Genomic DNA, 72089 nt, shown 5'->3' on the forward strand with positions numbered 1-72089 from the left:
TCACACCTCACCAAATCAAACGCCTTTTCCAATTCTATAGACAGGATAATGGCCTTCGGATATTTATTCCATTCAGGGTGGTGCATGATATGAAAGAGTTTCTGCAGGTTCTCGGGTGTGGACCTGGTCAGTACAAAAGAGTTTTGATCTTTATGGATGAAGCCGGTCATAAAGGGTAGTAGCGGAGCTGCCAGGATTTTACTCAAGATTTTAAAATCATCATTTAGCATTGATAGAGGCCGATAGTCTGACGTACGTGGGCTTGCTGTCTTGGCCTTCGGGAGTGGTATAACCAGCGCATCTCTGATCGAATAGGGTAGTTCCCCACTCTCCTAGGCTTCTGCATAGGTTGCCTGCAACTTTGGCGCCAGTGTCTGTGCATAAGCCGAGTAAAATTCCACCGGTATACCATCTGGGCCCAGTGTCTTCACTTTAGCCATCTCTTTAAGTGCAGCACTAATTTCCATCCCAGTCACAGGCCTCCCCCAAGTTCTCCCGCTAGTTGGGCTCCACGGGTTCCAGTGGGAGGGATGCTAAATATTCACCTAGTGTCTCCCATCTTTGCGGCCTCTTTTCACTGTATAGTGTTTCATTATAAGCTCATTTATTTCTTTAGGGTTGTATATTATCTGTTTGTCGCCAAATTTAATTTGAGAAATGGGGGATCCCCTGTTTTTAGGGTGCACCAGCCATGCGAGCATTCGAACTGCCCTTCCTCCTTCTGCATGTACCCACCCCTGATATTCACGTATGTCCAAACATCGCAATCTCTCAAGTGTATTATCATATAGCTTTTCCTTTTCCCGTAATCTATTCAGCGCGTCAACTTCTGACGTCAGATGGGTTTCTCTACAATGTAGTTGAGCTTCTAGGCCTGTGAGTTCTTCTAGAATTTGTCTCTGCATTCCCACTTTTTGGCTCATGCAGTGTCCTCTTACTTCTTACTTAAAGGCTTCCCATTCTATAGCCCTGGAATAAGCAGAGCCCTGGTTAAACTGAAAATACTCCATCACAGCCATGTGTAACTACGTATGGAAGGGAACATCCTCCAAGAGGGTGGGTTCTAGCCACCAGGCGGGAGTCAGAGTGGGTTCTGGGATGGGACGAATGTGGAGTAGTAATGGATTATGGTTGGATAAAGTGCATCCAAGGTATTCCATATGTGTATTGGTAGATGTCAGCTGGGCTGTACATATGAACATGTCTAATCTGGTATGCAATCTATGCATGTGTGAATAGTATCAGTAAACCTTTTTGTACCTGTGTTGTGTCCTCCAGATGTCCACCATGTCCCAGCCCTCTAACCAGGTCTGAAATCCCTTGGTCACTTTAGATACAGGGGTGCCATTGAGAGGTAGAGTCGACCTGTCCAGTTCTACGTCTGCCACACAGTTAAAGTCTTCCCTTGCAGGGTGTGAGACATGTCAAGCGCGGTTAGTATTGTGGACAATTTTTGTAAGAATTGGATTTGGTCCTGATTTGGGGCATAAATGCTCCTGAACATGGTCACTCTACCCAACATTCTACCCTGGAGCAAAACATACTTGCCCTCTGGGTCTATTACAGATCTATCTATTTCAAATGGGGTACCCACTCTGATCCACACCAGAGTTCCCGTTGACAATGCCGAGTATGTGGTGGCATATATTTGGCCACGCCATTTACGTCTCAATTGTGTGCTTTACTCCAGTGTGAGGTGAGTCTCTAGTAACATGGCAATATGAATTCCTCTACGTACATGATAACTGTGGATATTGTGTCTTTTGGCTATCGAACCCGACCCTCTCACATTCCAAGTCAACATTTTTATTTTGTGATACCGGGGTGCCATAATAATCATTACCCCAACCTACAGAGCTCCCCTTATCTCCCCTTCCCAATTCCCCTCCACTATTTAAGCCCATGATTGAGACAACCGTTTGGAGACCACCAAACATCCCAAACAAGTAACTCCCTCACCCCAGGGCAGCTTCACAACTGATGGTCGCCCAAACCTGTGAAAACTTAAAAACATTAATGTAAGATTGTCCTGTCTATCCACTCGGGTTCCTGCATACCTGTAACTGTCGTTTTTTTAGTCCAACCAGGCAGACTATCCTCTACGTTCATACATTCTAAGATTCCCAATCCCTCACCCTCCAGACTATTGTTAGATTATGGTATTCGCTGTCTGCAGGGTTACTTCCGGGAGTTCCGGCTCGCATCTGGCTGAGTCCCACAAGTGTGATTCTGCTGCAGTGTGTTCTGGCGTTTTCTCAGGGCTTTCCTTCTCAGTCTGTTGTGTTATCACTTCTGCCACTGCTTGGAGTGCCGCTCATCTGTCCAGTGCTGTCTGTGAAGCTGTGGTTTTCCGCAGCTGGAATCTTCTAGACGAGCGTCTAAGTCTCTTCCCGTGTGGTTTGGCAGTAGATGGGGTATCCTTACCCAGTCTGTGTGTTGGAGTCCCTGCCCGGTATGTCTCCAGCCAGGACCACAATACCTCTGGAGAGTCAAGAAGATCATCACCCTATCTAGAATTACACGTAGTTTCACCAGGAATAGTAGAGAATACGTGATGCTTTCCCATCGTAATGCTTTCTTAGCTACCAGGAAGGAAGCTTATTGGGCCTGCACTTTCGCCGTATAATCTGGCAAAATGGAAACTTTAATGTAAGTGATCACATTGGGTCCATTGTTATGGGCATTCTGTGTGAGGATATCTCGGTTGTTATAATGCAAGAGGCGCGCCACAACAGGACGGGGGGCGACCTGACGCCAACTGGCAAGAGGGCAACCCATGTGTTCATTCTAGAGCGAAAATGTTTGTAAGCATTCCAGGAGCCATCTGTAGCCATCCCTCTAGGTATGTTACCATGTCTGTACATTCTGTGCCCTCAGAGATTCCCACCATCCTTATAATGTTGTGTCTGTTGCGCCCTTCTGAATCTTCAGATCGGTTTTCCAGGTTGAGCACGCTGGTGATCCGGTCCTCTAGTTTACGTGATGCAGACGTTTGTTCTCGTTGCAGTACTTCCATTTTATGTTCAACTTCTTTCATTCTGTCAACCAGTTTGTGGTGTTCCTCTTACAGTTGTCCCAGACCCACCAATACCGCTCCAATGTCCTGATGTAGTGTTGCTTTCGTGTCAGCTCTAGCAGCAAGTATCTCATCAAGGTGCACATGCATAGCCTGGTCTGTCGCCCCCTGTTTTTCTATACCCTGATCATTAGGTATCTGTTGTGTTTCTGACTGCTGCTGGTGTGTGCTTCCTGGTTAGGTCCAAGGTTTACCCATGTTTTGTGGCTTTTGGGCTCCCTAGTTTCAAGTGAGTGTCTGTTCCATGCAACCGTAGGATCTCTCCTTTCGATTCTACAAACCAGCCAGTGGCTTACTCGCTTGTCTGTGGGGTGATTGCGTCTTCGCTGTTGCCTGCATCTCTCCTTTCTTGCTTCTCCCTTCAATCACAACAGTGGTGCTACAGGTTCGAGGGACACCCTTTTGCTCCGGTGCCCTGGCTCTCTGCCGCTCCACCTTCCCTTTTTGCACCCCTCAATAGCGCAAATAACGAGTCCCAGATAGCATGGACTCTTTTGGGCATCGATCTGGTCACCCTCTTTCCCCACCTCCACAGCCACCTATATGAGCTCATTCACAGTGTCCACCTTATTACTCAGAAGTAACCCCACCCTGGATCATGGAACTCGGTGACCCACCTTTCGCGTGGTGGTACCACTTCTCATGGCCCCTGTAGTCTTGGGCCTTATTCCAGTGTTTGGGGCCTGTGTCATCATCAGGAGTTCAGTTGCCTTTTGTGATCCCTTTACAGGCTGTATCTTTTATATGGGTAACTGCCTGGGTACTTGATGACTGACAATACTCTAAATATGCAGAGGAGAGGGGAGAATCTGGACCATCTCGGCTTGCGAGCAGCTTACCTCTTTATTTTCATCCTCTGCGCAGACCTTCGTCTTGTTTCTTCCGTTGTGCCTAGGTTGGTTTAGCCCTACTGCCCCGTAGGCCCTTTCTCTACAGGCCGTGCTGGGACAAATGTCTTCCCTGCCGCGGCACTGGGTGCTGATATTTTCACTGAGTCACTCTGTAGGTCGCGGCACTCACACTGTATGGGGGTTCCTATTATTAATGCCTCTATAGTGATAGGCCTAACCCCAATGTCTGTATTCTGTGATAGACTGCCCCCAATAGCCCAATTTGTGGGCTATTTCTTCCAGGCTGTATGGTGTATGCGGGTGGCTGCCAGGTCACTGAGCGATAGGCAGCACCCCAACCAGGCCGGTGGCGGTGGAAGGATCCAGATCTTCTCCATGTGTATGGAGCTCACCTCCCCCTGTTTGTGCTCTGCTCAGGTTTCGGTCCGATTTCTTTACTGGGTTTCAGTCGGGCTGGCCTATGCGCCCGCTGGCTCTCAGTTTGTGGGCTCTGCCCTTCCGGAGCTCCGCCACGCCGCACCCCAGGCAGCCAATCTCGCTGCATAGGCACTTTGCATGTTGCTGGGTTTACTCCACGTCTCCCGGTTGCTGTCTCACTGCTCCAATCATACTCTCAACCTTTCATGGGGCGGCCGAATCTCGCCTCGCAGCCCGTGCCTCTGTTGCAGTGGGCCTGGGCACATCGCCGCCACCAGCACGCTGCCTTCTGTTTATGCCGCTTTTTTGGGCGGTGGCGCTTTCACAGTTACCATGCTACTGCATCGCAGCTGCCCCACCAGTTCTCCTGCACAGGGAGACGGCATGAAGCAGTCAGGCTCCCACCAACAGGCCGTTATTACAGAATTATGAATTGCCCGATGTGGAGCTTCTTGCTCACACGGCCGCTATCTTCGGCATCTAAGCCACGCCCCCCTCACTTTATAGTTGGGGGCCTCTGGCTCAACATCTGGCTCACTCGAGCCAAGCAAACACTTCACAAGAACCTCTACTGCCAACTCATAGGTGCTGGCAGTAAGACATGGGCCGTGACCGGACACAAAATTAACAGGACACAATACTACTATAGCCACGATCCATGTAAACGTTCCTGCAACACCAGGTTTCAGTACATCCAACAAAATGCATTTTACAGGGTCTGTAGTCTGTGTAATCTCACTCTGGTGAGATTACACAGAATATTTAGGTCTGCCTCAAATTATTCCCAGTGTTAGGGTTAGATGCTGATTTGGCACATATGTTTTGAAGTTTCACAATAGCAGTAAACTTATGACGTGAGGTAATGAATGAACTGACTAACATCATGGGCTTGATGATCTATACACCATGGTGAGTGGAGTCTTGGTACTCTTTAGGTGCAAGAAGGATGGCCATGAACCGTTTCATAGACCTAGCGTTGCTTATAGTCCGCAGGTCCATCACCATGCATTGGAAAGCCAACACGTTACCTGGTTTGAAACACTGGTGCACAGCGATGCTTAAATGCGGCAGAGCAGAATCAGTAGTGCTTCGGCAACAGCAGACCTGAGGACTGCGCAGGGTGCCTATAGCTGCAGGCAGGGACACCTTGCTACAAGAGCTACAAGTGTTTCAGGAACATCTCCCTGCATGAGATGGGATATTGACTCAGCTGCTATATGACACCCTGCCTTACCCTCCCCCGCCCAGTGCTTGAATGTAAAATGGATATGTGATGCACTGTGGAAGGATACTGCAATTTTGCATGTGCATGAATTGTCTCCTAAAATTAAGGTGTACATGCGTGGAGGGAGGACACACATGAGAGCAACAGCTTTTTTTTGTTGTCTTTTTTTTCATTGAAAACCATATAAAATACATAGAATTACATCCAAATATACATCTTTTAAAATCCATCAATAGCATCCGAAGGGGTAATAAATAACTCCAATTGATCATAAAACAACAAATCTAATAGTTAATAAGCAGGGGGATCTTAAAAAAAACATTATCAAGCCCAATCTCAAGACTTATGTCCACTGGTACCAAGAAGACTGATCAAATTACATGAAGTATACTATCCATGTTAAAATGCCAGGTTCTAAGATTCATTAAAAGAAGGACAAATTAAAGAGATACAACAGATTATGTACTAACTTTAAAAATCACAGTCAAAACACAATGCCCAGATCTTCACAAATTTCTTAAGTCCCCCAATTCGTGAAGCATAGGTTCATTCGCTTCTTTTAACCTGACCCGTTTTCCGAACCCATTCAGTTTTAGACGGAATAAGATCCGTTCGCCATCTTTGAAGTAGGAGTGATCTGGCGACGCCATGCAGATATATAAAAGTTTAATCAGCTTCTCGGGTAACCGTAGATCTTGGTCATTGCCCCACACTCTCAGTCAATCATTAAACCCAGTTGATATCAAACATTCTGTTGCCAGATATTCAAAAATATTGTTCCAGAACTTCTGTAGTAATATATAAGTCCAATTGGCTGCAGGGTGAATATGACACAGAAAGTGCTGCCCCGATGCATTGGGGTAAACCTTTGCCATTTGGTGCACACTGCATGGTAAAGTGGGAGTTCTAATACTTTTAGTTTATCAGGGAATAGAGAACTGTGTCTTTTATATCGTAATGGTGAATTGGAAACATGATAAATGGGAAATAAGGAGTTACTGAAGGTGATTTCTTTGAATGTAAATGGCCTTAATAATAAGAGGAAAATGAGAGCCCTTGAAGCCAGAGAATCCTTCGGCTATCTTCATACAAGAGACCCATATACTAGCGGGGAAAATAGCAGATTTCTCAATGTTTAAATCATGGGGTGCATATAGGGGCTTCTCTTCATCTTCCACAGCCCACAGGGGGACAGCGGTTTTTCTCAGTAAAAAATTTCAGGTTGAGGGAGTTAATTCGGCGAGTGATTAAAGTGGAAGATGCTGCTGGGTCACTTGTAATTTAGGACACAGATCTTTGACGCTTGCTAGTTTATATGCCCCAGTAGAGGATAATCCCACCCCATATGAGGAATTCTTTCAATCATTAATCCAAGTTTCAGGTGAGCTAATAGTGGGGGTATATCAATTTGTTAATGAATCCAAAAATTGATTCCTCATCCAACGCCCAAAAAACAGTTAAAGCAAAAATCTTTTAAATTGGTTCAAAGTTATCGTTCAATGCTTGATGTAGCTGACCCTTGGGGGGCCGCATTCCCCACTTAAATCGCTTATACCTGCTTTACAGGGGGATTCCCTACTTTCTTGTGTATCGATTTTTTTCTTATCACTAGGCGTTTGGTTTTTAATTCACAAAAATATCTTCAGAGTGGGCTCTCGGATCATGCACTGATTATTTAAGAGTTGGAATTGTCAAATACAAGAAATCCTCCAAAAGATGACAGCTGAATCTCCTTTATTAAATCAGAAATCAGAGAGTTTTTGAGCGAAATCATGGCTCAGCTCCACTACATGTGGTCTGGGATTCGTTTAAAGCCTTTTTCCGAGGGCTTGCTATTTCTAAAGACGCGGAGAACTCAAGGTTTAGGATTGAGGAGAAACAAATACTTGAGCAAAAAGTGCAAAGGTCCCTTGATAGATTTCTTTCCAGCCCCTCGATGGCGAACCGTCGACCGTTGCATCAGGCTAAACGGAACCTGGGTGATAAATGCTATGATAAGCAACAGTTGTCTTGTCTTTGATTTCTTATATTAGAATCTACAACTGTCATGGCTTAATGTTCATTATGATTTAATTGTTAATCCATTGCACCAGTTTAGCCCAATGAATCTGATGTATTGCAAAGTGTGTACAGGGACCATGATGAGGTCACTACACATTGATAAGTAACACTGATCCACGTTTGGCATATACCTATGTGATATTAATATCAAATGTAATAACAATTGGTTAAAAAAAAGAGAGAATAAGAAAATCACTGTTAATCATGGAAGCACTGTAATGTATTGATAGTTACACATATTTTGTGCATTGTTGACTGAAACAGTTGTTTTATATATTTTGTCTAAATAAACTGCAATATATTGTACTGTCTTTTATAGTTTATATATAAGACTTCCTGTCTTCCGTTTTTACTGATTTTTTTACAAATAAATAAACTCATTTATTTTCCTATCTGTATTTACTTTTACATATGGAAGAAAACAGGAATGTATGGTGTTTTTATTGATTTGAAACACAAAGGCGTCGATTCCGATCCGGTAAAATCACAGTCCGTACGATTCGTATCCGGAGCCGTTTCCGTACGACTCGTACACACACCGTACGACTCGGCGAGTACGATCCGGACCGGGTGATCAGGACGCGATTCGTACGGCCACGTCAGGTAAGGGCGAGTCGTACGGAAAAGCACACAAACACATACACACCGTACAGTCCGTACACCCCATGATCGCAGGGTTACGGTGCGTACCACTGCGATCATGGGGTGTACGAGCCGTACCGCCATTGTACGATCGGTGTACGAGCCGTACCCCCATTGTACGATCGGTGTACGAGCCGTACCCCATGTACGATCGGTGTACGAGCCGTAGCACATGTACGATCGGTGTACGAGCCGTACACCCATCGTACAATGGAGGTACGGCTCGTACACCGACCGTACATGGGGTACGGCTCGTACACCCATCGTACCATGGGGGAACGGCTCGTTAACCAATCGTACAATGGGGGTACGGCTCGTACACCGATCGTACATGGGGTACGGCTCGTACACCCATCGTACATGGGGTACGGCTCGTACACCCATCTTACAATGGGGGAACGGCTCGTACACCGATCGTACAATGGAGGTATGGCTCGTACACCGATCGTACATGGGGTACGGCTCGTACACCGATCGTACATGGGGTACAGCTCGTACACCGATCGTACAATGGGGGTACGGCTCGTACACCGATCGTACATGGGGTACGGCTCGTACACCCATCGTACAATGGGGGTACGGCTCATACACCGATCGTACAATGGGGGTACGGCTCGTACACCCCATGATCGCAGGGGTACGGTGCATACCCCTGCGATCATGGGGGGTACGCACCGTACCGGGGAGGCTGTTTCGTACCTGTTTCGGCACGAACTCTGCTTTTATGGCTGTTTTCAGCTCCCGTAGAAAAAGGGTCGTACGGTGCGTACCCGACACGTTTCGTACTTGCTAGGTCATAGAAACCAGCCGCGAACCGTACAGATGTCGCGTACAGCGGGTACCGAGGGGGAATCGTATGGAGATTAGAGTCGTACGATGTCTTGTACGACTCGTACGGAGTACGGTTCCTGCTACGAATCGTACCTCGTCGTACGTACGGGACGTTTACAGGTACGATTCGTACAGGGAAAAAACGCTCCGTACGACGATTCGGAGCGCTTTTTACCGGATCGGAATCGACCCCAAAGAGTCCTGGCTGCTATGTAGATTGACCGTCAATGGGGTTAAAAAAAAGAAAGGAATTTTACTAAATAGGCTAAAACAGCAGTAAATGATAGTAAAATGTGTATGTTTTCATGTAAGTGGATTGATTTATCATCCAGGGGTTTTCATAGCATTCAACCCCCTCATGCATTCAAGCATGAGTGCACATTTATCGGCTAAATAAATTTGCCAATATACTAGTTTCAGCTTCTTTATTTTTACAAAACCCAAAATAAATATGGATAAATACGGATAAAATTAGCAAAAGATAGATATGGATAAATACAGATGGAAAAGTAAAAAAAGAAATACCATAAAACTAGGAGCCCTGTTTATATATAAACCGAACAAAGATTGATTGAATGTAATAGAATTGACCTGCATATGTTATGCATGAGATAAAAATCAAATGTTTGCACATCTTGTGATCCGTGTAAATGTATAAGCATAATCTCTGCATTGCATAGTTTTCAAGGCTAACACTCTAGCTTTGTGGACCAGTTTATTTATAAATATATGAATACTCTTAATTTCCCAGTTCATTTCGTATCTAGTTCACATTGCCAGTTGATCTTTTACCCATACTGAAACATTTCTCATCTTAATATATAAATGATTCTAATCACTTTCCATTTGTCACCTTTGTGCCCAAGTCCTTTCTGATATTTATTGTTGATTAGTTATTTTTCATTATTATTTTGGCTCCCACTAATTCCAATTTGCTTGCATCCAGTTCTCTTTTAACTTTGTGTCATGTAGCCTGGAATGCAATTATAGATCCACTCACATATTTGTCTTTCTTAGAAGCACTTAATCACTTAGGCCTATTTCATTGATTTTTTTGCTCTCACTTCAAGTCTCCATTTCAATTTGATTTTAATAAAACATCACTAGTTGTTTTCTGATATCAGCAACCTTTCCTTAGACAATATTTTCATACTCATTTTCTTTCACTGAACGAAGTTCATCTCCAAAAATGGTTTAGTATTGAGGTACTGGGTTACAGATTGATGCAAAAGCTCTGTTTGATTTAGTCAGTATATGTCATATTCCCATTTGCATAAATACATCTGGTACTAATTTTCTTGCTGGCGGGTATTACTTTTCGAGGCCTAACCATGCCCCATGGCTTGATTTCAATCATTTTTGTGATTTGTGCAAATTAGTAATTTTTAGAACTTTAAAAAAAATATATATTTATTAATAGTAGGTGGAATGCAATGATATTACAAGGTACAGTGGCATTTTTGTAAATAAAAGATCTGCAAAAAGAACAGTCAACCCTCTCTCCCGGGGCCCTACATTCTGCAATTTGAAACATGCAATATCACCAACGTTTCAGTAACCCATGCAAATTGTTGAAGTAGTACAGTAATGCAACCATATCCAAATACACAAGAGTCAGTCAGCGCAGTAACAGTGAATCAAGAACCGAAATCATATTAGCCCTGTACAGCATCCTCGGTGTCTCCCCCTTGTTCATCGCACACCAGCAGGTAGTCTCTCAGCGGGGACCATATATCTTTAGGTCTAGAGCTCTTGGGAAGTTCCTCCGAGTATAGATCCAGCTGCTCCTGGCAGTAGACCATGTCTTTAAGCCACTGGGATGCCTTAGGGCAACGCTTCCCGTCCCATGTAAACAATACCCTCCTCTTTGCCAGCAACAGAGCCACTCTAACAAACTGGCCCAAGACACTTTTGGCCGCAGGTACATGTCCCAGTAGACACAAAAGCGGTGTACAGTCCAAAGTGTGGCCCGTCATAACGCCTAACATTTTCAGAACATCTACCCAGTAGGAGTGTACAGCTGGGCATTGCCATGACAGGTGTACGAAGTCGGCCTCAGCCCACCCACACCGCCTGCAACAGTCATTGTCTCTGTAGCCTATTCTGTGTAGCTTTGTGGGAGTGTGATATGTCTGATGAATGAACTTCAGGTGTATAATACGTAAATTGCTGTTAGATGATAGTCTGCCAGTGATCGAGCAAATCTCGACCCACATGTCCTCCGTGATCTGTATACCCAGAGCCCTGTTCCAGCGAGCTAGACTGCGGTCCTCTGGGAGAACCAGTCCTGTGAACACCGTCTTGTATAGTCTGGTAAGTAGATGTTTCCTAGTGGCGGCCGTAATCACCAGCTGCAGTGAGTTGGAGACGGCAGGTTCCTGTGGAAAACTGGGATAGTGATCCCTCACAGCTCTACGTAATCGATAGCATGTGTATATGAACAGGGGTGAGGAATTGGAGATATAGCTCAGATCATCCCCGGGCACATAGTTCCCATCTCTATATAGGTCTCCCAGAACAGAGATGCCAGCTTCTGTGAGCGACCGCATTGGGCCACGTTCTTGTGCCACCGAAAGAGCGTTGTGTCCCGTGATACACATGTTCGGCGCGTATAGAGGAAGCCGATCTGTCCGCCTACCAATCTCCTGCCTCGCCGAGATCATGGCGTCAATCGTATTAATCTCCGACCGAGGCGTGTGTCTGTGTACGTGCATTATAATGCCCTGTAGAGGAATATCACCCGCAACCCCCTCTTCGACTGCTACATGCGGGATAAAGCCATGCGGTGGGAACCAGAACAATGCAAAGTGGGCCAGTCCGCATAGATAATAAACATAAAAATCTGGAGCACAGAAACCCCCTATTTCAAATGGTAATGTTAGTGTGTTCCAGCTAATGCGCGGAGATTTTGCACCCCACACCAGGCAGAGTAGTTGTGTTTGTATTGTCGCGAAGAAGTGTTTATTCAGGTGAATAGGGACATTACAGAATAAGTACAGGAACTTGGGAAGTACCACCACCTTGATGACTGCAATGCGGTCTGCAAATGACAGAGGCAGATTCATCCATCGATCCACCTGCTGCACTAAGTCAGTGTAGGCCCTCCCATAGTTCTCGTGTATGACGATAGAGGGGTCTCGATGGATCCAAATGACAAGATATTTCACCGAATCAACCGTCCACACCAGGGGGTATCCCAACGTGGGAATGGTAGTGGCCGGCATGAGGGGAACTTTAACCGACTTCTCCCAGTTTATACTTAATCCAGAGAAGAGGCCAAAGTGGACATACTCTCGAATTACACGCAACAGATAGGTCTGTGGCTCTCGTACGTATGCAACCATATCATCTGCATAGGTAGAGATACCTAACGGCCTGTTATTGAAGTTTAGAGCTGCCGCTCTGTGTGCCTGCCGGATTCTGCATGCCAGTGGCTCTAGTACAATAGCAAAGAGGAATGGGGAGAGGGGGCATCCCTGCCTAGTGCCGCGCTGTATAGCCAGTGGTTCAGAGGTGAACCCCCCTGCCCTCACCCTTGCCGAGGCATCAGTGTACAGGATCTGTATCCAGCGGATAAAGACAGGGGGGAACCCCATCCTATGAAGGATGAAGAACATGTACTTGCACTTGATTGAATCAAAGGCCTTGGCCGCATCCAGTAACACGGCCACTGCTTGTGAATCAGGGTTTAGTACATGGAACATGGCAAACATCGTCCGGAGGTTCCAGGACGTGGAACGGTCGGGGATGAAGCCAGACTGGTTGGGCAAGACAAGCATTGGCATCAGCGGGTGAAGCTTGGTGACGAGAATTTTCATGAGAATCTTGGCGTCGATATTGATCAAGGATAGGGGACGATAAGATTCGCACCTGGTGGGGGGCTTATCTTTTTTCAGTAGGGTGATGATTAGCGCCTGCCGTAGTGATGGAGGGAGATGTCCTACCTCGTGTGCCTCTGCATACATGGCTAAGATGTGGGGCACCAGAAGATCAGCATATCGCTTATAAAATTTCGCCGTCAGCTCATCCGGCCCGGGAGCTTTCTTGTACGGCAGGGCAAGAATGGCCTCCTTGATATCTGCCTCATCAATAGGGAGACCGAGATATTTTCTGTGGACATCCGACAACCAGGCACAGGCCGTGTCTTTCAAGTAGTCGGCAAGCGCCGAGTCCGACACGCCGCCCCGAGAGGAATAGAGATGTTCGTAGAATATATGGAATTGGCCCAGTATAGCGTCAGGGGTGAAATGGTCAGCGCCATCGTCTTCCACAATGTGCTCTATAGGAGGGGCGCTCGCGCGCTCCCGCAACCGGTTGGCCAGCACCCTACCCGGTCTGCCACCCTCCCAATAAGCTCTCTCAACAAAACGCTTTACTATGTACTTCATTTCCGACTCTGCCAGGGATTTGTGTTCCTCAGTGTATTCCCTAATGTGTGCCAGCGTGTCCAGCGAGGGAAGTTCATCATATGAGGCTTCCAGGTCACGCAGTTTGGATTCTGTGCGGCGTATTTGCTCTCTCAGGTCATGAAGGATGCCTGCCGATGTGCCAATACACACTCCTCTGATAGTGACCTTAAACGCTTCCCACAAGGTAGCGGCACTATCAACCGTTCTGAAGAACCGGGGTTTAACCCAGCGGCATCAGGGGCACGCCTAAGATCTTCGAGTTCACCTGTCTTGGTATTCAAAGACACGGAATACTTCTGGATGGCGTCAGAGACCAAGATTATTAGCTGCAGCTAGTAACAGTGATCCTAGAAATACATCACGGTGTAAATTCTCAGGAGACTGATCATTTTACTAAGGCGAGACGTCTCCTTTTATACCCAATATTCACATTATAAATGTATACCCACTGCACAAAATTCTAGCCAATAAGATAAATTTTCAAACAAAGTATCACATAGCAAAAACTCAATTTACAGTTTCCCAACCCAAAAGTTAATTATTAGGAATGTCCCAAATTCAATCTCCACAAGCCGGACAAACCTATAATTGAAAGCATAACCCATGTAATGAAGAAACATAAAAAAGAAACAGTAACAGATGCTGAACAAGATAAAGCACGTGCAAGGAAACTAAAAAGTTAACGATGTCCTGAACATTGATTGGCAATGTCAGATAAAGATCGATCAGGGAAATTGGCTTTGCGAGGTCAGTTTCAGGTGAAGAGGTCAGTTTCTTACAGTTCATTTCAGAGTCAAAAAGAAACCAAGTTAATGTATACATGAACTAAGAAGGCCAGGCCACTTCGTTCGCCAGGTTACCTTTACTGGCGTACGCGAGGGCAAAACAAAATGGTGGCACAGAACAAAATGGAGTCAGACTCGAGAATTACAGAACCTCAGTCCCTCCTTTTGCCATTACATAGGCAATAACCTAAGACTCATGTTAATCTGAATCTAGGTCTATATCAATATTCATTAGGTCATCAAAGTGATGCTGTAGCATCATTTTATTATTCTCTACTTCTCTCGGGACAGATCTCCGAACACATATAGTAGCACAAAGACTACAAATGGCGGGATCCCTGCCTAGTGCCGCGCTGTATAGCCAGTGGTTCAGAGGTGAACCCCCCTACCCTCACCCTTGCCGAGGCATCAGTGTACAGGATCTGTATCCAGCGGATAAAGACAGGGGGGAACCCCATCCTATGAAGGATGAAGAACATGTACTTGCACTTGATCGAATCAAAGGCCTTGGCCGCATCCAGTAACACGGCCACTGCTTGTGAATCAGGGTTTAGTACATGGAACATGGCGAACATCGTCCGGAGGTTCCAGGACGTGGAACGGTCGGGGATGAAGCCAGACTGGTTGGGCAAGACAAGCATTGGCATCAGTGGGTGAAGCTTGGTGGCGAGAATTTTCACGAGAATCTTGGCGTCGATATTGATCAAGGATAGGGGATGATAAGATTTGCACCTGGTGGGGGCTTATCTTTTTTCAGTAGGGTGATGATTAGCGCCTGCCGTAGAGATGGAGGGAGATGTCCTACCTCGTGTGCCTCTGCATACATGGCTAAGATGTGGGGCGCCAGAAGATCAGCATATCGCTTATAAAATTCCGCCGTCAGCCCATCCGGCCCGGGAGCTTTCTTGTACGGCAGGGCAAGAATGGCCTCCTTGATATCTGCCTCATCAATAGGGAGACCGAGATATTTTCTTTGGACATCCGACAACCAGGCACAGGCCGTGTCTTTCAAGTAGTCGGCAAGCGCCGAGTCAGACACGCCGCCTCGAGAGGAATAGAGATGTTTGTAGAATGTATGGAATTGGCCAAGTATAGCGTCAGGGGTGAAATGGTCAGCGCCATCGTCATCCACTATGTGCTCTATAGGAGGGGCGCTCGCGCGCTCCCGCAACCGGTTGGCCAGCACCCTACCCGGTCTGCCACCCTCCCAATAAGCTCTCGCAACAAAACGCTTTGATATGTTCTTCATTTCCGACTCTGCCAGGGATTTGTGTTCCTCAGTGTATTCCCTAATGTGTGCCAGCGTGTCCAGCGAGGGAAGTTCATCATATGAGGCTTCCTGGTCACGCAGTTTGGATTCTGTGCGGCGTATTTGCTCTCTCAGGTCATGAAGGATGCCTGCCGATGTGCCTATACACACTTCTCTGATAGTGACCGTAAACGCTTCCCACAAGGTAGCGGCATTATCAACCATTCTGAAGAACCGGGGTTTAACCCAGCAGCGTCAGGGACACGGCTAAGATCTTCGAGTTCACCTGTCTTGGTATTCAAAGACACGGAATACTTCTGGATGGCGTCAGAGACCAAGATTATTAGCTGCAGCTAGTAACAGTGATCCTAGAAATACATCACGGTGTAAATTCTCAGGAGACTGCTCATTTTACTAAGGCGAGACGTCTCCTTTTATACCCAATATTCACATTATAAATGTACACCCACTGCACAAAATTCTAGCCAATAAGATACATTTTCAAACAAAGTATCACATAGCAAAAACTCAATTTACAGTTTCCCAACCCAAAAGTTAATTATTAGGAATGTCCCAAATTCAATCTCCACAAGCCGGACAAACCTATAATTGAAAGCATAACCCATGTAATGAAGAAACATAAAAAAGAAACAGTAACAGATCCTGAACAAGATAAAGCACGTGCAAGGAAACTAAAAAGTTAACGATGTCCTGAACATTGATTGGCAATGTCAGATAAAGAGCGATCAGGGAAATTGGCTTTGCGAGGTCAGTTTCAGGTGAAGAGGTCAGTTTCTTACAGTTCATTTCAGAGTCAAAAAGAAACCTAGTTAATGTATACATGAACTAAGAAGGCCAGGCCACTTCGTTTGCCAGGTTACCTTTACTGGCCTACGCGAGGGCAACACAAAATGGTGGCACAGAACAAATTGGAGTCAGACTCGAGAATTACAGAACCTCAGTCCCTCCTTTTGCCATTACATAGGCAATAACCTAAGACTCATGTTAATCTGAATCTAGGTCTATATCAATATTCATTAGGTCAGCAAAGTGATACTGTAGCATCATTTTATTATTCTCTACTTCTCTCGGGACAGATCTTCGAACACACATAGTAGCACAAAGACTACAAATGGCGGGACCACACTGGATGCAAAGAAAACAAGAGAAAAGGATGGCTAAAACCATACCAAGGAATGTCAGAATCTTCCATCCCCACTTAGACAGCAGTCCCCACAACCATCCCGTCAATGACCAGTCTCCTTCGTCTACATGGATAGACTCAGAGATCTTATGCACCTAGAGATGGCTTGGTATACTGTAGGGGCATTATCTGGTATGTAAACACAGCAACTAGATCCAATCAATTTACATACTCCTCCTCGATCTGCAAGTATGATGTCTAATACCATACGATTCTGCAAAGTCATAAGGCGGTCAGCTTGAATCTCAGCTGTAACATTACTAAGAGCACTTTCTGTCTCATTATTAGTGGCTTCAACAACGCGGACGAGCTGTCGAATATGCCTACTATTGATCATAGGACCCCAAAAGGGCAGCAAGCCCTTGAAGAAATCTCCTACTTCATGTGCTGCAGCATCTTCCTGATTGAAGACACCTCTACCATATCTCGTTCTATGATAGTCTGAAGCAGTAGTGTATGTAGGGGGAAGCAAAAATGCCACATAACATGTTCCTGAAAAATTAGGTGGCAATTATGTGTAGGCTCTGTCATGACAAACAAAATATGTGCCTTTAGCTGGCACAAACGGTGGAGAAGTCTGGGATGAATAGAAATAGGTTTGAGCACACACACTCTTACCTAGCTGAGCTTTCGGATTCCGACCAGTACCTTGCAAACAAAAATGGCCTCGGTGGGGTACAATCCAAATAGGGGGAGACCTTTTTCGTCTCTCCTTCTCTGTCAAGCTGGTACTATATCCAGTCACGTTCCAACCAACATAAGCCTGCACCTCATCCTTGGGGATAGCATTATATGCATCAATATCTCGGATCATAGCTACTATTCCCCTTATCAAGGCATTATTGCTGGAGTTATCTTTAAGGGAACGTAAGGTGCGTACCTCATTTGCATAGATAAACATGGTCTGTAAAGCCCACACAGACCCATTAAAAGAAAAAGGCAAAACCAAATATGGCATGCCTTTATCTGTCGTATGAGGCATAAGACCACAAACCCAACAATTAGTGGTATTTACTACTAACTGATGCTGATGCAACAACTGTATGAACGAGTTGTTGACAAATTCTGATCTCCTTGTTTGCTCATGTTCAGGCAACTTATAAAACTGATGCAAAGAAACAGTAGTGAAAGAAAGCATAGGTTGGGAGGTGGGTGCAGAGGTCTGTTGTGTAACATAGACAATCCAACCCACACAAGCTAATGTGATACTTAAAAACATCAAAAAGCACAATATTATAAAACATTTGCTACATATCAATGTACAAAATTTTGTCTTAAGATCTATTCTCTCAACATCTCTTTCAGTTACAACAGACTCCATCCTCTAACGTGCTGCTCACGGCAATTTTCCTTCTTCACTCAAGTGTGCGTCCAGGCGTCCTAGACGTCCCTAGAACCGCAGACCTTTCGGCAATACGCGGGCCACCCCTTAAGTCTTATACCGCGTCCCTGCAGCTGAACCCAGATGGTGGCTCAAAAAAGAAAAAGAAAAATAGTCTCTTGTCTGAAGGAGTGTAATTCGCAAAAAAATTTACATTTTATTTGTCCTTTTTAGACCTTAAGTTGTATCGTTCTTTACCAGGCACAGTTTGATCCTGAAAGAGTGTCTCTGGATACGTAGTATCAAGTCTCAAACACGGCGGCACAGCTTCTTTCAAGACTTCATTATCCGCACGTTCTGACTGAGTCCATTCCAGATGTGCATCGCTAAAAGGTACAAATCTTGGAACCCTTTCACTCCTGGAATCGGCAACACCTTCCCGGACCCACTTATCGTACGGTAAGGGCAAAGGTATCTTCTTGCAATGGGTACCATGTACCCAGTTTTTCTTGCCGAATACCTTAATAGCAGTCCGAGTTGATAACAGGACTTGGTATGAACCGGTCCATCTTGGTTCCAAGTTCTTTGACCTCTGGAAATTCCTGGTTAGAATCCAGTCGCCAGGTTGAATCATGTGCCCTGCGTCTACAGAAACTGAAGGCAAAGTGTCATGGACCTTTTGGTGAAGAACACGCAATTTAGCAGTCAAATCATGTAAGTAGTTAACCAACATAGGGTCCTCGATATCACTGTAATTCTTAGGCCTCGACACACCCCAGACATTCGCCGGGCGTCCAAAAACAATCTTGTATGGGCTAAGTCCCACACGAGAATGTACTGTCGTTCTCGTGGACAAAAGTGCCAATGGTAAGGCATCGGGCCATGTAAGACCAGAGCTAGCTTGCACCTTGGCCAACTTCAGCTTCAGAGTGCCATTATAGCACTCGACCAGGCCTACTGACTGGGGGTGATTTGCAGCGTGAAATTTCTGTTTAATACCCAGACCCGCACATACTTTCTTCATAATCTGACCCACAAATTCACTTCCAATATCACTCCATATCATCCTCAGCAAGCCATATCTGGGAAAAATTCTTTGAGCAAAACCTTGGCTGTAGACAAGGAAGTATTATCCTTTAGGGGGTAGGCCTCTATCCATCCGGAAAAGGCACAAACAACCACAAGGACATACTTCAAGTTATTGCATCTTTCCATATGAATGTAGTCTATCTGCAGCACCTCTAACGGATACGTTGGAGGAGCAAAATGACCCGCTGAAGTTGGGGTTCCCTTTCCAGGATTATGGACGCGTGCCGGAGTCAAGCCAGAGTCCTGCCCGTCTGCGCCCGTCCGCGATCGACCGGGGCACGGGGCAGGACCCCCTGGTCCTTCAGAGCCAGCTGGTTCACAGGGTATGTTTAGGCACCGATTATGCTACACCAAACTGGACCTACTATCATTATGTTTGACGCCGGAAAATAGCTGTCTCCACACTCTACTGGCCGAGTCATTACCCCCCTATTGCAAGACGTGTAATCAGATCTTGCCATTGTTTAGAAGGGAGGTAAGGGAAGTAGCCAAGTTAAAGATGCTACTATTGAACGGCAGGTCTATGAAGAAACATAAAGTCGAGATATACGACCTATTGATAAACAGAGACCTGGACGCCATGTTTCTCACAGAGACATGGCTGGAAGAAACATCTTCTCCGGATGTTCTCGAAGCTGTCCCCCTTGGTTACAGTCTACTTAGACTAGATAGACAAAAACAGCGAGGTGGGGGGCTAGCTCTAATTTATAAATCAGAACTAGAATGCACTCTACTAAAAGCTACCCTACCTAACAGCGAGAGCGGCTTCTTCACCATAAAAGTAGGTCCCAAAAACGTGATTAGTGGATTACTGATATACCGCCCGCCAGGGGGTGCTGCACAGTTTGGAGACCAAATTTTAGAACTAATAACTCAACCAGAGATTAGACACAAAAGGTTTCTTATCCTGGGAGATTTAAACCTTCACTTTGAAGACACAGATTGTAGGGAGGCACAAACTGTGGCTGCAGCACTGAACTCCGTGGGGGTCAGTTTGCTATCCACAGCCCCCACGCATCAGCTGGGCCATACCTTGGACCCTATTTTTTCTAATTGGGAAGGCATTAAGGTCTTACCTCCGGTCCAATTGATTTGGTCGGATAACAGCATCGTCCCGTTTGAAATAGAAGATGAACCCCCAGGAACCAAATCAAAAAAAAACTTTATCTCAGAAGCGTAGGGTTTGGAAGAAATTTACTCCAGATCTGTTTAAAAGTGCCCTATTAGAACATCCCCTGCCCCTAGGTAACACTCTACAGGAGGCATGGAACAATTATGAGAATTGGATGTCCAATGCCCTGGACAAAGTAGCGCCTTGGACGCTCAAACCACCGGTAAGGCAATCCAGAACTGCCCCGTGGTTCTCAGAAAAACTTAGATTGGCTAAAGCTAAATGTAAAATTGTGGAGCGGAAGTGGAGGCAGAACTATGCCCCAGAACTCAAATTATGCTACAAAACAGAGCTAAAAAAATACCAGAAATTGGTGAGATTGGAGAAAAGTATCTACTTCAAAAGTAGAATTGAGCTAGCAGATAACCCCACCAGAGAACTCTTTAGTATTTACAAAGAACTCACGGTGCCATCTAGACTCGAAGCTCAAGATACTTACTCTACTGAGATGTGCGATCTTGTAGCTGATTTCTTTGTGGATAAGGTTGACAAAATTCATGCCACCTTTACAGATAGCAATGATCTCTTCAGTAACCGTGGGGATATAAGAGCCGTCTCCACACAGAAATCCCACCTTGCATGCTTTAAAACACCTGATAGACATGAACTATTAGGTATTGTCAACAGCATACAATCTGGATCCCCCTGTGACGCGTGCCCACTGGCTCGGTGCAAAGGAGTTATGGAGAGCATCTTAATCGACTATAGTAGTCACATGGTGACACTGTCTTTTCAGGAATGCCACGTACTCGAGGCGTGGAAAACAGCGCAGGTTATCCCTCTAAAAAAAAAAAACAATATACACATCTCTCAACTCCAAAATCTCCGCCCCATCTCCCTTCTCCCCTTCTGCGAAAAAATTGTGGAAAAGATTGCTAACAGGCAGCTCATGGAATATTTGGAGGAGGAAGCCCTCCTCCATCCCTCACAATCGGGATTCAGAACTGGCTACTCTACTGAGTCGGCGGTTCTGTATTCCACTGAGTGCCTTAGGCAGATAGTGGATGAAGGTGAGACAGCAGCGTTGGTTTTATTAGACCTGAGTGCAGCGTTTGACACCGTGCTGCACACAACGCTGCTGTCTCGTCTTTCGGAGATGGGGGTAACAGGATCAGCGCTTGCCTGGCTACGATCCTTTTTGGCCAATAGAAGTTTTCAGTTGCACTGCCCACCCTTCAAATCCTCCCTACGGAAGGTAAGCCATGGGGTTCCACAGGGCTCAAGTTTGAGCCCTACCTTGTTTAATATCTATATGGAACCCCTGGCTCACGTGGTGGAGGCATTTGGGGTGGGCATTGTTAGCTATGCCGATGACACCCAGCTGATGTTTAAGCTCACACCCGACCGCAGAGAGGACGCCATTAACTTTTCGAACTGTATGTCGGCAGTAGCAGCTTGGATGAACAACAACTGCCTGCGTCTTAATGGCGAAAAAACAGAATTACTGGTGGTGGGGAGAGCAACATCAGCATGGTCTCGCCTGTGGTGGCCCATTGAATTAGGGAGTCCTCCCACTCCCGTGGAGTCGGTAAGAAACCTCGGCGTAATGCTGGATATAGACCTTTCTTACAAGGCCCATGTTAGCAGGGTGACTGGGAGGTGCTTTGGTATACTGAGGGTTCTCCGGAAGGTTTTAGATCTCCTCCCTACCGGAGCCAGAAAAACCATTGTCCATGCTCTGGTGACTCCGCACCTTGATTATGGGAATGCCCTGCTGATAGGGCTAAGTCAAAAAGGCCTTCACCAACTTCAGTGCGTGCAGAATGCTGCTGCACGCCTCGTGCTCGGGCTTTCGCGCAGAGCTTCTGGGAAGACTGCTCTGGCCAAGCTCCACTGGCTTCCAGTTAGGGAGAGGAATACATTTAAAGCTCTTTGTTATGCGCATCGTATCGCCTAGGGCAAAGGCCCTGATTATTTAAAGAACCTCCTTATTACACATCGCCCCACTCGGAACTTAAGATCATCTGGTACGATGCTGTTTAAACCTCCCCGTATCTTCAGGGCCAGAATGGCCGGACGCTCCTTTAGGTACCTAGCCTCCAAACAGTGGAATGCTCTCCCGCTTCATCTTCGGATGGAACCATCTGAATTAAGATTCCGGGGAAAACTTAAAACTTTTATGTTCCCTATCATGTAAACCCCCCCCAAGGCTTTCTATTATCTGCCTCTTGAAATCTATCAGCAGTTAGCGCGGGGACACACTGTTCTTTGTGCAGCCAGGCGCTTTATAAATGACTTATTATTATTATTATGCATCAAGCAAATCATGCAGTGTTTAACCAAATTCTCAGCAGCCAACAACTTACATATCCTTTTTGAACTAATGTGAGCCAGCCCATGAGCCATAGTAACCACCGGGAGCACATATGCATCCGGCAACATCCATCGCCGGTGCTCTGACAACTCAACCCAACAGCCTGTTGAATCCAACATTCCTGTACTCTCTCTCCACATACTCAATTCTTTCTCAGTAGCTTCCGCCTGAATCATCTTCACACTTTCTGTTGTAATTTCACACATTCTTCCATCCACAACCCATCTGGCAGGACCTGCAACATACATCCGACCCATCACATCTTTTGCTGTTTCTCTCGCTACTTCATCTGCAAACGCATTCCCTCGACCCACATCATCCGTAACCTTCTTATGCGCACTACACTTTACTATCGCAATTTGGGTCGGCAAAGTAAGTGATTCAAGAAGTTCACTCACTAATTGTCCATGCTGAATTTTCGTACCATGGGAAGTAAGAAATACTCTCTCTTTCCACAAACGATCAAAGCTGTGAGCCACGCCAAATGCATATTGGCTATGAGTAAAAACATTCACTCTCTTTCCTTTTGACAACACACACGCTCTAGTCAATGCTATCAACTCCGCTGCCTGTGCTGAATTCCGTGCTGTTTCAACAATCGTGTGCAAAGTTGTGACAGCATATGCTGCAGTCGTCTCTCCATTCGGAAGCTTAAAGCACGAACTATCTACCCATAGGATACCATCAGGATTCGAAAGAGGAGTATCTTTCAGATCAACTCTACCCTTCATTTCCTCCTCTGTCCAGAGAAAACAGTCATGCTGTTCCTGAACATCTGTCTCTACAAAAATTGGCAACAATGTAGCTGGATTCAATGTGTTGCACCGCTTGATGTGCACATGGCTAGCCAAAAGCGTCAACTCATAACCTGACAAATGTGCACTGGTAAGATGTTGAGTCTTTGTTCTGTTCAATAGGGTATCCACTGCATGTGGAACCATCACAATCAATGTATTTTCCAATACCAAACCAGCAGACTGTCGGATAGAAACAGCCGCTGCTGCTGTAGCTCTTAGACAACTAGGCAACACCCTAGCTACCGGATCTAAAGTGGCTGAAAAATACGCACATGGGCGCTGCTTGTCTCCAAATTGTTGCGTCAACACTGACAACGCACAACCTTCTCTCTCGTGTACAGAAAGTGTAAAAGGTTTACTATAGTCGGGGGTACCCAACACCGGAGCAGAACACAATGCATCACGCAATTCAGAAAAACTCTTCTGACATTCGTCAGACCAAGGAAGAGGGTGTGGTGTGTCCTTAAGAGTAAGTGCCAACAAAGGTTTCGCTAGCAAAGAAAAAGTCGGAATCCACTGTCTACAATACGAGGTGATACCTAAGAAGGCACGCACCTCTCTCTGTGTGCATGGCACAGTCATTTGGGCAATCGCTTGAATACGCTCTGGGGTCAATCGTCTTCCCTCCTTCGACAAGAGATGACCTAAGTAGGTCACTTCTTGTCGGCAATACTGCAACTTCAAAGGTGACACTTTATGATGACGGTCAGACAGGTGTCGCAACAAAGAAAGAGTAACCTCTTTACAAATCTCTTCATCATCAGCAGCAACCAACAGATCATCAACATACTGGATAAGAGTAGCACCAGAAGGCAATGCAAAAGTATCAAGCTGAGTTTTCAAAGCCTGACTATAAATGGAGAGACTCTCACAATAACGTTGAGGAGCGCGTTTAAACCGGAAACTGCGGCCTCCTAAAGAGAAGCCAAAAATATCCCTACTTTCATCAGCAATCGGAATACTGAAGAAAGCATTCTTCAGATCAATAACAGAAAACCAAGCAGCTGAGGCAGGGATCATAGTCAATAAAGCAGTAATGTTTGGAACAACAGGAAACTGTGGCACAACAATCTTATTGACCTCTCGAAGGTCGATCACAAACCGATACACAGGTGGCTGAGAAGAGTCAGTACGCTTAAGGACAGGCAGAACAGGACTATTACACACATTACCTCTCGTTTCTTCAACCACACCTTTCTCACCCAAATCATAGATAATCGCTAAAAGAGCTCTTTCGCCATCACTGGAAATTTTGTACTGAGAAATGCGAGGTAATTTAGCATTCGACTTAAGGGTAACAACGTAAGGTGGAATCTGCAAGAGACCAACATCATTTGGACCTGTAGCCCAAAGTGTATCAGGGAGAGAACGCAGTTCCAGTGGAAGGTCAATTTCTCGCTGTTTGGCTTCCTTACGCCAAAGGTGGAAAGAGTCAAACATCGCCGGCCGGGCTTTCTTCTTAAATAGCGCAACTTCTAGGTTATCTAAAACATCTGATTCAAAACTACCATGTTGGGACCATCGTAAAACACCATCTTTCCTTGTATAACGGACCCATACTTCATTAAAGGTAATGGGACCCTTACCATGCTTTGAATAGAGCTCATAGGTTGGAGTTCCAACCGGAGGTATCGGACACGAGTCCTCCAATCGGAAATCCTTATTACAACTACAACAAAACCATTTCCTAATTTTGCCAACACCAGGCATCTTTAGCTCGCTAGTCTTGCTTCAAACTTCAAGGGGTTATAAAAAAGGATACACTCGTAAATATACGAACCCCTCGGCTTAGACTATTGTAATGGCCGAATCAAAACCAAGAAACAAACCAAAGTCGTGGGAGCGACCCACTTATACTTAACAAAAATGTCTGTCACGCCACTAGAAGACCGTCTAACGTCTCGCCTTACAAATCATCACAAGAGGGTCCAAGACAGGGCGACAGTCAGGGCAGCAGTCCTTCGCAGCCGTCGGAAAGGGAAAGCCTCGCAGAAAAAACCTTCGGTCCACGTCGACATGCAGGGGTCAATGAAGTGGCGGCCGTCCTCCAGATTTTCCTCACGGGGCACCTCACAATCTTCGGGCTTGGACCAGTACCGCTGAAGTCGCCCAACGTTGGGCGCCAGTTGAAGAACCGGGGTTTAACCCAGCGGTGTCAGTGGCACGCCTAAGATCTTCGAGTTCACCTGTCTTGGTATTCAAAGACACGGAATACTTCTGGATGGCGTCAGAGACCAAGTTTATTAGCTGCAGCTAGTAACAGTGATCCTAGAAATACATCACGGTGTAAATTCTCAGGAGACTGCTCATTTTACTAAGGTGAGACGTCTCCTTTTATACCCAATATTCACATTATAAATGTACACCCACTGCACAAAATTCTAGCCAATAAGATACATTTTCAAACAAAGTATCACATAGCAAAAACTCAATTTACAGTTTCCCAACCCAAAAGTTAATTATTAGGAATGTCCCAAATTCAATCTCCACAAGCCGGACAAACCTATAATTGAAAGCATAACCCATGTAATGAAGAAACATAAAAAAGAAACAGTAAGAGATGCTGAACAAGATAAAGCACGTGCAAGGAAACTAAAAAGTTAACGATGTCCTGAACATTGATTGGCAATCTCAGATAAAGATCGATCAGGGAAATTAACTTTGCGAGGTCAGTTTCAGGTGAAGAGGTCAGTTTCTTACAGTTCATTTCAGAGTCAAAAAGAAACCTAGTTAATGTATACATGAACTAAGAAGGCCAGGCCACTTCATTCGCCAGGTTTCCTTTACAGGCCTACGTGGGGGCAACACAAAATGGTGGCACAGAACAAAATGGAGTCAGACTCGAGAATTACAGAACCTCAGTTCTCACATTCAGGTCGAAGTACTGGACTATAGCTTACTGATAGTGTCATCAAATACGGGATCTAGCAGGGCATCAGCTCGGAACCGCCACATGAAGGGGGGACGTACATTTTGTGGGACCTGAAATTTAAGCAGGACCGGATTGTGGTCCGATAAAGTCCTAGGGAGTGTGCGAGCCTTAGTTACCCAGCCGTTGGCCAATCCGTCTAATAGCCAATAGTCCAGACGGGACCACGTGTTGTGCGACAGCGTGATGTGTGTGCCTTCCCTAACTCCCGCATGTCTCCGGCACCAGGCGTCAACTAACCCCATCTCATCCATAAACTGTCGGATACAGGTAGAGGTTTTTAACATACGGCTGCCCGCCAAAGGGGATTTGTCTACCCGAGGGTCTAGATGTGTATTCAAGTCTCCACCAATCACTAGTGCCGACTCCGGCTATGTGCGTAGCACCTGAAACAAAGAGGATAGCGACGCTAGTTCGTCAATCACAGGGCCATAAATGTTAGCTATAGTCACAATCATCTTACCCAATTTGCCTCGTACAACTGCCCAGCGGCCCTCCCGATCCGTGCAGGAGTCTATTGGCTGAAAGTGTGTACCTTTTTTGATGAGGATGAGAACCCCACTGGCATAGCTAGAGTAAGAGGAGGCAAGTCGATATCCAGCCCATCTATGTGCTATGGAGCCCTCATTTTGTTTGGTTAAATGTGTATCTTGTAATAAAGCAATTTGTACCCCGTGCCTGTCTAGGTGGGCAAGCACCTGTCTAGTCTTCTTAGGCGTGTTCAGGCCCTGCACATTCCAGGTGACACATGTATACCGTTCACCCTTCATCGATGAGGCTCCCAGTATATGTCAAACCAGCGTCGCTGAGTAACAAACCGCATACCAATATTTGCGTAATTATTGCAGTTAGGTGAATAATAATTGCAGTGCATTCTCTTAAGCAGAAAGAAAGACCAGGCCCCCCGCCCCCCCACCCACTTTGGCAACCCCAACCCGCCAAAGGCCCACGATATCCCCCTCACAGCCCACTCATCACAAAACAACAAATATTTTGACATTCGGGTCATACCCATTGGGGGCAGGGGAGGCAATGCACACTCCCGACACAAGGCGGAAGTGGGCCCCCGCAAGTAGTATTTGGCGCCCTACCAACGCGCTAACCTACTTTAAACAAGCGTATGCATCTGGTGGGCCGATCAACTGTAAAAGGAACCAGTGTGGAGGAGACCATCCCCAGAGACATATAACATTAATAAAGCAGGAAATCTGTCTGCATCAGCCTACTTCAATCGTATCATTGCTATCAAGGCCAACAATTGCAACAAACACATTGAGAACACGCTCACAATCATATTCAGTCTTCAGCGTCCGAGGTGACTTCAGGAGACTTGCGGACGTTTTTGCAGTGTCTTGGCATATGCCATCACTTGCTTAGGAGTTGCAAAGATTTTCCCTCCCTCGAATTCTCCAATACGAAGTCTCGCTGGATATAGCATGGCGTAGGGTATCTCCTCTCGCTGAAGTAAAATCTTCACAGTCTGAAATTCTTTCCTTGTGCAGTGAAGTCAGGGTAGAAAGATAGCTGGTTGTTGTGATAAATGATCTTGCCCTTCTGCCGTGTGGTGCGCAGCACCGTATCCCGGTCCCTGTAATTCAAGAGTCTTATGATTATAGGCCGTGGCGGGGTACCGGGAGGTGGGCGAGCTGCCAGCGAGCGGTGAGCCCGTTCAACCGCGAAAATGGGAAACAGGTCATCTGTGCCGCAGATCTCCCGCAACATGGTCTCTACGTAGTCCTCCAGTTGCCCCACATTGGTTGACTCTGGCAGTCCCAGTACGCGGATATTATTGCGCCTCGACCTCGCTTCGATGTCTACATTCTTGGCCTGGATAACTTCCAAGAGCTTAGCCATCTCTGATGTCTTGTCTGCAACCTGCTGTAGTCCATCTTCTGTGTCCGTGATCCTCTGCTCCGCTTCACCTAATCTTGTAGCCTGCTTATCTAGTTTGGCCGAGAATTGGTCCATGCGCCCATTCAGGGCCTCTATTTTCCCATCTATCGCCTGGAGACTTGCCTGTATTGCTGCCCCAGTTGTTTCCAACAGGGAGGGTCCCTGTGATGCGGTTACTTAGTCTGCATCAGATGCGTCAGGGTTATTGTGTTTGCTGCCCTTGCGGAGCTCAAAGGTCAGTTTGGGCTGTGACTTGTCCGGTTTGCCCATTGTGTTCCCACGAGGCAGTATCTCCACGCCCTGTGACAATAGCAATTCTATCCTCTCCAGCTCCCGTTTAAGCGCAGAAGTCCTCTTTGTTCCGTGCCTGAGTGCGCTAGGCTCACAGTGCCCTGTCCACTTATCCTCTCTCAGCTCCGCGTATAGTATAACTATCTGTATGTGGCACACTAAAGTGGTTCCCTTGAATGCTCCAGCCTCCGTATGTCGGCGTGACCTCCACGTGTGTCTCCTCTGCGGTAATGAAGAAGGCCCGACCTGGCGTCTGTACACAGTGTTCAGGCAGTGACCTGTATGAATCCTAGCAGTTCAGTAAGCAGTGTGAAGCAGTGCGATGCACAGCCCTGATGTGGAGGCCTTTCACTGTCTTTAATGTTGTTCGCTCCGCACCACGCGTGTCCCCGCTGTGGTGGTAAAGAAGGCCCGACCTAGCGTTAGTGCGCAATGTTCAGGTAGTGAACCGACAGGGTCCCAGCAGTTCAGTTAGCAGTGTGGGGCAGCGCGATGTACAGCCCAGATGTAGAGGCCTGTCCACTGTTTATAATGCAGTGCGCTCCGTACCTATGGCCGGGTGATGAGAGAGGGAATGCGGTCCGCAGCAGCGTGTGTAGTAGTCTCAGTAATTGTCCCTCAGCATGCAGGCTCCCCCACAGCGTTCATGTGCGCAGGCCCCCTGCTGGCAGACTTACCCGCAGGAGCAGTGTCATATGCTCTCGTGCCTGAGAGCTGCCAAATTTCCAGTGCCGGTCTCCGCGGCATGCTCACGGCCTGCTAGCCACCACGGAGCCGGCCGCTCACGTTTCAGGGCAGCCCAGCTGCCTCAGCTCTCCACTGCGTCGCCAAACTCGAGGCCTGCAGGGTTCCCCAATCACGCTCACCCCTCGGCGGACCGCAAGCTTCTCAGCGGCCGGGACAGCCGGGGTCGATTTCTCGGGCGTCGGTCCCACGCTATCTCTGGAAAGTTCACACTCGTCAGAGGAGAGCCCCCTTCACACAGCACCCACCGTATACTGTTTAGGCTGGCACGTTAAGGGCAGGATTTTGAAGGATTTCTTGCGGCGGCCGGCAGAGCAGCTCTACTGTGCTGCCATCTTGCCGCACGCCAAGCCACGCCCCAATAATTTTTAGAACTTGATCTCACACACACTTTCAAGGCACTACATAACACTGGCCCAGCATAGCTCAACAATCACATTTTTTTTTACCAAAACAACTGAAGACAAATGAGTGGCAGATCTAACACCCTCTCTACAGATTGTGTGAGTTGGCAAACAAGAATTACCTCGCTAAGTAGCAATCAGAGAACAGTGTGTGGAGAGATGCTGTTCAGAACTCACTGACCTCCAAGCTTGCATGGCTTGTACTTCGTACTTTAGCACGGGTAAAACACCATTGTGAAATACGTGTACTTCAAGCCAGGATATCTTATGTTGGGGAGGGAATATTCTCTGCATGGTAAACTGACATTCATTCATGACCTGAGTAACCCGACTAAATGTGAAACTAGTATACTGATTTATTTTTTTCCCTAGGATAAATGAAATCCTGCAAGCATGCTGATACCTAATCCTGAAATTGACCACAAATAAAGGGCCTGTCCCTGAGGTCAGAAAGGGTACCAAAACCATACACTATAGCGGACACTAGACTACCGTGGCATTGTGGCATCTGGGCAGGTGCACAGGAATGTAGAGTGTATGGCATGGAGTGTTCTGGGTGTTTATCCTTGATGTGTGAAATGTTAAACGGTCAGGTGAGACCTGCTCTTTGGAAGAGATGGGGCCATATATGTGGGTGGGGTCTGCATTATAGAATACACCTTGGTATTCAGCATACACCCTGGATCCGTACTTTTATGGAACACCTCATTTTGGCGATGAGTTAAATATGGGCAGGGGTGTACCGGCTGTATGCAGACTTCAACACAAAGAAGATCCATGAGTTAAAGGTGGTTCACGGTTAAACAGAGAATTATTGGCCTGGGAATACTATGGGACTGATGGGAAGTTTAGTGACATCTTGTTTGCTGCATGCTGAACTAATCAAAGGAGTAGAGTTTTTACCGTTTTAGGGAACAAGCCTGATTTGGGCACTCAACACGGTGTGGCAGCAGCTTCGGGAAACTTGAGGAGCAAGCTGAAGGATACTGAAGCTCATTAGTGGGGCATAAAATGTACCTGGTTAACTGGAATGCTGTAGTACCTGAAACAGTGGTGTGCAGTAGTCTTTGGTGCCCCTGTGATGCTTGCAGTGAGTTGGTGAGCAGCGTGATGATGTCAATACAACAATGATGTCCAGTGGCCATGTTGGATTTCAGGAATGAGGCTGGCAGCATATCTTGTGCACTAGTGTGCACATTTTCATGCTGATATGCACAGCTTTGCTGATTCTTACCTAAGGTTTGTTACGTGAGGTGGCCACATACCTGGAGCACTGAGTAGCGCATTCTCACGCCAATTCGCACAGCTCTGCTGCTAATTACACGGCAGATTTAGCACTTATTTTGGGCATCAGGGCACACAATTTTACATCGGTTTACATGGCTCCTGACGTAGTGTAGTACACGTAGTCTGCTGTAGCTAGCTGAAGACACTGTGTACTTGTCTGTACTGTGCTAAAATTACAAAATAATTGCAAAAAGCTTCCTGTACATGACCAAATATGATAAAATATGCTTGTCTATCTTTATATGCTAAAGTGCAAATAGTACTTTCACAATAGTGAAACTGAAAAATTGGCAAGCAGTGGGAGATGTGATGATTTTGGGATCCTCCCTAACCTAGGGAGAGTACCAAACAGACGCCTTGAAAACAAAAAAGCACATCTTATTGAACAATTTAGTTGTGGTCCCATCCTGTTAGGACAAACCCAAACACAGTTATTGGCAAAATAAAACGTTCCCAACCAAAGGCCGTGCAAAGCATTATGGGATGAAATTAGCAGTGGGTAGTGAATATTATATAGTACACAATATCAAAAGAATTCTACAAAGAGCTGCAGTTCCACTGGTCGTCCCTAGATGTCCCTCACGAGTCAAATGCAAATGATTGATGAAAGGGTTTCAATGGTTTTGCATTTGACTCATGAGGGACATCTAGGGACGACCAGTGGAATAATTTCAATGCTTTGCATTTGACTTGTGAGGGACATCTAGGGACGACCAGTGGAACTGCAGCTCTTTGTAGAATTATTTTGATATTGGATACTATAATATTCACTGCCACTGCTAATCTTGTCCCATAATGCTTTGCAGGGCCTTTGGTTGGGATTGTTTTTTGCCAATAACTGTGCTTGGCGTGGTCCTAAAATGATGGAATCACCACTGAAGTTCAACAAAATGTGCTTTTTGTTTATGATCTTTGTGTTCAAGGCATCTGCTTGGTGCTCCCCCTAGGTTAGGGGTGACCCCAAAATCATCAGCTCTCTCTTTACCTAATGCTTCATTGTGAAAGTTCATTTTTTGTGTGAATTGGTTATATGCTGTTAAGCATGTAAAATTGATTTTTCAAAGCATCTGAGAATATTGTTCATCTAGATGCTACGTGGTTAAGCACAGTTTAGGTAAAAGTGCAAATTAGTACAAACTTTGCATGCTCTGTCAGAGTTTTAATCCTTGCATTAGCTTCGTTTGTATATATCTGGTGGCTCTGCCTGGAATTCAGGTGGTTCTTTTCTTTTTGTTTTACCTGTAACATTGTTACTAAATTGGTTCAATTTGGTCCAATAGTATTATTTTAGCAGCACTGTAATTTGTGGTAGACTGGGTATTAGTATTTGTGGGTGATTACAAAATGTTGCAGCATGTATTTCATCCTCCATTGCTTCTGTCTCTTCTCGGGAAACATTTGATTAAATGAAGGAAATGGAAGAAGGTGTTTGCTTGGTATATGGTAGCAATTTATCTGATAAGAAGATGGATTTGTTGCTGTTGCACTGTCTTGGACCTGAAGGTCAAAAGCTTAATGATCATCTACCCAATCTCACTGATGAAGACAGTAATGACTCGAGTACATATGATGTGTGTGTAAAGAAGTTGGATTCCCATTTTCTGCCAAAGATGTCATCCATACTGGAGAGTTTCTACTTTGGGAAACGCATGCAACGCAAAGGGGAGTCTGTGGAGGAATATATCACAATATTGAAAAAGTTGGCGTGCATGTGTAAGTTTGGTGGATACATGGATAAGTGAGTGAGGGACCAATTTATGTTGTGATTTAGTAATGAAAAAGTACGTGAAGAATTGTGGACAAAGGATGAGCCTTCTCTTGTGGTAAAGAATAATTTGGCAAAGAGATTAGAGGACAGTATAGTGTGTGTGGAAGTTTTGAAGAGAAATGTCTTGGAAAGCACAACTGGAACCACAATTTTGGTGTTGAACAGAAAGGAAGTAAATGATACCGGTGTAAAAGCACAAAGTGACAAAATGGTGAAGGGTCAATATAAAGGCAAACAGTTCACAGGTAAATGCTTTACACAAGGGGTTACACATGGCAAATGATAAATGGTGTTCTGGATGGAAAATATTGTGCAAATTGTATTCACACAAGGGTCATATAAGTAAGTGTTGTAGGAGTAAAGGTGAGAAAAGGATTATTGGGGTTTTGGATGATTCTGAGGATGGTGAGGAGATAATTTTGCAGGTGCCCTCCAAAGGCAGTGAGAGTCCACAAGATTTTGCTGTGGTGGATGGAAAGCGTGTGAAAATGCTGTCTGATTTGCAGGCAAAGCTGAAAATTTGTTTAAATTATGTGTTTGTCAATGGTATAAAGAACAAAGTGCAACTTTGTAGACCAGATGTTCAACCTACAGGGTATGGTGGAGATCCCATTAAGTTGGTGGGTTACTTCAAAGGATTGGTAGAATATCGGGGTAAAATGGCTGTAGGTAAGATTTATGTTGAAGCAAAAGGGGATTTAGTCATCAGCTGGTTTCACCAACATGATGTAGTGTGTTTTATCTAGGTACCTGAATCAATATCCTATTCTTTGCCCTTGTCCGGTTATAAATCAATAATATCCCTGCAACGGCATAGAAACCCTTTTCATAATTCAGTCATAGCACATGCTGTCACATTAAGCAAGCCTATTCCTCCAGCCCCCTAGAAAGCACACCGAGTTCTTAAACAAAACCAAGCCTCCAGCAACCTGGGAAATCCCCGCTGCTTTGTTTTGATTTCGTCCGAAGAACTCCTGTAAAGCACTGTAAGAACGACCAGTTCTTAGTGACATCTTTATTGACGTCTTATGTCCAGCCTTACGTCAAACCCGGCACCTTTCAGGTATAAATATACCAACGTTGCCTTAAGCAAAGACACGGTGGTGATGAGTCTGGAGCAGCTACTACTTGCCCGAGAGCCCAGCTGATGCGAGAGCCCACGGACGCTGCCCCTCCCTTTTGACGTGCTGAGAAAGACGCTGTCTTTTCTCTTGCCGAGAAATCCAGCCTCCGGCGTTTCCAGCCTATCCTTGCGGGTGACTGGGATACCGAGTCCTGAGAGAGAGATACCAGCCCTCCTGCCTTCTAATACCCAGGTACTGAACTGACTAAACCCTTACAGAGGATTCTTGAGTCAGATTCTTGGCAAAACAAACTTAACTTAAACTGCTACTTACTTACTCCTTCCCACGTATTAGGCTTAGGTCAGGTACACCGGGGTAGGCGTAGTTAGAAGCACCAGTTGAGTACGATTAGTCAATGTATATATGTATGTATCTATTTTATCCATTTTAAAGTATCATATGGCTAAGAAACCATATCAATACTTTTACAGTATTATTTCATAATCCTGCTTTTACTGTATGCACTTTACTTAACTATAAGTATTGCAATTGTAGCAATTCATTTCTCTTGTATGAGGAAAGAGACTGCTCAATAAATAACACCTTTTATTGAAAACGCCCGTCTCTCTTTTTCTCTGCAATCTGGTGAAACTAAGTACGCACCTTTGACTGAGTGAAATAGCTGTCTTTTGTTTTCACACGACTCTAGAGATATACTCTTATTCAGGGAGAGCAAAGTTGTCATGTTTTATGGTTGTCAGAAACTAAATCCCTTCTTGTCTATCCAGGGAGGTTAAACTCCTCCTCGCTTATTCGAGAAAGTTTCTAGTGAACTGTGAGCTAGCTGGCAAAAAACTTAAGTCTAATATAGTCAGTAGAGACCTAGTTAAGCTCAGTCCTACGTCTAAACTACTGAATATATTATTCCAATGTGCAGAGCCTATTGGGACTATATGAACTACACTACAATGATTTGGGGGTCATTTTAGCTGATCCTCTTTTCATGTTGATGGAGGATTTAAAAGACAAGGTAGTGGATGATTCTGATGTAGGCAAGGGTACCACATTTTCAGAGGAGTTTCCAGAAGCATTTCAAGATTCTTTAGGGTGTTTGAAAGGATATGTCCATAAGATCAAGGTGGTACAGGGTTCAACACCTGTGATGTGCCAGGTACGGATGGTACCCTTGAGGAAAAGGGATGCTGTTGTAGGAGAGTTGAAAAGAGTAGAGGAAGCTTGTATCATTGAGAAGGTTAAAGGTACTGAACGGTTACGTCCAGTGATGGTAGCCTGGAAAGCTAATGGCTATATTCATTTATGTGTGGACCACAGAGGTATCAGCAGTTGGTGGATAGATTTCCCATTCCAGTGATTCATGAGTTGGTGTGTTTGCTGGGAAATACGAAGTGATTTTCCACACTGGATTTAGCCTCCGCATACCATCAGATATGGCTGCATGAAGATTTTATGAATCTCACAGCATTTGTCTTGACTTGATTGAATATGATGTGTGTGTAATGAAGTTGGATCCCCATTTTCTGCCAAAGGTGTCATCCATACTGGAGAGTTTCCATTTTGGGAAACACGTGCAAAACAAAGTGGAGTCTGTAGAGGAACATATTACGATATCGAAAAAGTTGGCGTACACATGTAAGTTTGGTGGATCCATGGATAAACGACTGAGGGACCAATTTATGTTGGGATTTAGTCATGATAAAGTACGTGAAGATTTGTGGACCAAGGATGATCATTCTCTTGTGGAAAATAATAATTTGGCGAAGAGATTAGAGCAGTCTAGTGTGTGGAAGTTTTGAAGAGAAATGTCTCAGAAAGCACAACTGGAACTACAATTTTGGTGATGAACAGAAATTAAGTAAATGATAAGGGTGTAAAAGCACAAAGTGACAAGGGTGAAGGGTCAATATAAAGGCAAACAGTTCACAGGTTAATGTCAGATGTGGGGTGAATGGACACATTGCGAATGATAAATGGTGTTCTGGATGGAAAATAACGTGAAAATTGTATTCACACAAGGGTCATATAAGTAAGTGTTGTAGGGGTAAAGGTGAGAAAAGGATTAATGAGGTTCTGGATGAATTTGATGAGGGTGAGAAATAATTTTGCAGGTGCCTAACAAAGGTAGTGAGGGTCCCGAAGATTTTGCTGTGGTGGAAGGAAAGTGTGTAAAAATGTTGTTTGTTTTGCAGGTAAAGCCGACAATTATTTCTAATGATGTGTTTATAAGTGGTATAAAGAACAAAATGCAAATTTGCAAACCAGATGTTCGACCTACAAGGTGTGGTGGAGAGCCCATTTAGTTGGTGGGTTACTTCCAAGGATTGGTAGAATATCAGGGTAAAATGACTGTAGGGGGGAATTATGTTGCAGCAAAAGGGGATGCAGTCATCAGCTGGTTTCACCAACATGATTTGGGTGTTGTTATGGATCCCAATTCTGATCCTCCCTTCAGGTTGAAGGAGGATTTCAAAGACAAGTTTGTGGATGATTCTGATGTAGTCAAGGGTACTACATTTTCAGAGGAGTTTCCAGAAGTATTTACAGATGCTTTAGGGTGTTTGAAAGGATACGTCTGTAACATCAAGGTGGTATAGGGTTCCACACCTGTGGTGTGCAAGGTAAGGAAGGTACCCTTTGAGGTCAAGGATGCTGTTGTGGGAGGGTTGAACAGATTAGCGGAAGCTGGTGTCATTGAGAAGGTTAAGGGTAGTGAATGGTTAAGTCCAGTGGTGGTAGCGTGGAAAGCTAATGGCTGTATTCATTTATGTGTGGACCTCAGAGGTATCAAGAGGTGGTGGATAGATTTCCCATTCCAGGGATTCATGAGTTGGTGTGTATGCTGGGAAATACAAAGTGGTTTTCCACACTAGGTTTAGCCTCTGCATACCCCCAGATAAGGCTGCATGAAGATTCTATGAATCTCACAGCATTTGTCACCTTCAATGGAACACACAGGTTATGGAGAATGCATTTTGGTTTGATATCCGTGGCATTTGTCTTCCCACGAGCCTTGGAAACTGTGTTAAGTGAATTACCAGGGTTAAAAGTATACCATGATGATATACTGATTTTTGGAGAAACTAGTTAGGAGCATGATGTGAGAGCTAGAGCTGTGTTGCAGAGGTTGAAGGAGATTTGTTTGATGTTTAAGGTTGGGAAATCTAAGTTTCACAGAAAGCAGTACGATAGTTTTTTAGGTCACTCGTTAATGGAAGATGGTTTGTCCAAACCTGATTTGGTACAGATGATCATGGAGATGGTGGTACCCCAAAGTAAGGAGGAATTAGCTTCTTTCCTTGGACAAATGGAGTTTTATAGCAAGTTTGTGAGGACATTTTCAGAAAAGACATTCAAGTTAAGTGGGTTACTTAAAGGAATGTGCAGTTCAAGAAGTGTGATGAACAGTTTGTTGACTCGAAGGAGGCATTACAGAATGCTCAACGCATTGACGGCTGGTCAATTTAGAAAGTAATTGGGATATCAAACAAAAGTATAAAATGGTAGTCAGGACACATACAAACAAACACACATATACACACACACTGGCACACACTTCCAGACAGGCATATAAACATAACCATGCCTTGACTCATACACACAATGTGGTAACTTACCTGGGGTAGTCTTCAGCATGCAGTTTCCTCTGCACATTGATTCCTAACATTCACATCAAACAAACAAGGAGCCAGAGCGAGGCTCACACCTTTATGCCCAATCAGAAGCTCAGATAGGACGGAAGGCTGTCTTGTTTCGTATATCATGGCTTCTGATGAGGCATAAAGACACATAACTGACAGGTCCCAATTCACTATTATCTGACATACTGCACTGCCTAACGCTAGTGCAGCATGTCAGATATGTATTGCATCTGACACATGCCCAATACAGCCTAGGGAATCCCTCTTCTGGTGCAAGGTGAAATTGCAGCTTTTACCTGTAAACTAATTATCAATGAGATTTTTTTGTTACATGCAACAGCTGTAATATTTTGGCAAATGAAATGCAATTTACCCATGATTGTGGGGGGTCGCTGACATTTTAACTTCTATAGAGCAGCACCTTTTACTCAATGTTTGAAAAGTTTTTGTCCTGCCAGGAGACTATAATTTGCAAGTGTAAATGGATTAGGGGCAACTTTTATTTGAAGGAGTGAGGGTGTAGAGTACAGGTACCTTAATTTCTCATGTGTTAAAGCATACGGAGAGTAGGTATTCAGTGATTGAGTGTGAGGCTCTTGCCATTGATGGGCAATAAGGAAGTTAAAAACAATTTTGTCAGAAAAGATCATAAGCCTCTTAAGGAGGTGTTTATGAAGAAAACGATAGACAATGTTTCTAGCAGGATTGGTAGATGATTTGTGGTGTTGCAGGAGTATGAGTTTCAAGTTGTTCACATAAGTGTAACACAGTGGCGGACTGTTTGTCAAAGATGGTAAAGACGGAAAATATTAAAGTGGATGAAGAATTCATGGATGAGGAAAAGATGTGTGTGGTTACACAACATGTAATTGGTGAGGAAGATTGGAGAAATGAAGTCGGTGTGCCTAAATTATAAATGGTTGGGGTGACAAGAGATTATTAGATAGTTCGGTCAAAATGTATTGATGTGTCAGGGAAGAGTTATCATGTGACAATGGTTTGGCATTTAGAGGTTGTGAGAGAGGGGTTGATAAAATGGTGCATGAAGGTCACCAGGGTATTTCCAGATCAAAGGAGTGGTTGAGAGCAGATTATTGGTGGTCTGGTATAGATAAAGAAATCAAGAGAGAGGTGAAATTGTTTAGAGTTTTGTATGAGTGACAAGGTGTGTAAGATGAGAGAGCAAACTATGGTGGTGAGGAATGTGCCAAATAAAGCTTGGAATGAAGTGTCAGTTGACATTTTGGTACCCCTCACCATTAATGAAAACAAGAAGGTTATACTTGTGTTGGTGGATCTGTTTTCCCATTGGCTGGAAATGATGATTGTTAATGAGGTTACATCACAGAAGGGGGACTGATTTTTTTGGTGCAGGTGTTTCCAAGGGAAGGCTAACCAGAATCAGTGCTGAGAGACAATGGAGTGCAGTTTACTTCAGCTGGAATGGATTAGTCTTTGTGCAGGAGAGGTATTGTACATAAAAAGTCTGCACTGTACCACCCAGAAACCAATGGTAATGTGGAGAGAAAGATTCACACCATTAAGCTCACCATTGAGAAGGTTATACAATTAGCAAGGAGTGAGGGTAAGGATTGGATGTCTGAGGTATGGGAATGGTTGGAAATGTACACAGTGACACCAAATGGAACCACAGGGAAGACCCCGTTTGAATTACTGAAAGGCAGGAAGGCCAATTCTGTGTTATCCCCAGTGTGGATTAGGAAGTGCAGAGGTGTGGATGAATGTGTTGAAGATGAGGGGGGATAGGGAGAGTATCGGAAAAGGTCTTTTCAAGAAAAAAGTATACAGACAAAATGAAAGCAGCCAAATGGTGAATGTGAAAGTGGCAGATGTAGTAAAAGTGAAAGTGCATGTTTCACATGGACCATTTTCTAAATATAGTGTTTCATTGCAAGTGGTGAAGAATTTTGACAATGCAGTAAGACTGGAAGACGGTTGGATTCGGAATCTTAACAGAGTGGTCAAAGTCACCACAGAAGGTTTGTCTGACCAAGGCATAAGTGTGGAATCAAGAGATGTGTTATATTTCAAGCAAGGATTGGGAAGTGCTCATCGGAGGGCTGAGAAACGGGAGAGAAGATCCCTCAGCAAATATGATGACTTTTTGATGTATAGATAGATAGCCAGTTACCGCTTGTGAGGTCATGGACCATGTGATATAGTTTGTACGTTTTTTTATCATTAAAGGGCCGGAGATGTGTGACATCCTGGCGGGTGCATACGCATGTAGAGTGTATGGCTTGGAGTGTTCTGTGTGTTTATCCTTGATGTGTTGAATGTTAAGCGGTCAGTTGAGATCTGCTAATTGGAGGAGATGGAGCCATAGATGTAAGTGGAGTCTGCATTATTGAATAAACCTTCTTATTCAACATACACCCTGGATCCGTGCCTTTTATTGAGCACCTCTGTCATTTGAGACATGTACTGTATGCGGTAGTAGTGGCATATTGTTTTGGAATCTATAGTATTGAATAGGCCTTTTTGAGTGTTAAAAGTGAAAGTGTGATGCCAACAGCCCACTCCTACAACGTTCTTCAGACATTTCATACCCAGACCCTGCACTGACATCCATGCATGCATGTCAAATGCATGTGTATGTACAGAGAATGGCAGCAGGACTCAATGTTGCTTGAGAGTGTATGAATGCTGAAACTATGGGATGCATTTTGGATTTTCCCTGGTTGACATGCACAAGATTGAGATTGTGATACAGTCTCCCCAGACAGTAGAAGTGGTCAACTTAAATTCATGAGCTTCGGATATATGAATGAGCCCCAACTTTCCCAACTGGTTTTAATGGCAAGCTTCTTAACTAAGATGGGGTACAGTATGCACATTGTTCTTAGGAGATGTGGCTCAGCCTTTGACCTGGGAGCCTACCTGTCTGTCTGCTAAGAGTGAAGAAAGAGTGACTTGTGACACAGGAGCTGTTTCCACTAGGAGTAGAAGCCCAGATCTCAGAGGAGCGGTCCAGGGAAAGCTGATTGCTGTGGAACTGTTTGCAGAATTGACCTGTATGTGCTCAGAAATCTACCGGCCTCCCCTAATACCCAAGACTATTCTGTAACTCACTGGTGTGCCCGCTCATGCAACTACCACAGAGAACCTCTGGCTTTGCTAGGCCCAAGAACTGTGACCCTGCACCATAGTCTGAAGGAACAAATCCCCCCCCACTTCCAACCTATGAGTTTTAGACCCTCCAAATGGAGTGTCTTCACCCATGCAGTTATAGTTTCCACTTGCCTAATGTGGAGATATCATGCAAACATGATTGCTCACACTTTTTACATGAAGGCTGCTCTCCGAGCTTGCAGACCCTGAATGTGTTTCTCCACAGGTACCAGTAATTCCTGATTAAAACATTGATTCAGACCTTAACTAGCAGAATTTGGTGGGATTCTTTGAGAATATTGCATTCCACTTAAGAGAATTGACTGTTCAAAACAAATGGACCGAATTACGGGTCACAGAAATCAGGAAAGATCCACAATTTCACCACAGTGCAACCTGTTCTTAAATCTAAAGCTTCTATTTGTCTATGTAGTAACCTATACAGCTTTCAGAATACCTTCTCTCTAGTTATGCATATTCCTTATATATGCTGTTAAGATTTCGTGTGATTAAACACCTTCTCTTTTTCTTAAAATAACAGAACTGGTCTACAAATCCACATAATATGTGTATTTTTGACTGCCTGAGTTTTGAGTCTGCATCCCCACATTACCACCTTAAGGTGCTCCGGACTGCTCACCCTCAATAGAGTTGTGTAAGGTTATAATTGGACTTGTTTGCAGCTGCAACGAAGGCAGGCACCAGAGGCAAAAGCTCCTGACCTCCATGGTTATTTCCCAGTAGCCCTGCCTGCTCTGAGAACCTACATTTCCCCCATCACTTCTGACTCCTTTGTACTCATAATCTGATATTATTGTGTTGTTTGTTGTAGCAGAGTCACATGGTCTCTTGCACCCACTTAACTTTACAGCAAAACATTGTCAACAGCATCTGTAAATCTTTTTTTGCCATTTTTTTTACTGTCTTTAAGTCAAGCCAAGTTTAATTTATTTGATTTAGTTCTCTACTGAGAACAACAAATTTCAAACAAACGATTGCTATTGCTATACACATAAAACAATCAACACAAATTTGAAAAAGATTTATAAAATATAAACAAATTATGATATACAAATTCATCTGGGGGAAAGTTAAAAAGTGTGGTCAGATTCTGCACAGATGCGCTGCTATATCTAAATTGTATTGGTTTTAAAAAGTGCCTTGTAGCCTCAACCAGTATCGGGTTTAGGCATACCGACAATACGTGCTTCATATCTTGCCCACCACCATTGCAAAGATCACAATAGCTGGTAAAAAGTTCTTTGTGAGTCCATTTAGAAGTCAATGAATTAAAAGGGATTAACCCAAACCACAATAAAATTATACACCGCCGAATTCCATGCCTTAAGGAAAAACAAATATATTGTTGAGCCTGTTTTTATGTAATGGCTTCTGCATAATGTTCATAATGGTGTAATTTAGAACAGTGAAACATTTCCAGATCGTAACTAATCCTTGGCGTCAGATGTTTCAGAAAGAGCTTCATTTGTTCAAGAGTCCATGATTTCAAAAGTGCAATTGTGCAATTAGAGTATATTTTGTAGATTCTGTCTCAAATATCTCTTTTTTAGTATATATTCCAGAGCATAAAACCTGTAGTAAGCTTTAAACCTGTAGTAAGGAATGGAAGCGTTTTTTCCCCGAAGAAGAGTATAATCGTCGGAGCGCTCCCACATGAATATCTGCTTTACGATTTAAATGCTGCAGGTGGGTAGAGTTTCCTAGTGATTGATTAAAGATCCAACCCAAGCAGGTATACTCTTTTACCACTTCTAACGTTTCTCCTGCCAGTGTCCAGTTGTAATTTGTGTAATGCTTTCTCCCTCTAAATGGTACTATTTTTGTTTTAGTTGTATTTGGAACCAGGACATTTTCCTTTGTATATCTTGTTAGGTAGTTGCCTGGATGCAGCCTGGATCCTTTCTTATAGATTGGAATAACTATACTACCCTTCCATGATTTGGGAATTTTCCCGGTATTGTAGCAATGTGAAAATAATGGTACTAGGAATTTGCTCCATTCCATGGATTACTTTGTAGTGCCTTCCTGGGCATTTCATCCAGGCCCATTGCAGCTGATGATCTTGCTTTCTTTAACTCTTTCTTTGATTCTCTCTTTGACGGGTCGCAGCAGAATAAATATGTTGTTTAGTATCCATCTGCGTACATAGTGGATAATTCAGATTTTCATGATTCCCATTTGATTATGTAGGATAAGTTGTTTCCCATTCCTTCGGGGGAACTGTGATTCTTGCAAGAATTTCTTTGTTCCTGTTTGTTTGGCTATTAAGCTCCAATACACATGAGTATTATTTTGTTTTGTTGCAGTTTGGATTTCAACCCAGTTTTTGTCCTGCTGTGATTTTTACAATTTATCTTTTTCCCTCCTCCTGCGTTTTTTTAGATGTTTGATATCCAATTCTCTTGTCTTAGAAGGGTTTTGAAATTGCATGCAAAATAATTTGTTTAATTCTGGGGCTCCTATGTCTCGGATCTTTCTTATTTGAGATATGGCTCCGTTACACTGATGTTTTAGATTTGTCTGTAGAGGTGGCATTATTTTATTGAGCACTATTTTAAAATTTACTATTGGGTCGGGAGAATGCGTGAATTGTAAAACTTTTGCTTTGTCAATTGCGTAGTTGATTTTGTTAAAAGCAGTTGATGCCCATAATACTCCTTTGTGCCTGATTCACGAATAGTGAACTTCGTACATGCATAGTAAGTCCCGGAGATGTGCTTTGCAATATTATTTCGGTTTCAAGTCTTAATATGGCGTGATCACTTCCATGATAAAAGTTTGTACTTAATTTTACAACCCTGTAGAGCAAAACTAGACTGCAGATCATATAGTCTAATATAGAAGCTGTAAAGTTGCCTTTTCTTGTGAAGGACGCCAGAATGTCTCCTGTACGTCGATTTAGGATGAAACGATTTATTATGGGGAGGAAAGATAGTAGGATTTTACCTTGTTTGTCTGCCTTGATCCCAGGTGGGAATAATGGAGTAGGAATTGATAGAGCTTCTGCTTGTTCTTCGTATTCCCAATTGTCTATGAGATCATTGGATATTTTCCATTGAAGTGTCCTATAAGGAAAATGGGAGGGAACCTCTCTCTTCCACCACACTTTCTATTTCTTTGAATATTTTGACCAAAAGAGCGTAATTCGAGGGACATGGTGAAATGCAAGTGTTAAAAATTCTTAGGTCAGTTGGAGAGTCCTTGGCGGTAAGCCATCATTTAGCCTTTAGGCATTGAATATTTCTGTGGTCCATGGGAATTACTTCCTGATCCCAAAAGAAGACCTTGTGAACCAAAATTGCTAAACCTCCTTTAGCATGGCCTGAGCCACCTGTTCTGCTGCTTTATCGTAAACAAAGTAGCCATTTTGATCGAATGGCTTTGTTGGCCAAGTTTCCAGGAGAATGACCAACCTCGGATAATCTTCCAAAATTGATGCCATTTTCTCTTTGTTTTTTCCTGCTATATTCCACAATGCTATGGACAACCTGCTGTTGAAAGGGGAGTTTGATTTCCCTTCCCTGCTTGTAGTGGTTTAGGGTCTCAGATATCCAGGAACAATGATGTTTCATTGATGGTCTCTCCTGCTTGACTTTGTTTTTATTACTGATCACTCTCTCTCTGTTTTCTATCGAAATGGTCACATTTTCGCTAGGGGTATGTTAAAAGGATGAACACTGAGTAGATTTAAAGATAGGTTTATTTCATTACAAGCACCACCAACAGACGCTGCCATCTCGCAACAACTCAAAAGGACCCATCAAATCCAAACCTAATTCATCCATGGTTGACTTGGAACCTCTACTGGTGATAACGGAGCAGTACTAACAACTTTGGATTTGTCATTGGAAGCACATTGTTAACAGTCCTTGAATACCTCTCAAACATGATGATCCATACCTGGCCACCAATATCTCTCGCGCAGCCGCGCCTTGGTAAGACTCCTTCCTAGGTGTCCTTCGTGTGCAAGATTAATTAGTTTGGGCCTCAGATCAAAATGAGGTAGTAACCTATCTCCACGCATCAAATCATCATGCAAATGAGTCCACCCATCTTTAACAGACCAAAAAGGCATACGATCAGGATCAACACCTTTACTGTGTGTAGGCCAACCTTTTATCACAAACTCTTTAACAACAGGTAAAAGAGAATCGTAAGATTTGGCATCCATCCATTCTTCTTGAGTGATGGCTGGTTCTCTAACCCAACAAACACTCAGAGATTCAACATCAGCATAATCCTCCTGAACCTGTAAAAGTAGTCTGGACAAACAATCAGCAGTTTTGTTAGCAGAACCAGGAAGATAATGTACCTGAAAATTGAATTTTTCTAAACCCTCACTCCAACGTTTTAATCTTGGGGTCAACCTTTCACTTTCCATACAGGAGAACACTTGCACAAGTGGACGATGGTCAGATCTTCCAATAAAAGGTATCCCTCATAGATAAAATTTAAAGTGTCTAACGGCCCACACAATCGCAAGTGCCTCTCTTTCTATGCATGAATACTGTTGCTCAGCTTTTTTTAATGCTCTTGATGCAAACGCAATCACTTGTTTCACTCCAGCAATGGTGGTGGGTAGGCTTGTCCCCCACAAGCTTCTCCTCGTCGCCAGTGTTAAAAGGACGAACACTGAGTAGATTTGAAGATAGGTTTATTTCATTACAGGCACCACCAACAGACGCTGCCAGCTCACCAGTCCTCAGTCTCTAACTGCCTGAACATAGGCATCTCCATGGAGACTGGAATACTGGAGCGAGCAGAACTTTAATAAGAAACAATTCTGAACACTATCAACTATTATAACAGGATACTTGTAGAATTGTTTCTGCTGCTGATGTTATCGTCAGAGAGCTGTATTTTTATAGTGTTCTTTTCCTCTAGATTCCCCTTTTGTTGGGTTCCCCTATTATTTGCTGCTGCAACGTTGTATCCATTTTTATGAAGGATATCACTTTCGTTTATGATTTTTGATGGGATAACACACAACGTGAATTCCACAATAGCCAACGTGCTTTTAGACTTTGACGGGAACACTACAAAATGTATTTAAGAACTTAATAGCGACTGTAATTGTGGGATCTTGCGGATTAGATTCACTATTTTCCCTCTGTTTAGTGGATCTGCTGTGCTAAGGAACTTGTTACCTCCTAGAATTTTTCTTTGTTTTTGGCACAGGGTGACACTGGATGCTCTATGTCATAGCCAGGCATAGAGAATTTTGCAGGATTTAGTTTTTTTTTTTTATCTTTGAGTAAGATCACAGTACTATATTATATGACTGAACGACACGTTGCATACTTTCATCAAGATAGTACAGTTAGAACATTAATCAAAAGTTGTTCATTACATATCTCCTGCCAGTCTCTCTTGCCTTCGCATTTCCATTTCAGTTGTGGGTGACACACATATATCTCCCCTGTGTTCGTTCCACCATGACCATTTCTTATCCCATTTCTTGGGGCATCCCGAACCTTATAGACCTCAGTCTCTGCCAGCATACATCTATCCATTTCTTTACCCCACAGGTTGACGCGAGGCAGGCGCATGTCTCCCCAGCCCCTAGCCACTTCTCTCTTAACCAGAGTGTAGCCCAGCATTGTAAATTGCCTTTCCACTTCTGTTAGGTCAGTAGCCTCCCAGATGTTCAATAGCTCGAGCAGTGGTGTAAGTGTTATAGCTTTCCCCAGGGCTTTGTGCATGTGAATCATAGCTCCCTCCCACAGGGGGCGTATCTTGGGGCAGGACCACAGTGTATGGTAATATGTGGCCTGCTGCCCACATCCCCTCACACATCTGTCATCCGGTTTGGATCCCATACTAGCCAGGATTGTCCTTGTCATATATGATCGATGGAGTATTCTAAGTTGAATAAGGCGAAACCTCTGGGTGATAGCTGCTTCCCGTGGGGACATCAGAGCCGACTGCCAGTCGTCATCCCCTATAGGGCCTACGTCATCTTGCCACTGCTCCCTGAGCTTCGGGAAGGCGTCTGGGAGGTTGTTACTCAGCTTCTTGTAAGTTAGGGATATTGCCTTCGAGGTGAGAGGCCCGTCAAGCAAGCGATCTTCTAGGGGCGACGACTCCTTTTTGACCTGATCCCCCACTGTTGATAGTCCATTAAGGTCCCATTTGTCGAATCCGGGCTGATAGCCGAACCTTCCTAGCCGTTGAGCAAACCATAGTGGCGTGGCCAACGAGAGAGTACCCGCCCTACCCAGTCGAGAGGTAACCAGACGCCAAATTTCTAGCGTATGTTTGGTCGGTCCAAAGAACTTCCCCTTGTTTTTTCTTTCAGTGGTATACAAAGCCCCCAGATGGCCAGAGCGATCAGTTTGGTATCTGTCGAGGGCTTATGCTGGGTCATCTGTGGGATGATACATCCAGTGATTGACAGTCACCAGTTGCGCCACCCAGGAGTACCTCTGCAGGTCCGGGAGGGCTATGCCCCCATCGTACCAGATTTTCGTCAATGTTTTCCTCGCAAGTCTGAGTCCCATAGCAGCGTAGATATCTAGCTTTCGATAGCACTAAAATACGAGTCTGGGACCCTGTGAGGACAGTTATGTAGGACATATAGAAAGCGGCGAGGGGCCAGCATCTTGAAAAGTGCTGCCCTCCCAACCAGCGTCAAGGGCAGGGTCCTCCAATGTTTCACATCCACCCACAACCTGGCCAGAGGTGGGGCCAAATTTGAATCGTAAAAACAGGCGGGGTCTGAGGTAATAAAAATCCCCAGATTTAGAAATCCTTCCATTACAGCCATTATCGCACATCGTGACAGGAGACACGGCACGTCTCCTTTCAGCATGAACCAGACTGATTTGCGCCAGTTAATCGCGTATCCCGAATATTTACCGAAATTTGTGAATTTATCCAATACCACACTGATCGATCTATAGGGGGATGCCAAATAAAGCAGGATATTGTCCGCGTAAAGTGATATGCGGTCTTCTATGTCGGCTGCCCATCGCATGCCACAAACCATCACGTCTCTCTGTATCCAGGCCGCAAGCGTCTCTAGTATCAAGGCGAAGATCAGTGGGGACAGTGGGCATCCCTGTCTCGTGCCCCTACGGAGTTCAAACATACATGATGTGAAGCCATTAACCCTTACCTGTCCCAGTACCCCAATGTAGAGGAGTCTCACCCAAGCCACGTACTTGGGACCCAACCCCGACCTCTGTAGCACCTCAAATAAGTATGGCCATTCTATGGAGTCAAACGCCATAGAGGCGTCAAGGGACAGTATAGCTGCGTCTTCCTCAATTTATGGTCTCAGGGCCATTACGTTGTGTACTCTACGGAGGAGGTTGAGGGCTGTGTTACGCCCTGGCATAAAACCCGACTGGTCAGAGTGAACCAGTGAGGTAATTACTGTTGCCAACCTATTCGCCAGAACTTTGGCTAGCACCTTCGTCTCTACATTTATCAATGAAATAGGCCTATAAGAGCCACAGCCTTCCATCAGTTTACCCTGTTTATAAATAACTACGATCGTAGCTAGTCGCTGATCCAATGGTAGCTGACCCTCCTCCAAGCTTTCCTCATACATGCCTTTCAAGAGCGGCACCATCAGAGATGCCATGGCCTTCTGAAACTCTATCGGGACGCCATTAGGCCCCATCGCTTTTCCGGATTTAAGTTGTCCTATTTCCTCCGTCGTCAGGTCTGCCTCAATAATTTCCCTATCTGCCTCTGAAAGGCTTGGGACATTACTGTCTTTAAGGAGCTGGGGGGAGTCATACGCTGTATAATGAGTAGAGAGGGAGTATACCTTCCCAAAGTGATCTGCGAATCGTTCCGCTATTTCCTTCGGGTGCACAACCACGGCTCCCTCCGGCGTCGTCAGTTTAGGAACCCATCGAGAGCCCTGCTCCCTCCTCTCCAGCCAGGCCAACATCCTGCCTGTCCTGTCCCCGAGCTTGTAAAGTCTGTGCTGTATTGCACGGTGCTTGGCTGCCATCTGTTCCCTAGTTTCAATCCCAAATTCGTCCTGTTTCAGGAGAAGTCTATGACTGGTTTCAGGCAAGGGACCCAGCGAGTGCTCCCTCTCCAGCTCAAGGAGGTCAGATTCCACTTTGGTCAGGAGCTCCTGTTTTTGGCAATATATCCAGTCTTCAACGACCGGGCTAACCCCTTGAGTACCACTTTGAATGCCTCCGAGTTTGTGCGCGTGGATTCAACAGAGCCCACATTCTCAGCAAAGTACTTCTCTGTCTGTGTACGAAGTTCGTCTCTAATGTCTGGGATGTGTAGGAGCCATGGGTTAATCACTATTATGGCTGGTGGTTGGAGTTCCCATTGCGTGTATTCTGTCTAAACCGGAGAGTGATCTGAGATCCCTCTAGGTAGGACTCTATATTGGGCAAAGTTACCTATGGAGGACAGATCTGTGAAGAAGTAATCAATACGTGACAAACTACGATGGGCATTGAAGAAGAAGGTAAACAGTTTGTCGGTGGGATGGAGTGCTTGACCCACGTCTGCCAGACCCAGTGCCTGTGCAAAACCCGAGAGGAGGTCGCTAGATTTGTTGTGCGGCCTTGGTGGCTGGTGATAGATAGTATCGCCGAGAGTCATATTGTAGTCTCCCCCCATAATCAATACACCCTCCCGGAGTCCAGTCAGCATATTGCCCAGGTCTTCCAGCGCTGTCTTGCTCGGAACGGGTGGCAGGTAGACCGAAAGTATGTTGATGTCTTTCCCATCCCATTGGGCCTCCAACCCCACAAACCGGCCTGCAGTGTCTGCCCATGTCTTGTGTACAATGAGGGGTGTGGTCTTTTTCACCTGTATAGCTGTGCCCCGTGAGCCCGTAGTGTAGTCTGCATGTGTTAACAGTTTATACCCCCATCTAGTGAGGGCTTTGGACTGTTGACCTACCAGATGGGTCCCTTGCAGTAAGACCACGTCCGGCGAGTGCCTCTTCAGGTACTGTTGAACTATTACCCTCTTAATTATATTGCACAACCCATTCATGTTCTAGGATAGTACTGCTAGAGATCTCTCACTATCCTTCCCCATACCTGTGTGTCACCCCTCGTTCCATCCCATGGATCATGATGATGCAAGAGAAAACATAAACCCACTCTGGTAGCAATTGTCATCCAATAGTCAATGTGGCCATCCCACTCGTTGAATGCTTGAAGTCTAATAACACACTATTAAGCTTTCCTTCAATAATACTGTCAAAAAATAAACATCCTCAACTTCCAGACCCTCTCGTTCCATCCCCCCTCTCTGCCCCCGGTCCATAACATGATGTATATTCAAACCCATCTCGACACCCAACCCCTCAAAAGCCTCCCCCCTCCCTACCCCCCTACCCGTGGATTTAAGACTACCCATTCCCAAATATGGCAGAGTGCCTCTTTCCTGCCTGAAATGCTAGAAATGCACGGGGTGATCAACTCCCATCCCCCCTGTCTACATTACAACTAATTTGTGGTTTTAGCCATCCATTGATCGTATTGATCAATCCCAGTCGGATCACATCATTTAAACCCACCAGTTTCAAACCTTGTACCACGTCCCCTCTTGGCAAGTCTCGTATCCGATGGGTATACCCGCCCCTCACCCTAACCCCCCTACTTGCGCTTTCCGTTGGGCGCCGACTCTCCATCGATAAGGTCAAGGGTCTTCATTCCTGTGCCTTCGGTGGACCTTCTTCTTCTGCTGGACCATCCTTTGCTGCTTCTACCCGGAAACCCATGCGTTGGTTAGTCCTGTCATCGTCCTTCCCGTCTCTGGCTTCCCACTGTGGTCCATCCTTCCATCCAGTCCCAAACTGCCTCAGGAAAGTTAAAGAACCACGATCTACCATTCGATTCCACCCTTAATGTCGCAGGAAAGAGCATTGCATATTTTACCTCTCGGTCTCGCAGTTCCCTCTTTACCGCCTGGAAGCTACAGCGCTGGGCCTGGACCTTGGCCGTGAAATCGGGAAAGAAGTCCACCTCTTAGTTGTCTGTTTTCAGTGGGGAAGTCGATCTCACTGTCTGCAGGAAAATGACTCTATCCCGGTAATTGAACACTCGAGCAATGATGGGCCTTGGGGGTGCCCCGGGTTTTGGTCTACCTCCTGGTACTCTATGGGCTCTTTCAAGAGAGAAGTAGCTGGACAAATTCTTGGGCTGTAGGTGCTTCGTAATGAGATCTTCTACATATAAGTCAGCTGCCGGCCCCTCCGTTTTTTCCGGAACCCCTAAGATGCGGATGTTATTGCGGCGGGCCCGGCCTTCATATTCATCGAGTTGTTGTGCCATCCTCTCCTGCTTCTTCTGCATTTCGAGCATCTGTGTCTGAAGTTCTGATGCATCAGTCTGTAGGGCACTGGTGACTACCTTAAGCTCTTTGACTTTCTCATCCATCTTCCGGAAGTCCGCCCTGATTAGAGAGACCTCCACCATAACCGAGTCCACCGAAGCGCGCACTCCATTAATAGCCGCCATGACATCATGTAGAGTTGGCTCTGGTCCTTGTTTAGAGGCGGCCGCCCCTCCATCCTTCTCCGACTGCGGTGAGTCACCCTTGTCTCCTACCTTGGACCAAGCAAATTTGACCAGCTGCTTTTAGGCTTTCGCCTTAGCCCCTTCCCTCCTGACGCCATGAATGCGCGTTAATAGACGCCCCACCGGGTGAAAGCACAGGCCAGCTCCAAAGAGGTAACCTCAAATCGTCAATAAGGTGGGTAAGTTAATGAGAATCGCTTCCAGATTCGTCACCTGGGTATCGCGGCCCCCGAACCCTTATTACCTTGGCTGGGCTTCTACGCACTCACAGCCTTCGTCTACGTGGCGTGATTACTTTCACCGACTTTCCTCAGGAATCTTCTCTGCCTTCTTTGTACGGCAGTCTATCTCAATTCCTCCTGCCCGGCTGGAGCTGTCAGCACCCCTCCCTGACGGTGCATTCCATATTCAGGACTCCCCTTGAGTTCCGGCTCTCATATCACCAAGCAGTCCTTAATCAGTTGGGGGGAGTTCCAGGCGTTCCCGCGCCCCCTTCCGAAATCAATAATGTCTTACGCTGGTTATCCGTAGAAAAACCTCGCAGGAGGCAGTAATAGACCACTGCGCCAGAGCAGTCTAATTTTAGGGAGTTGTCCGGGCCACTCACTCCTAGCTCCAGGTGCCCCAGTAGTTCTTCACCATTGGACCCGTCATCAATTGCCTTTGGGCTTCCCACGTTGATCAACTGGACGTTCGCCCCAATAATCAGCGCCCTCGCTCAAACACCAGTGTCAGCACACATCTCCCAGATGGGCCACAGGCCAGGGGTCTCAAGTCTACCCTTACGTCAGTGTAGCGCCCGGAGGGCCACGGCGCTCTGCCTCCCCAATTGGTTCCACCACAGGCTTCAGGTCGGATTGCCTCTAATGAAGCCTAGCACTTATTATTACCACACCTGCAGGGCAACACTACCAACATGACGCCGCCTACCTCACTCATATGCCTTATTGCAATGGGGCCAAATGATGTATATGTATCACCGGATGGAAATAGTTGTCATTCCTTTTGGGAACTGAGTTACGTCTGAATTTCAAAAGGCATTCACCACTCTGCCGATGCTCTCTTCTGGACCTGTTGGTTCGTACTGCTTGTCTCGCCCCAGTCACAGTGGTCGCCGCCACCGCGGCAATTACAGGGCTTTCTGCACTGCCTCTCTGCAGCTCCCCGCGTCAGGCCGCAAAGCCAGGGTCTCAAGTGTGTCTCAGCCGCTGCCTGCCCTGAGCCCAAGGCAGCCAAGCCCCTTCCTGCCCGCCGGAGCTCACATTTTGGCCAGGTCCCGCAGCGAGGTCACAGAGGCCCAAGCGCCAGGTCCCCCTCAGACCACTGCTCCCTTAGGACTATCCGATCAGGCCACAGGCCCTCAGGCACCGCAAGTCCTTTGGTGGCGGCCGCTACGTTCGAATGCCGCACATGCGGGGGCTCTGGTGACGAATTTACTCACCGGGTCCTCCCCCGCTCGGCAGCTCCTCTGTGTAGTGGTGCAAGATCAGGGGCCAGGCATTAGGCCAACCGCTAGCGCAGGGGTGGAAGCGCGCAGCGGACACCAGGCAGTCTCACAATCAGTGCTGGTCGGAAGTGACGTGTCCGAGCATACGCCTTCCATTTATTCGTTCCCCGCAGGCCACGCCTGGCCTGCGGATGAGTGGGTGCATGCGTGAATAAACTAGAGTGCTAACGGCACTACATCCCTATCCAACTTTACAAACTTTTATTTGTGCACACAATGTTCTAGAATCGAGTAATCAATGTCTTATAGTCTAAATACACAGCGCTGTACTTGCGTGTCCCTTGTTGACGACTTCAGGGTCTCAGCTGACAGGCGTAGTCCTTTAACTTCTGACTCGGGGGTGGATTGGGCCGTAGGTTATATCGCGTGGGGTGACCTCGACCAGGTTCCCGGTGGTGTGGTGTGCTCCCGGTGGGGGTTTTCGCCGTTGGGGGTTCACCCTCGGGCTCCGGCATTGCTTCCTGTGTTCCTGCTGGCGAATTATTTTCATCTTCTTGCGGCAGGGCCCTGGGCGATGCACCAGTTATATCCAATGCTTCCGAGTTGTTAGTCAGCCCAGGGGATACCACTTTGAACCACGAGGTGTTCCTCGACACTTCTTCCCCTTCCTTGCACGCGGTCACCATAGTTCCTTTTGTGGCTGTCACAACCCACGGTCCCGGTTCGTAGGGCGTCTGGAACTTCCCTCCAGGGCGTCTATTCCGTATGACCACTTGGTCTCCCCTGCACAGCCGTCGTGGTGTTGCTCGTCGACGCTGACTTGCTCGCTGATTGTTCTGTCGCCTCCGTTCCTGGGTCTCAGCCATATCATTCGGGGTCGGTACCATCCCCGGGGCATTGGGGAGGAGATCTCTGCGTTGTCCTTGGAACATGAGGGCCCACGGGCTTCTCTGGGTGGTGCAGTGAGGGGTCCCTCTATATTCTCGTAGGAAATCATGTAGTCTCTGTTCAGAATCTGCCTGCTCTACCATCGCTATCCGAAATGTCTTGTTTAGAGTTCGCATAAATCTTTCTGCCTCCCCATTTGCTTGCGGCCATTGGGGTGTTATGCGCCGGTGTGTGATGCCTCTGGCCTTCAGGAATGTTGCAAACTCTGCGCCCTGGAACGGTGGTCCATTGTCGCTCTTTAGTTCTTCCGGGTAGCCAAACATGGAGAACAGTTTTTCTAATGCTGGCCCCACGTGTGTGAAAGCGGTGGAGTCGATTCTTTCAACGAACGGATATTTCGAGTATGAGTCAATAGCTACCAGCGTGTGTCCTTCACCCAGAAAACTCCAGAAGTCTACACTTATTTTGGTTCACGGTGTTGTGCATGCCTCCTCCGTGATGATCGGGGCCGGCCTCTCCGGATCACCCGTCAGTTGACAGGATAGGCAGTTCTTCACATAATCTTCGACCATAGTTTCCAGCTCGGGAAACCACACCTTCTCCCGCATGCTTGCCTTCATCTTCGTGGTACCTTGGTGGCCGCCGTGGGCGAGCTGTGTAGCTCGATGTCTAAGGCGTTGTGGTACCACCAGTCGTGTTCCTCTCATCAATACGCCATCGTCGGTGGCACTGAGTTTGTGACGGACATGCCAGAACTTTGTGAGGGCCTCCTTGTCCGCTGCCGTCCACGTGTCGGGGGGGTGTAGGTAATTGGCCCAGGTTCCTTCCTGGATGGCTTGTAGCGATCTCATGTACGGGTTGTCATCAGCGGCCGCTTCTTTGATCTCGCTGATAGTCATGCACAGGGGGCAGGATGTGAGTGCTACCCACCGGGCGTACTCTTCGCAGTCGTCATCGGTGGAGGCCGGCTCCTGAGGTAGTGGATGGCGTGACAAGTAGTCCGCCGGGTTCTTGGCTCCTGGCCGATACACCACCTCCATTCCATACGATTGCAGCTGGATCACCCATCTTTCGATGCGTGGTGGTGGATGTGGGGCTGTGCCCTTGAAGAGGTGTACTAGGGGTTGGTGATCTGTGACCATGACGAATGGGTGGCCCTGCAGGTAGAGGTGAAAATGGCTGCAGGCCCACTTGATCGCCAGGGCTTCCCGCTCGATTTGGGCATACCTGGTCTCGGTGGGGGTTAAGGCCTTGCTAGCGAAAGCTAGTGCTGTCCATTGTCTGGGCTCGTGCTCCTGGGTCAGGACTGCCCCCAAACCTACCGGACTGGCGTCAACGATGACCTCGGTGCGTTTGCCAGGATCAAAGTAGGATAGTGTGGCGTTTTCCAGGAGGGAATCCTTGATGCTCTGGAATGCCTCATTTTCTTTAGTGCCCCATTGACAGACGGCGTCCGTTTTGGTGAGGGCTCGTAGGGGTTCGCTTTTTGTGGCTAAACCCGGTATGAATCGGCCACAGTAGGTGGCCATCCCAAGGAAGCTTCTCACCTCCGTCGGTGACTTGGGCGCGGGGGCGTCTTTGATGGACTTGGACTTTCTCTGGTCGACCTGGATTCCTTCCTGGTTAAATATGTAGCCAAAGAATTCAATAGATGACTGAAAGAATTGACACTTGTCTTTGTGAAGTGTCGCTCCATATGTACTTAGTCTCTTCAGGACATTCCGCAGATGTTTGTAATGGTCAGATGCGGTGGATGAGTGTATTAGGATGTCATCGCTGACGTTGATGACTCCTGGCAGCCCAGATAGGAGTTCTCTAATGGTGTTTTGGAACACCTCAGCTGCTGACAATATGCCGAAGTTGAGGCGTTTGCAGCGCCTGAGGCCGAGATGAGTGCTGAATGTGGTGATGAATCGGCTCTCCTCCGCAAGGGGTAGTTGATGGTATCCAGCATTGAGATCAATTTTGGAGAACCATTTTGATCCATTCACGTCGGCCACTATGTCGTCCATTGTGGGCATCAGGTGTCTCTCTCTCCGAATGGCTGTGTTCGGTAATCGCATGTCGATGCACAAACGGATTTCGCCCGGCTGTTTAGGTTTTTCGACAATGACCATGGGTGAGACCCATGGGGTAGGTCCCGTTACTTTTTCAATGACCCCAAGATTCTCTAGTTTCTCAAGTTCTTTCTCCACCAGGGGTCGGAGGTGGAATGGTATCCGGCGGTGGCGCAAGGCCGTGGGGGAGATCGATTTATCAATGTGGAGTTTGATGGGATCACATTTGATGCACCCTAGTCCCTTGAACAATTCAGGGAATCGCTCCAGCAATTCGTCCACTTGGTGAGCTCGGATCCGGTTGGCGAAGGCTATCAATTTCAGATCCTCTGCTGTATGGCTACTCAGTAGGGTGTCAGCTTCCCGGTTGATGATGTGGATTGTTGCCGTTACTTCCTCCTCATCTGCTTGGATGGGTATCACGATCTTCCCCTTGAGAGGTAGGGGTGTGTCCGCGCCATAGGCGAAGATTCTCATTTTGGACGGTAAGACCTCGGGGCGGGGACGCAGCTTGTTGAATTGTTGTAGTCCCATTACATTCACGGTGGCCCCCGTGTCGATGATCGCCTTTACTTCGCTTTGTCCCATTTGTACCATGCAGGTTGGTTGTGGTCGTCGCCGCTGCTTAAGTTCTCGGCCGAAAGAGACGACGTACGCCTCCTCGTCTTCCGATTCGGAATCATCATAGACCGTGGGCAGGTGCGTCTCTGACTTCTCCGGGACCGGGTCAGTTAGTGATAGTTGGCGGACTGCTTTAGTGGGTGTCCATGACTTCTTGGGGTTTCTGGTTTGGTTCTTCCTGCGGCAGACTGACGCAAAGTGGTTTGGGATCCCGCAGTTCCCACAAATCTGTCCCTGAGCCGGGCAGTCCTTGGCCGCGTGTGGTTCATGGCCGCAGTAACCACAGCGGGCCTGAGGTGACTTCCTTCGATATCCTTTCTGTGCCTGACCACGTGTCCTAGGCCGCACAGCGTCCGCACGTTCTATCTTGATGTTCTCCGTCTTGATCGGGGTTTTGTGTAGGGCCTGTTCCATGGCCGTCGCTCTGACGTCCGAGAGCTCGTAGGATCTAGCCAAGATGAGGATGTCTTCCAAGGAGATACCGGGCTTGCGAAGGATTTGGCCTCTCAATGTCTTATCCCGGCATCCCTGGATCAATTGCCTCCTTATAGCCCTGGGCTGATCCTCGTCGGTGGAACTGGCCAGCTCCCTGACGCGCGTGTGGCATTGATCCATAGTCTCTCCGTCTCGTTGACGTGCCTGTCCCAACTTGAATACCTCAAAGTCTACGTTCAATTGGGGATCAAAATGTCCGTTGAGAGCGGCAACCGCGTCAGCATAGCTGGCCGCCGCACCCGTAGTAGGGAGGTGTTTAAAGAGTCTAAATATCTCGTCCCCTGCGTAGTGGAGTAGTAAGGACCTTTTTGCTGCGTCATCCGTCTCCCGTGTGACCACAAAGTAGTTCTCGAGTCTTTCTAGCCAAATTTTCCAAAGAGGTGAGGCCGTGGATGGGTCAGCTGCCTCGCTGAATGGTGGTAGAACCCCGGTTGCAGCGTGCTGGAAAGGGATATTTATGACAGGCGCTGCACCATCTCCATCCCCCATGGTGGCGACTCCTACGCAGGACGATGATAACTCCTGGTCTAGTTAGTCCCCTCAGGAATCCGCCGCAGCACGTGTACCTATACAGGGATCCGCACCAACCACTCTCCTCGTGCAAACAACTTCCTCCTGCGCCACGTGCGTCGTGACTGGCTGGGCGTGGGACGTTCCGAACTGCCCCAGACGTGCTTCCAGGTGTCCAAGGCGTCGGTAATGCTTCCTCCCGGCGTCGGCACACTCCCCCAGGTCACAGCAAACCCAGAATGCGGTGCACGCGAGATGATGCGTGAGGGGTTGCGGGGAGTTTTCCCGCTTCCCACGCAAAATGCGTGAGGTATGGCGGGGGCGCCGGCACCGCGTACCACGCGAGATGCGTGAGGTATGGCCAGGCATCGCAGAATGCAGAATCGGGGGCACCGCTGGATTCAGCCGACAGCACACAAGGACTCCGGAGGGCCGCCAGAGAAAGGAGGTCGTGTCCCAGCCAGCAGGGCGGTGGCAGGGGGGGACACACCAGCAGCAGCAGGCTCACTGGCAAGAGCCGGAACATATGCGGTTGGCGCCGCAGAAGAGGAGCGGACCGCTCCGTGTAGTGCAGGTGCACGGGCGAGGGTTGGGCCCCCTCGTCGCCAGTGTAGTGGTGCAAGATCAGGGGCCAGGCATTAGGCCACCGCTAGCGCAGGGGTGGAAGCGCGCAGCGGACACCAGGCAGTCTCACAATCAGTGCTAGTCGGAAGTGACGTGTCCGAGCACACGCCTTCCATTTATTCGTTCCCCGCAGGCCACGCCTGGCCTGCGGATGAGTGGGTGCGTGCGTGAATAAACTAGAGCGCTAACGGCGCTACACTCTGCACTGGAGCTCCCCCCCCCCGATTTAGTTGTTTTTCAACTACTTTCTCCTTAAGATCTTGGTCACTGTTTCCGATCTCGTGAAGTCCGTTGTCTGATCTTAGAGGTTTTGGACTGCTGAGTTAAATGCGTCGAACATTTTAGCTTTTGTGCTTTCGTTTTCGTGATTCTTCTTCTTCTAAGTCTTATTTTTAGTATCTTACTGTCTTTACGTTCATCCTTATTTTTTGCAACTTTCATTAGAATATTATTTTAGGAAGGTTATTGATAAATATTTATTTTGGTATTGTGCATAAATGATAATATTAGCGCATATATAATACAAATATTACAAGAGATCATCAGCTTCATAAACAGTTCTCCTTTCATGAAATATAGGATTATTTATGTTCATTTAATGTCAAAAGCCATATTAAAACACAAAAAGGTTGACACATAACCCCATCGTCTTGCTTATCGATTAACAGGCCTGTGCAATCCAAATGGATCCTGGTCTGATTATGGCTGTGGATACCAGTGCCCCTATTTTCAATACCGAAGGAAAGCATACATGTCCATTAGCAGCCACATAACCAGCCGAGTAAATCAAATTACATTTAAATGTATTCAGTCCTCCGAGAGCCGGAAAATCAGATTCAGCCCTGACAAGTTTGCAGATAAGAGAATTATAATTGACTTGAAAAACACACGTATAAAGTGAATGGGATTCATAAAACAATCAAGAGCGTTGATTTTTCCCTGCGTGTAATTGGACTTTATGGTTATATTATGATAGGGAAATGTATGTAGTGGCGGAATGCACAGTAAGTGAAACCTATTTCTTGGCTGGTTTACTTTTATAACTTTGTCATTACATTTTTATTTGTTGAAAATATAACCATTGCCTTTGTCTACCAGGTTGACATGAAAAAAGAGTCTTCACAACGTAGTGTGTGTGTGTGTATAGAGGATCCAACTTTGGATGTTTCTGTAATATGTTCTGAAGAGAACATTCAGAGACCATCACCCGCATGTATATATGCATGCACACAAACAAAACGATTTTATAACAAGGATTTAAAAATCATAAAAAAAGAGTTGGGAAAGGCAAAAGTCTGTAGCCAACAGGAAACCTATTGACTTTTCCACTGCTTATTTTACATCTGTATGTTGACGCTATGATGTGAGGCCATCTTTCTTTTCCCCTTGATTAGTTGTTCTGGTGCTTACAGAATATTTTATAGAATTGTGTGCTTCGTTGACCTCAGACTTTAGTTTTATTTGCCAATTTCATTGTGTACCCTGTTACCAAGAATGTGTGTCTCTCTGGTATGTTTTCTCCTGGGGCAGTCACGCATTCAACTTTTTTTGGAAAGAGATCCGAGGGTGTCTAATGCAATACAAAGTTAGATTTTATAGTAAAGATATGTATGAGTGTCTGTGAAGAGTTTCTTGACCCGTTGATGTCAATGTGAATTTTGCTTCTGGCTCAAATCTAAACCACTGTAGACTTCTGGGGACTGGAGTGTCATGAGAATTGTTAGAAATTGTTTTTCTGGTTGGCAGAGGTATCACCACCCTCTTTCAACACCAGCAGCAGACTTCCCTGGTGAGCAGTAGCATTACTACAGTGATCTATCAATCAAATAGAGTGCTAACATTCTGAATTCATGGCAAATGTGTGAAACATCTAAATGCCTTCTTGCTGGAATAAACATAAAAAACTGAAAGTATTTCCTACTGTGGAGACTGTAGTAAATGAGGAAATTAGGAAACTTAATAACAAATAAGTCACCCATTGTAGCCCAAGTATAGCCCAATGACAGAATGTCCCAAAGTGTTCTAAAGAACAACTAGAGTGCTAACAGTCTTACTTATGACAAAAGTATGGCACACCTGAAGCCATCCTGATAGGAATAAAGTGGTAACACTTAAAACATTTAATTTGCAAAGGAAAAATGAGGGGGTTCATTCTGCTATAGAAATTATGATTAGTGCTGCAGAAAGAAAAATTAGGGCACATTTTGGCTTCTCAAATCCTCTTCTATTTCATTAAAAAATTCTGACATGCAGACTAAAACTTGCACTTTGAATACCAGCAGCAGACTTCCCTAGTGAGCAGTAACTTTACTACAGTGATCTAATGAGCAACTAGAGTGCTAACATTCAGAATTTATGGCAAATGTGTGACACATCTGAATGCCTTCTTGATGGAACCAAAAGTAAACAAGCATTGAAAATGCAATAGGTCTTGCCCTTGTTTAAGTTAAAGCAATTCGGTTTGTAATTAGGTGGCTTTTTAGCTTTGCTTGAATTAGTGTTTTTCAAACGTTCATGTACATAACATGCATATGTATGCATATATGTATATGTATGCATGCATTTATATTTGTATTTATATAGCTATGCATTTTTTTATATACATGTTTACATATGTATGTATGTATATTTATATATATATATATATATATATATATACACATACCTATATATAAATGCATATGCATATATATGCATATATATATATATATGTGCATATGTGTGCGTGTAGATAGAGTTAGAGAGAGGTAGAGGTGCAGAGGTAGAGAGGTAGAGAGGTAGAGGTAGAGAGTAGTAGAGAGAGAGGTAGAGAGGTAGAGAGTAGAAAGTGAGTAATAGAGAGTAGAGAGTGAGTAGTAGAGAGAGTAGCAGAGAGTGAGTAGTAGAGAGTAGTAGAGTGAGTAGTAGAGAGTGAGTAGTAGAAAGTAATATCAAGTGAGTAGTAGAGAGTGAGTAATAGAGAGAGAGTAGTAGAGAGTAGTAGAGCGTGAGTTGTAGAGAGTGAATAGTGAAGAGTAGTAGAGAGTGAGTAGTAGAGATAGTGTAGTAGAGAGTAGTAGAGAGTGAGTAGTAGAGAGTAGTAGAGAGTGAATAGTAGAGAGTGAGTAGTAGAGAGTAGTAGTAGAGAGTAGTAGAGTAGAGAGTGCGTAGTAGAGAGTGAGTAGTAGAAAGTAGTAGAGTTTGTAGTACAGAGGGAGTAGTAGAGCGAGAGTAATAGAGAGTAGTCAGTCAGTGTCAGTCAGTCAGTGTCAGTCAGTCAGTGTCAGTCAGTCAGTGTCAATCAATCAGTGTCAGTCAGTGTCAGTCAATCAGTGTCAGTCAGTGCCAGTCAGTCAGTCAGTCAGTCAGTCAGTGTCAGTCAGTCAGTGTCAGTCAATCAGTGTGAGTCAGTCAGTGTCAGCCAATCAGTGTCAGTCAGTGTCAGTCAATCAGTGTTAGCCAGTGTCAATCAGTCAGTGTCAGTCAGTCAGTGTCAGTCAGTCAGTGTCAGCTAGAGCAGCTCTGCTGACCTGGTTCTCTGGCTCTAAAGCAGCTCTGCTGACCTTGTTTTCTGGCTCTGAAGCAGCTCTGCTGACCTGGCTCTCTCCCTCTAAAGCAGCTCTGCTGACCTTGTTTCTCTGGCTCTACAGCAGGTCTGCTGACCTGGTTCTCTGGCTCTTGAGCAGCTCTACTGACCTAGTTCTCTGGCTCTTGAGCAGCCCTGCTGACCTTGTTCTCTCCCTCTAAAACAGCTCTGCTGACCTGGTTTCTCTGGCTCTACAGCAGGTCTGCTGACCTGGTTCTCTGGCTCTAGAGCAGGTCTGCTAACCTAGCTCTTAGGCTACAGAGCAGCTCTGCTGATCTGGTTCTCTGGCTCTACAACAGCTCTGCTGACCTGGTTCTCTGACACTAATGCAGCTCTGCTGACCCGGTTCTATGGCTCTAAAGCACAGTTCTGCTGACATGGTTCTATGGCTCTTGAGCAGCTCTACTGACCTAGTTCTCTGGCTCTTGAGCAGCCCTGCTGACCTTGTTCTCTCCCTCTAAAACAGCTCTGCTGACCTGGTTTCTCTGGCTCTACAGCAGGTCTGCTGACCTGGTTCTCTGGCTCTAGAGCAGGTCTGCTAACCTAGCTCTTAGGCTACAGAGCAGCTCTGCTGATCTGGTTCTCTGGCTCTACAACAGCTCTGCTGACCTGGTTCTCTGACACTAATGCAGCTCTGCTGACCCGGTTCTATGGCTCTAAAGCACAGTTCTGCTGACATGGTTCTATGGCTCTAGAGCAGCTCTGCTGACCTGGTTCTCTCTAGAGGTGGGTGGAATTTGCAAAATTCACTTTCGCGAAAATGGCAAAAATCCCTGCAAACACGCGGAAATATCGCGAAGACACGGAAGTTTTTTCCCCGCCTGTTTGCGATATTTTCTGCATGATCGCGTTGAAAACATCTCGCCAACTTGCCCATGCGGTCGCCTATGGGTGCGACCATCTTGTTTTTAGTTGTCCCGCCCTCTCGCGATGCTTATTTCCTGTTCTGGGTCGCGCAATGCATGCTCGCACCCGTTCGCGATACGTATTTCCTGTTCAGGAACGCTTTTACGTGTTTGCGATGCTTTTTGCGTGTTCGGGGAGAAAATACAGCGCAAACGTGCCCTCGCGGTCGCAATGGGTGCGGCCATCTTGTTTTTCACTCTATTGCTATGGTTCTGGGGCCTGCTTTTGAATCCTCCCTCTATCTTTCCAATCCTTTGTTTCTAGACACTTTTTTTTATCTTTTTATTTATTATCTCTCTGACTATTTTCCTTCTGCTGTATTTTTGGTTTTTGTCTACTTTTTGTGTGTTTTTAACTACTTTCTCAGTCTTTTTCTATTGTCTGCTCTTTTCATTTCTTTTACTTACTTTAAAACATTTTTTACCTTTTCTTTCCCGCCCGACTACCCCAGAATCATGTCGAAGGGTCAAAGGGCTTGACGCAGGAGGCCGTCTTCCTTGTGGAAGGCGGTGGCCACAAGGGGTGCAGGCACGGGCCTTATTTGGGGAGGTGGAGTTGGCTGCACTGGTTTTCTTTGTGCAGCACCACCTCCCTTTAACCCTGGCAGCAGGTGGCAGGCCTGGGTCCGGGTACGGGCTCCAGGAGCATCGGCAGCGGTGGGGGAAGGTGCGCCGGGCAGTGTTTCGCTGCTCTGGGGTCTGGCACACCCAGAACCAACCATACCAGGTGGTATGATATCCTGGACCGGGAGCAGGACCTGCTGGACCTGCTAGGAGTGGAGGTCCCGGTTCTTGGTGAGTAACTATTTAATTATTTCTACTTTGTGTCTGTTCTTTTGCTCTGTGTTATATATTGTGAATATTTTTTTTCCAACCAGCTAGAATGCTGCTGCTTACATTACAGGTAAATTACGTTTAAAAGTCTTCTGTGATTGTTATGATGGCACAGGTGCTCTTCTGCGCTGCTAATCTTACTTGTTTGCAACTTTGCGTTAGCGCTCGCTTAGCATGATTATGTAAGAGTTTATTTTAGAGAAATGAAGTTACGTAATGCTATAGTGACTCTAGTCTTTACTTTGTCCTGTCACTAAGAGATAGGGGCGGATTGATACTAGGTTTAGTTACTTTTTAATGAGTTTGTAATTTTTTAGTGATATGCGTGATGCCCCCTCTGTTATGTCACGTGCTGCTAGTACCCCAGTCTTTAATAGAACCTTTTCTAGTTTGTGCAACGAGTGGTAATAGGCTTAGCACTAGCAGAACATCAGCTTCAATCAATCAACCAAAAATTTGGTGTATACAAAAATATAGCCATGTGTCCTCCATTTGACCAATTGCATTGTTGAGGACTAAAAGAAGTGGAAATGCATACTTAATGTACAATTGGCACGCCTGGAATAAGTGGGCTAGGTCAGGTGGTACGTACTTAGGCTTAGTTAGTATTCTGGAATCAGATTGGAAGACTGGATTAGTGTTGATAAATAGTAAGTAGTTGATCCGCGAATCCCCCGATGCTACTTGTTGACCAGATGAGATCGGTCAATTTATTTATTGCAATTGTTGTTTACATACATATTTTTGTGACAGTGCTTTAAAAATATTTTATTTGTTTCACACCAATAATCAGTGTATGTCTCTTTCTTATATTTTTCCTGTTCAGGGCCCAGGGGCAGGCAGACAGGATCACAGTCGGCGGGAGGAGCAGAACCGCAGCAACAGGAGGACACCGACGAGGGCTCTTCTGCTGGCCCTAGTAAGTCTTCTTTTTATATTAATAATTCTTATTCCAGAACTTTTACTGCACCATATTTTTCCGAACTATTGTCTCTGTTTCCTAATGCTATGTTTTACTAATGATTATCCTTCGATCTGAACTAACCATTTCTAAATTCTTGTTATCCCTGCCTCTAACTGCCTCTGCTATGATGACTCTCTGTACTACTACCATTAGTCTGTCTGTAGTAGCTAAGCTTTCCCAGTTGGCCACTCTTTATTTAAAAGGTTTTAAATACAACTCATATTCACCAGTAGCTCTAGCCATTGAGTCAAGTCCTTTGGGTTGTCCTCTTGTACTACTTCTAGTCTTATTGATCTTGAGTCTTTGTTAATCTTGAGGCTTTTCGACAATTCCCACCAACAAATGCCCAACCAGATTTATTACTATTTTGATAGGATAGGACATACTACTACTGTTGTAGGGATTTTGCACATACAGAACTTTGCACAAGAACTATTAGCTCTCCGAACCCTCCCCCCAAGATACCCAACAAGTTGACAACCCAGAACATAACACACCCGACCTCTCAGTCGTGGAAGCAATGCACATGCACACCCTTCCTTTCGCTCGCTCACTCGTGTAAGTCCACACCAAATACCACCAAATACCACCGAGTCTATGTAAGTTTAAAAGTTTTATTTTGAATTGACAAGCTATCTACGTTATTCTATAATGCAGCACCAACAGGAAAATGCATTACATTAAAACAATAAACATTGTTACACTTACTTACAGTTACAACAACTAGAAGTCCATGGGGAAAAAAGGGAAATCATGATAACTGAACTGTGGTGGAAGCACTACCATCCCCTTGGTAGGAATATAGTTTATATAAAATTATAAATGAAGATCTCTGAGCAAAACCTGGGAACCCCTCACCTTAGAATAACCTAGTACTGGTAGTTGTTACATCATAAGCTCTGCAAAGCTCTGGTTCGTAGAAGGGAATCTTCCGTCTGTAATGAGAAAAATGGTGCACGTTAGTATATTGCAAGCATTTCTCAGCCGTACCAAAAAGTGAAGCATTTTTATGGAAACACAATATTGACTAACACCAGAACTTCATAAAAAAGTGGCTTGTTAATGTTTTGGTTGACCTTGTACGCAGTGCTTAGACAGTAGCAGTATGAGGTCATGTGGGCTCAAAGGTGTCATACAACAAGCTCCGAGGTAACGTCATGTGTTCAAAAATGAAAGACACAAAGGTCAAATGGTTACATGGCTCGGGCTAACTAAGCAAAGACTAGAATGACCCTCGGGACCATATAACTACTAGTGTCTACTTCAGTACTACCTGATTTGTGCTAGTGATCTATTGTATACTATTAACTCATTTTTCAATCTTGCTACTGACCAATAGGGGGAGGTGTATATGACACCTGAAAAATGTGTAATGTTTTTTCTAGGCGCACTAATGACCATCAGTGCTGGGGCCAGCGGCGAAGGCGACGCGGCTGGCGAGGATGCGGCTGTTGCGGATGGAGCTGCAGGGGGCGAGTCAGCACCAGTGGCTGGTGGTGGTAAGTTATATTCATAATCCTTAACGATTGACATTACACTCACTGCAAGGGTGTACTGTATGTATACTATTCTGTTGAGACTTAGGGCCCCATTAGGATGGTGGGCGGATTGCCCCTGCCGGGCCGGCGGTAGTCACCCCTGACCCATCTGGGTCAAACCGCTCGCCATCCCTGCACAAAAGACCTCCCGCCATATTACAATGGCTGGGGGGTCTGTGGCGGATGGAAAGCACGTCTGCCGCTTTCCCGCACAGTCGGCATGTGCGGAAAATGATTCAATATGGTGGCAGTGTCTGAAAGACACCAGCCAGCCATATTAGAATGTGTATTTTTGAATGCCCTTCCGTGGCGAAATTTCCGCCAAGGAAAGGCATGCAGAGTATGCTTGGAGGTCCGTTGCGGGCCCCCATTGACTCCGGGGGGTGGGGGGTGCACATGGGGGTACCTATGGTACCCCCCTTTCAAAGCAAAATGTGGCAGGCACCATGCAGTGCCTGTCTTGTTGTGCTTTGAAAAGCACAACATGTGAAGACTTCAAAAGGATGAAGCATGTCAGTCAGGCATTTAACTAGGTACCAAAATGGCCACCAGCCACATGGCCAGGCCCAACAACAGAAAGCCCAGCCCAAAAAAACACATTTCCCAACTCAATCCAATGCCATCCATGCCCTAAATGATGTCTAAATTCAACAGACCACACAGAAACACTTGTTTAATGCAGCTGTGGCTACCTGCTCTGAGCCTACTGGATGAAAGCAGGCCTGTTGGCAGACAAGGCCAGACAAGCTTGCAGGCCTAGGCTTCTAAATGGCCACCAGCCACATGGCAAGCCCACCCCAAAAAAACACATTTCCCACCTCAATCCAATGCTATCCATGCCCTAAATGACGCTTGAAAATGAAATACATTCAAAATACACCAAAGGAACAGTTGCTTCATCATGCACCCACCCATGACTAGCTCTGGGCCTACTGACTACTACTACCCACAACAATTTTTAAAAAAGGAATGATAAGTACCAACATTAAATTGTAGTTGCAACAACTGCAATGCCACCAATCAGACAGACACAACAACCACTTACTTGTAAAATATCCAATTAAAAAATCCTCAAATCCAATGATAATGATGCAGCAGACAAAAAGAGTGATCTTTCCAGCTCAAAAACCAAAGGCAGGATGAGCAGGAGATGGACAAAGCACTGGGAGGAGCCTGCTGGACAGGAACAGGAAGTTGGAGATTCTGTGGCACTTCCTCCCTCTCCCCCATTTTAAAAAAGGACTCCTTGTACAAAAACGGACAGCCAAATGTCAATCTGAGGAGTTTTTTTCATCCAAATCATCATTTGCAGAAGGTTTTATGCTGCTAGAGATGATATTCTTCTCCAGATTGAAAATTTTACATGTTTGAGTTCTCGAGCTTCACCTTACTTCTGCCGGATGTTGATGGCGAGTCCAAAATGACATGTTCGCGTTCTCTTGCTCCCTCTCGCGTTGAATATGACGTTTTCGGGTTCTCTTGCTCCTTGTCGCGTTCAATATGACGTGTTCGCATCCTCACGCAGTCGCTCGCAGGGGAGAATGAGGTGTTCGAGTTCTCTCGCTCCTTGTCATGGTCGATATGACGTGTTTGGGTCCTCACGCTCTCGCTCGTGGTGGAGAATGACGTGTTCGAGATCTCATACTCTTGCAGTGCATGATCGCGAGACAAATGACGTGATCGTGGGTGAGAACTCTCACGAGATAGCGCAAACGGCTACCAAAATCTCGTGGAGACAGGATCGGGAAAACTTGTGGGCGAACGCGAGTATCCCGGTAAGGCGATCGCGCGCGGGAGAACGTATTTTCAAAGCGCGAGCATGAAGAAAATCTCCGGCACGCTGCGGATCGCGGAAATTTGGGCATTTTCGCGCTCTCCGTGGTACATGAAAATGTCAAATTATCGCAATTTCCACGAACTGAACAGATTTTGAAGCCCACCCCTAGTTCTCTCCCTCAAGGGTAGCTCTGCTTACCTGGTTCTCTCCCTCTAAAGCAGCTCTGCTGACCTGGTTTCTCTGACTCTACTGCGACTCTGCTGACCTGGTTCTCGGCCTCTAGAGCAGCTCTGTTGACCTTGGTCTCCGGCTGTAGAGCAGCTCTGCTGACCTGGTTCTCTGGCTCTAAAGCAGTTCTGCTGACCTGGTTTTCTCCCTCTAAAGCAGCTCTGCTGACCTGGTTTCTCTGGCTCTACAGCAGATCTGCTGACCTGGTTCTCGGCCTCTAGAACAGATCTGCTGACCTGGGTCTCTGGCTCTAGAGCAGCTCTGCTGACCTGGTTTTCTTCCTCTAAAGCAGCTCTGCTGACCTGGTTTCTCTGGTTCTACAGCAGATCTGCTGACCTGGTTCTCGGCCTCTAGAACAGATCTGCTAACCTGGGTCTCTGGCTCTAGAGCAGCTCTGCTGACCTGGGTCTCTGGTTCTAGAGCAGCTCTGCTGACCTGCTTGTTAGGCTCTAGAGCAGCTCTGCTGACCTGGTTCTCTGGCTCTAGAACGGCTCTGCTTACCTGGTTTCTCTAGCTCTACAGCAGCTCTACTGACCTCGTTCTCTGCGCTCACGATGCACGCACCCGACTTCGCGAATAAATATTTAAAAATAATAAAAGTTTTATATAAGTACAAAAATATTTTTATTATGAATATCTTAGATAATCTCCTGGCCTAATATGTATATTAAAGACACATACATATCATTTTGGAACATAATTTTTTTTTGCGGGAGTCACGCACCCAGCGCGCCCCAGCAAGTATAAGACGTCATGCGGGACCCGCCACCGCGCAAGCGTCTCGTACCGTAATGCGCATGTGTCGTGAATGCACGGGAGCAGGAGTCGCGGACTGGTCGCATACCAATCGCGCACATCACATAATGTGAAATGTATATGATGTAACTGAAAAACACGCACACACCGTACACGGATCCTTCACGACTTTTCTAAAATGGCGGATAGAATCCTCGCTCCCACCGTGATGTGTACGCTTTGAGTGTGCGACTCTGAAAAAAAATTGGGAAAACATTTTTTTAAAGAAAATAATATAAATATATTAAAATAAAAAATGAAAACAAAAAAATTAATCAATATTTCAGTTTGATTTTTTTTTACTTTGTTTTTACTAATTTTCAGAAAAATATATAATGTTATTTAATAAATAAAATATTTATAAATAAACAGTTAAAAAACTGTAGAAAATCAGTACAAAAAAATAGGTATAACTACTATCATACTTAAAAATTAGCATTTAAAAAACCTTTGAAATTCACTGAAAAAAGCCATAGGTTTCAAAGACGTTATAGTTCAGAATTAGCATTTTAAAAAACGTTGAAATTCACTGAAAAAACATAGGTTTCAGAGATGTTATAGTTAGAAAACTTTAGGAATTCACAGAAAAAAACCATGGGTTTCAGGGGTATTATAGTTAGCTGGCTATTTCACTCGTACAAAACCATAGAAATTCCTCCGTTTTAGTTAATTTTGCTAACTATAACTCGCAATGCACTGCTGAAGATGTCACATATTGCATCATTCATGACATGGTCAGTGACATCATTGATGAAATCACTAATGACATCTCAAATTACATCACTGATGTCATCATCCACGTGATAATCTGATACACCTCATCATACACTAGTATAACCTTTCATCACTCACTGTAAAATACAGAGTACCATATTTGAAACCATTGACACACCAATACCAGTTAATACATACCCACTCATTGATTCCGAAGTCTAAAGACACAACTACCCATTCAACAACAGAATCATTTATACATGCAGTCACTAATTAATAGAACACTATCAAAATGTGCTTATACACATATATAGACATTGACACATCAGCAGTCATCTTAGTTGGTTATGCAGTCATCCTACTCACTCATGTAAAAAATGTATCACACTTACATTTACTCACTCACACAATTATCCAACAACACCTCATTTATTCAAACACATAGTAACTCATAGTTCATATGTTAAAAAATCACCATTACAGTTATACACTCATTCACATAGTTACTCTTACAATCACTGACTCTTACATATACTTATTTATATACACCAACTCACACATACAATGCCTTTCATTTTTTTACTTTGTTGAAGATGTAAAACTAAAACATATATTCGCTCACCAACACACAAACAAATACACTCAGTCACCCAAACAACTGTTTCCACATGCACTCTTAAACCTATACACCTAGTCAATCAACCATTCACACATCCATGCATAGAGTTACACACACCCCATCCAACCACACACAAACTCAGTGTCCCATACAAATACTCACCCAACTAATCAAAAACTAATATACACACTCATGTGGTTAGTGACCAACTGATGCAGCATGTTATACAACAACAGAGACAGTGATGCACACATTCACATAGTTTAGATACTAATCCATGTATTAAGCTAGACACTTTTAATTACTCACTTAAACAGACAGTCAGACAGCTACTAAATCCTCCATCCAGTTATGTATCCACTCAACTTCAATACAGATTGATATATATATAATACATATTTAAATTTCAAACGAAACCACATTCACTGGATGATGTCATCAGTGATGTCATCAGTGATGTCATTTGAGATGTCATCAGTTATGTCATCAGTGATGTCACTGACCATGTCATGAATGATGCAATATGTGACATCATCAGCAGTGCATTGCGGGCGCTTGAGTTATAGTTAGCAGAACTAAATATAACGGAGGAATTTCTATGGTTTTGTACGAGTGAAATGGGCAGCTAACTATAACCCCTGAAACCTATGTTTTTTCTGTGAATATATATATATATATATATATACACACACAAACACATATGGCGACATTGCAATAAAAAATTGAAATAAGCACCAATTTTATGGTCTGTGTCCGTGTTGGAGGTGGAAATTCTGAAGGAACGCGGAGTGAAATGATATATATATACTATATATGCTGGGATTTGGAGTTCGTCTTCATTCCACACGAACTCTGATTGGTGCGCAGAAAGCGCAAGGAGGAGGGGAATAAGTGCCGGTGATTATTTTAAACAGGATGAGAGCATTAGGGACGTGATCTTTGCAGCTGAAGGCGCTGAAAAAGGCCAAACCGCCGAAATGCATTCGCCAAAGCTGGGACTTCAAGAAATAAAGCTGTGTCCACCCTGTTCTCCCCTTGTGGCCTCTGTTCTTTTTCGTTTGAAGGGGATCTTATATATATATATATATATATATATATATATATATATATATATATATATACAGTTAGAGTAAAACATATAAAACCCATTTGTTAACTTTATCTGTACAAATTCCATATTGTAAATAAGTCTCCATGCAACATTACACAAGATAGATCAGGGGCGGCTCCTCCACTAGGGCAAAGGAATGTCGCCCCACTGCTTTCTAGCAGTGCGAGGAAGCCAAAACATAAAATGGTAATAACTTTTGGTTATTACCATTTTATGTTTCTTTCTGCATTGCGGCGGGCGGAGCTGCCCTGGCAAGGCAGGAGTGGTTTGCCCACTCCTTGATGCCCATGAAATTAGGTCGGCCCAAACCAGTCATGCACTCTGCACTTCTCCATGCACGCTGCATTGCAGCTTACATGGACAATATGCCTTCCCCTACAGCCCCTTCCTGGACAGCATCCCGACCAATCACAATGCTCCACTGGAGAGTTGTGGTTGGCTTAGGTGAGGGAGGCTGCCTGCGTCCTGTTCCTGCTGGAGGCAGGACCAGTGAAGTCGTGGGACAGCAGAAAGGTAGGAATTATTTATTTTTAATTATTGAACCCCCCTCCCCACGCAAACTCACCTCCCAGCGCGACCCCCACATCAACGTGCGACCTTGCACCCCCTCACCCGCAAGCCATGACGGCCGCTACTGAGATAGATCCTGTCTTGAGACACTGCATTTTGCTCTTTCACAAGGAACACATCTGCACAGTTTCCTTACTTCCTGCCTTCCTTCTTTCCATCCTCCTTTCCATCTTTCTCAAAGACAAGAGGTTTGAAGCCCTTGCCAGACTAGTTCTGTGTTAGCCGAGATCCTTTGATTGTACTAAAATTATGCGTATAACGTGGTTATTTATAGGGGTTGTCAGCCAAGCTGCATCGGTTAGTTTGTGGTTGGTGTCATTCCCATTTTTCTTCCATCCTCTGCAGCATGCATTTCTGCAATGCGTAACCCCCCTTCAGCCACTAGCTGACTTCACTATTTGTTACGGTATGCTTCCCTTTCACAAGGAGCACATCCTTACACAAAGGAGTTCCTTCACTGCTGGAGAGTACTGTGGTAATCTGTGGTTTTATGAGACCAAAACAAAACCATGACAAAGCAAGAATTGCCAGAAGGCTGGCTGCCAACGCAAGACCTAGTGGTATTGCCAATGCTTATTATAATTTTAGTGCAAAGGCATCACATACTCCACACCATGGTGTTCTCGTATTATAACACTAACCACGAGAAGAAAGTGATTTGCCTGGCGTTAGAACGGCATCT

This window comes from Lissotriton helveticus, chromosome 3_1 (genome assembly GCF_964261635.1).
Source record: "Lissotriton helveticus chromosome 3_1, aLisHel1.1, whole genome shotgun sequence".
Classification (NCBI taxonomy): Eukaryota; Metazoa; Chordata; class Amphibia; order Caudata; family Salamandridae; genus Lissotriton; species Lissotriton helveticus.